Source organism: Dermacentor variabilis, chromosome 7 (assembly GCF_050947875.1).
Source record: "Dermacentor variabilis isolate Ectoservices chromosome 7, ASM5094787v1, whole genome shotgun sequence".
NCBI classification, from domain to species: Eukaryota; Metazoa; Arthropoda; class Arachnida; order Ixodida; family Ixodidae; genus Dermacentor; species Dermacentor variabilis.
In genome coordinates this window covers 49444974-49517062 of record NC_134574.1, presented here as the reverse complement: position 1 = coordinate 49517062, position 72089 = coordinate 49444974, and positions in this window count along the sequence as shown.

The following is a 72089-nucleotide window of genomic DNA, read 5'->3' as shown; positions in this document are numbered from 1 at the left end:
TAAGCTCTGCCCGTTGGGGTAAAGATGCGGAAAATCCTTGTATTCCGCGTTTACGGTGTTGATATTACGTGAGTCTTTATGCGTTTTTTTCAGAACTGGCATTTCGGACTTGCTGCGCTTGACTAAAGGCCCTTTGCAATAGCACTCTACTATTATTGCCTTCATTCCACTTGTAATGATAGCTGTTTACAAACAGCTTACCATGCAGCAGTCTCACCCTGTCCCCAACCTTTCTCTCGGTGCCGATGGACTGCCAAAGCTTTTTCTGATACCGAGGGTATTTTACGAGTGATCATGTGATAACGAAACCCCTGTATCCGTTAGTTTAAACAAACTCTCATGATAGAATCTTCTTCTATAAAGTTGTACAGACTAGAAATAATGGGCTTGGGTTTGCCATTCCGCAACTTTCCGATCCTATGTATGCGTTCCAATGACTTGACCATGTTCACCACCCAGTCTCCTATGACACACCTGCCCGATGGACATATCGTCGAGCATGTCACTAGTTTCGTTACGTTTTTTTCAGTAATTCCAAACGCACATAAGTTATTTCGACATACTGTGTCTTTGTAATTGTTAAGATTTTCAGCTGGAGCAGCCAAAATTGTTTATAAATGAGTCATCGATTTTTCCCTAACAGATATTTTCTGTTCATTAGCTTTGGCTATTCGTAGCACTTCATCGAAATTCATTTGCGACAGTCTGCCATAAAGCTTTTTCTCGGTTGCTTTAAGTTTATTCTGAGCAGTAAAGATCGTGCTCAGCATTTCCAGTCGTTCAGGAACAGGATTTACTTCCACATGTCCCCACGAAGCGAGAGGTATAGTAAGACAGCACCGTGCAATCCCATGAAAACGCCGTAGGGGGCAGGACAGTACAAAAAAGAGCATAACAGCTTCTACGCAGGCTATAACTGGGATTATAAAAACTAAGCTGCAACACAAGCCACGCATGCTTAGACATGTTCTCAGAATAGCTGCCGTGCCCTCTGAAGCCCTCAAGTGAAGCAGCTACCTTTATACCTGAACGCCTTGGAGTCCCAGATCCAGTCGATCCTCCAGCATTGACTTCGTTGGTGAACTAAATTACTTGACAATCTTGCGGAAATTGGACAGTTTTCGACGCGTTCGGTGGTGCAAGAAGCAGTAGCGCATACTTCGAGATAGCGAGAAACGCCGCACTTGAGACCATGCGAGGAAAAAGCTCCTGAAACACAAAACATGCATGATTAGGCATGTTGCCAGAATAGCTTCCGTGCCCTCTGAAATCTTCAAGTGATGCAGCTGCATTTATAGCTGAACGCCTTGATGTCCCAGGTCCAATGGACCATCCAGCGTTGACTTCGTGCCTCATAATCACAAAGTGGTTTTGGCACGTAAAACTGCATAATTTAGTTTAATTTTTAGCGTTGACTTCATTGATACAATAGATTATTTAACAATCTTGCGGAAACATAACAGTTTGCGGCGCGTTCTTTGGTGCAAGGTGCAGCGGCGCATGCTTCGCGATATTCAGAAGCCCTGCAGATGAGACTGTGGAACGCAAGCCACGCATGGTTAGGTATGATCTCAAAATAGCTGACATGATCTAAGTCATGGTGGCGGTCGCGGCTTGCGATTACTCTATAGCGACACATAAAACTTGTTCTACTTCAGATGTCAAGAGCGTAAGGAGAGTGCCACCTACGAAATTTCTGCTAGAGGTTTTGTCGCTGTCGCATTTTCAGTGCTGATTTAATAAATAATTGAAAGTTTGTAATCCCGTGATGAATGAAATGCCATGATATCCACCCAGTAATAGCCGTAGTGAGCGTCAACCTTCAAGAAGGGTTGCGATTTAGAGAAGATGGGGAGTATAACTGCTCAAATGTCAAGATATATAAGAGATGACTATATTATTCGTAGAAAAAAAGCGGGGAACACATTGATGGAACAGGTATCATTGCAAGTGTAGGTTATGGTACGATATAGCGGTAATTATCAATACAAAATGGTGACAGAGTTAAGATTGAGATGAAACAGCTAATATAAAGTTAACAGATGGGGATAAAGGAGGCAAGACATGAATAGATGAAACATGCTAGGTGGCTGTTTGTTTCAGCCACGTTTCAAAGGGCACGCCAGTAAACATCGTCATCATCATAGTACTTTACAAAAACGGTGCGGAGTTGTCGTTGCGTTGTCAGGTGCTGGCAGTGGTTTCGTCGAATAGTTTCAACATTCTTTTTCAGCAACAGCTGCAAGCTCCTTTGTGGGTATTTCCCGTGTTTAAGGCTCATCATCATAAGTGCGAACTATGTTTCTTTTGAACCGCCGACGCTATTTTCAGGAGTATCACGACGAATGCTTGGACCGCAACAGAAAGATATCTCCCCAACAACTTCTATGTAATGTAGACAATGTCAGCAGAAATATGGCTTGTTCTGAACTCAGAAACCTATGCACACACGTGTGTACTTTGAAATCCTCTTTAGAGCTCATGAAGTTGCACTATTTGCCACAAGCTGTTATGGCGCATTAGCTACAGTCAAAACTAATCGGCCTAATGGCCTGAGTGGAGAATTTTACCAGTGTTTTTGCTTTATGCTGCTCGCTTTTGCCTAAGATGTACGAAGAAGCCTACAGATTAGCATGCCAACCAGGCGCCCCCATCAAAGGCACACCGTACTTATTTCAGAAGAAATTATGCAAATAATTGACAGGAAGTTGAGGGATATCATCCCATTTACCTTCCAACAGGGAGTATATGAAATGTTCGCGAAGATATTAGCCAGCCGCATTGAAGCCATAATGCGATTAACTGAGGGAGGACATCAAACGTGTAGCAATATAGGAAGATCAATCCAGACAAATAAGTGCGTTGCCCAGCCTGCGCAGGAGTTTGTAGCAGAGAGTGCTGGCTATGTTGGAATAGTACCGTTGCATCTGGCAAAGTTGTTTGACAAAATGAACCACTACTCCTTGTTCCGTGTGGTAGAGCCAATAAACATGGGCCCTAGTCTATTTGGAACTTTCAGTATCTGTTATGCTAATGTAATGTTATGCTGGTATGCTGTTAGGTAATGCTTCTTTTTTCGAACCTATGTACCTCAGTGTGACGGTACGGCGTGAATAATGCTTGTCCACGCTCTTGTTCGCTCTGTTATAGAAATCGCAAGCTGCGGGAATTCTGAAAGACCAAAATTCCCATGGGTTCACATTGCCAGCCAATGAGGCTTGTGTCTTGCCAATGCAGATGACATTGAATTTTATGTGGAAAAAATAATGTGTAGAAATACCATAGTGGTAGTAAATGAGTTTTAATAGTAAAGAAACCGTAGCTAACATTGAGAAGACTTCAGTATTTTGGTTGGTTTATGGTTTACAAAGCCAGCTCCCTTTTCAGGTGATCAGTGGAATCAGGACATTAAGTACTTAGTTGTCCCATTGCTCAATACGATATCACTAATATATAATATCGTCACTAATTACACTAATATCAATAATGTCAACACTGGTCAGCGGGAGTTGAAGATGTACATTAGTAAGGTTTACATTTAGCAGGTGCGGCAGTTCATAATTCGCCGATATGAAACTTGCATTGTGTTCCCAGCGGCTTGTGCACCTGAAGCCAGTATTATACTGCTCACGGTATAGGTTGAAAACTTTCTATCAAGTCCTTGCTACTTTTGTTCAGGAACTCACGTGCTGAGGCGATGCGGCATCACAGTATTTTCTTCCTCTTGATTCTGAGAGTCTTGACCTGGTCAACTTCTTTGACAGGTAACTTGTCTCCCAGCAATCTTTCTTTCGGGACTTAAAGAGTTCATTTATAAGTGGTATGTTACAGCTTCGCTTACGCAGCTAAATTAAAGAAAAGACTGTGCCATCATCTCTAAACAGTACGTCTTTTAGGGCTACCCAAAGAAAGGGGTTAAAGTGCTTGCTTTCTAAATGCTTGCCATACTATAAATTATAATTTGTCCGCTTCCAGAAATGAAATTCTTGCTCCACTTGAAAACACGTCGTTCCCTGTTTTCCTTTATTTTACATATGCCTTGTTTGTAATCGTATTACCTGAAGGATTCATGTACGTTCGTCGAATGACCGTTACTCCATGGATCAAAACATTTGTTTTTGTTACATTCAGCAACCATTTCTGTCAAAACTTTTCCAGAGAAACGTATGTGTTTTGGCCGCGGTTCACAGACCCCTATTTGTTTCAAAGTGTTCAAGCAATTGATCACTGTTTTGTAGAATATCGGCATGCCATGTCCTCCTGGGATACTTTCCACAAAACGCTTAATATAAATTTAGCTATCGCACCATACACAGTTCATTTCTTACCTTGTAAAAATACCTGTGTCCCACCATAGGACATGTTCATGTCACTTGGCCTGCTTTCGTTGCCGTATAATGTGCGCCAGGCAGGCCGAGTCACCGAAAACACTAGGCGGCTTGTTTTGTGAATGCGCTATTTGCGTTCGCAGTGTGTACGCAGCACGAAAAACACTGCTGGACTGGATATCTCTTTTGAATGCTTCTACAATGCGCCGTGGTTTCTTAGTGGCTTTGCCGCTAGGCTGCCAATCACAAGGTCACGTGATGAAATCCAGGCCGCAGCGGCCGCATATTGATGAGGCTAAATGTAAAGACCCGTATGCCCTGCATTAGGTGCAGGTTAAACAACGCCATGTGGTCCAAATTGATCTGATGTCGCCCAGTACGGCATGCCTCATATTAAAATCCTGATTTTCGAACGCAAAACACCAGAATTCAATTATTTAATTTGCATGCCTTCACTTGCTTGCCAGGCTAGCACACACAATGCAGACTTGTGCTCGCAAACACATAGCTATAGAACAGGAAGATGAAGGTAACATGGAAGTAATGAATGAAAGCTATATTAGGCTGACTTCAAAAACAGGAATGGGAGCGGAAGGTAAGACACCAAGGCACACAGTAGCTAAGATCACCTAAGTAACCAAGTACCTAATAAAGAAACTACAAAGAATGAAATTGTCTAACTCAAGAGGTCACATGGAATTCGCTGAACTATGAAAGCTTGTCAAGAAGAAGAATATAGGGGCATATTTGAAATGGTGACATGCGAAACACAAATACACCAGTAAGAAATGTTAAAAAAATGAAATCATGAAAAATCATGAAATCATGAATCAGTGAGAAGAAAACTTCGCATAAGACAAGGCAACATTTACGCAGCGAAAGATAAGCAGGGTAATGTTATGGGTTATTTCCATGATATTGTAAAAGCAGCAGAAAAATTGTGTACTTGCCTGTCCGGTACCCAGAGCAACCATGCTACCTTCACTCGAAGTATTGATGAAAAGGACACAGAGGCTCCTCCCATATCCAGCGATGAAGTTAGAAGGGGTTTGGAAGACATGTCCTGGTGAAAAACGATAGGAGAAGATGGAACATTAGTGGATTTAGTCAAAGATGGAGGAGATATTGTTCTTGAAATGCTTGCACCCTTTATACCCAATGCTTCACGATTTCAAATGTGCAGCCGAGCTGGAAGGATGCCAACAATAAAGTAATAGTCAAGAGGGAAGGTGCTAAAGAAATAACACATTACGGGCCCATAATTCACTTTTTTATAAAATATTCACCAGTACTAACTTCAATAGGATCACGCCAACACTTGAATTTAATCAACCAAGAGAACAGGCAGGCTCAAGAAAGAAATAAGCTGTAATGAATTACATCCATGTCGTCATTCAGGTCATTTATAAATCTATCTACAGAGTACAATCTAACTCCCCCTATTCCTTTCATAGGTTATGAAAAGGCGTCGATTCAGTGGAAATACCAGCTCTCATGGAGGCCTTGCGTGATCAAGGAGCACATGAGACATACGTGAACATCTTGTAAAATACTTGCAAAGATTCTTCAGCTAGCTTGATTATCTTATGGATAAAATTGTCTGTAAAAAAGGTCAGGCAAAATTATTCAAGCTAATAAATTGAAAAGGAATAGGAGTGTGAATAATGGGTGAACTTCTCAGCAATTTTCGGTTCACAGACAACATTTTCCTCCTTCGTAAAGCGAGAGTACAGTTGCAACGAATAATTGGGGACCTTAAGGATGCACGAGAGTAGGGATGAAAATTAATATGAAGCAGACAAAGGTAGTGACGTATAAAGTGGCGGAGAAACTGGAATTCGTGATTGCAGGGCAGCCTGGACACTCTATACAGCGGTATGTTCCCCAGCTAAATTACTCACGGATAACCCTGGCCATGAGAGACAAATTTGCAGAACAATATAAAAAATGAGTTGGAGTGCTTAAAGCCGACAATACCAAATACTGACTGGGAGCTCACCACTGTCTCTGAAAGCGATACTGTACAATCATTGCATTGTACCGGTGTTAACATATGGGAAATAAACTTTAAATTTAACAAAGATGCTCGATAGCTGGTTAAGGGACACAAAAAGGGCGATCAAACGAAAAATGTTAGGCGTAACCTTAAGATTCACAAAGAAAGCGGTGTGGACAGAGAGCCAGCGGCTATGGCCAATCTTCAAGCAGACATAAAGTTAATAAAATGCCGCTAGGCAAGCCACGTAATGCGTAGGTTAGATAGCCAGTGGACAATTACAGTCACTGAAAAGGTGCGAAGGGAAGGGAAGCGCCGTCGAGGACGGCTAGAATTAGGTCGGGTGGTGCAATGAGGAAATTTGCGGGTGAAAGTTGCAATCAGCGAACGGAAGACAGGGTCAATTAGGGATCGTTGGGCCGTGCCTTCGTCCTGCAGTAAACATAAAAATAGGCTGTTGCTGCTGCTGCTGATGATATTGATGACTTGCTTGCCCAATTTTTGCGTGCATGTTTTCAGGGTCACCATAAGTTTCGCAATGTTTTGCCCCTCTAGAAATTTCACACTCGTGTAACAAAGAAAAAAACCTTTCGGAGAGTGCATAGAGCGGCCGACCTAACTGGATACTGTGGCAAACCATTTGTTTTCGGAACTAAGCGGCAGCGCCTGTGGGAAATTTGTTCTTTTTTCGAGTCAATAGCTATGGTGAATGTGGGGAGCGCGAGCCTGTCTGACGGTGGCAAAATAACGCTGATGATGATGACGTCGTCAACAGCATAACGGAATGGGCGGGTATATGTTGAAACCAAACCGAAAAAAAATCTAGCATCTAACTTATGTCACCGTAGAAAGGGTAAACATGCTCGTACTCCGACTTTGACAGTAAAGCCGTACCCTCGATCTATATATGAGAGCTGCGGATTGCATAAATAGAATGCATGCATTGTCCTCTGTCTTTCGTCAAACATATTCCTATTTGTTTGGCTCGGGCACGTCGCCATCGGCACTTCGGAAAAGGCTGATATTGTCTTGCATGTGGGAGAGATAAGATTTAACGCCAGTTAATACACTTTATGCGGTCTCTGTATTGTCGTTATTATCTTTCGACTAACTATTTCCCTGAGTAAATCTCACATCTGCTTGAAATTACCGTTCAGCGACCCATTCCATTTTTGTGGTTCTCGAACTACGCCCTCGCTAAAATTTTCCTAAGATCTTCGGAGTTGCTTTCAATGCATGTGCAACAAATGTCCTGCCTTATTGTGATTGCAGCAGGACAAGATTCCAACACACGGGTTACAATTCCAAAAAACAACTGTTGATGTCGTCAGGTCGTAAGGAAGTGCTGCTAACTGCGCCATAGTAGATCAAGTTGGCAAAAGTTGCTACAAAGTTACGTTGCTTTCCTTGGCTACGTCAGCCAGGTAAAGCGGGAGGTGACAATATACACATAAAATGGCGTGGAAATATTAGCACAGTAGAGTACGAGTTTCTTTAGAACGATAACATATCTTGAAACCTACCTATGCACCGTAGAGAAATTGTGTCTGTTCTGCTGTAGGTGCATAGAGCAGCCAAATTCTGCTTGAGGACTCTCTCTCTCGCCTCCCCTTCTTTCATCGCCCCCCATCCCGCTCCCACGTGTAGGGCAGCAAAGCGGTTGAGCTTACCTGGTTAACCTCCTTGCCTTTCCTTCTCCACTTTTTCCTTCCTTCCTTCGTGCTTGAGGACGGAGACCTTATGGAAACGACAAAGACGTTGTCTAATAGTTGACGACGACTCCTGGATTGTGCCACTATTCCTCCCGAGTTAATAACACACTGATGACGTCACATTGTCCAGGCCGCAACAGCAAGACAAAATTGAGGCCTCATTTTTCCCCGATGGCAAAAATAAAAGCAACGCGCGCCGCTTCTAGGATGCGCCATGGTGGAATGAAGGACATGCAACGTCGATCAGGTGGTTGCCATGCCTGCTCGCGTTATAACATCTTAGGCAAGAAAACGAGCCTGCGCTCCACGTCGTAAAAGTCAGTGTTTGTTCACTGAGTTACGAAAGGCAGGACGAGGTGGCGTGTGCTGCACGGTGTAAGGCTCTCGAATTGCGTCACAAGAGGATATACTAAAATGTCAGCACGTGGCTTCAGTCAGCCATTGCCTGGAAGCGTGGTTACCACGTACTTCATATCTCTGCTCACAGGCATGATGACAATTAGTTAAGTGAACTGCTAATTCTGGTCAGCAATTTAGCATACTATGCGATATATAAAAACAGATAAAAAATATATAAAATATATTTGTTATAAGAAATTTTGCTGTGCTTACGTTTCTTGTCCTTAAAGCAAACGAACTAACCTACAGCTTCACGTGCGTTTATTGCAGTGACATGAAATTGATAATTCTCCCTCTATTTCTAAAAGTGATTGCCACTGAAGCTCATCCCTGAAATAAACATCTGCGTGTATAATATAGCTAACTTATTAATAAAATCTACAACAAAGTATCTAGTTGCCATTTGCCCTCGATATTCCTACCCGCAATTATGTTGTCATCTTGCGGTGACGGGCTCGTTGTGTCTGTGCAAGTCGAATTGAGGCAATCATTGAGGAAGATTTCCAAAATGATGCTTCAGGGAAAAAAAATTTCATGCTCTATATTTCAAGTCGGGTGAACAATATACCTGTACGAAAGAGACACTAAACAAGAATATTGACATGATTTCTACTAAAAATTACGCTTTGGTAATGGCCGAGTGGCCAATTTGACGTCGTGACAACGAAGCTCAATAAAGTACAAGAGGGGCAAACACGAAGATTGTTAGTGACACACAACTGACCTGAAGTTGCCTGAACTTTTTTGTCGTGATAGATGTTTGCACAGCTGACATTATTCTAGGTAATAGTCTCACACTAAACAATGACCCTAGTGATTCTTGAGAGCACTAAAGCCTGCACTTTAAGCAAGTTTAGAGTTTACTGCTACTAAACAGGCGGAATGCAAAAAAAATAGTTTGAAATCCCGTGCGGCAGCCGACGTCAGCGCGGAAAACTGACGTGGTTTCAAGCAGGTAACAGAAAATAATATATGTCTGGCTGCCCCATTCCCACTGTTCCATTAATATGCAGAAAACTAAAGTAATGCTTAACAGTCTCGGAAGAGAACAGCAATTTACAATAGGCAGCGAGGCACTGGTAGTCGTAAGGGAATACATCTACTTAGGGCAGGTAGTGACGGCGGATCCGGATCATGAGACGGAAATAATCAGAAGAATAAGAGTGGGCTGGGGGTGCGTTTGGCAGGCATTCTCAGACCATGAACCGCAGGTTGCCATTATCCCTCAAGAGAAAAGTATATAATAGCTGTGTCTTACCAGTACTCACCTACGGGGCCGAAACCTGGAGGCTTACGAAAAGGGTTCTACTCAAATTGAGGACGACGCAACGAGCTATGGAAAGAAGAATGATAGGTGTAACGTTAAGGGATAAGAAAAGAGCAGATTGGGTGAGGGAACAAACGCGAGGTAATGTTCCATATATGTAAACGCAAATACAGATGTTCAATCTAGCTTTCACCACCGCATTTTTCACCATAAAGCTTACCGCATAGCACGCTCATTTTATTGCAAGGATTTATATAACGAGGTCATCACTAGAGCTACAACTCGCAATCAATTTGACACCTGGAATTTTCGGCTGCAGAAAATTCTACTGAACATGACAGAAGCAGTCATAGCTAATTAATAACTCCGTGATAGACTATTTCCGAACGCGGGCCCGCATTGCTCCTAATGCACTGCCGAAAAATGAACAATCCCTCTAGTCTCTCGTTTAAACGTTCATTTTAACCACCTCAGTCTTTCGATCTTAGGGCTGTTTCAATGTTAAAGATTAGGAGAAAAAATGATGGACACCGATCAAAAGAAGTACTAAAAAAGGATTAAATCTAAGAGACGTTTCATATGTTAAACATTTGAAGACATTCAGAAACAGATATTTCATTTGTAACATCCTGACGCTTGCCATCTCTAATCACCAATCGGTTAGAAACATCTGTCACCCGCTTGACGTTGTGATGACCTCGCACGAGTCATGCACAATCCTACGAGAATTCCTATGTAAATTGTCTATAATTTTCTGAGCATTCATCTCACGCATTTCGCCCCGATTCAGAACGCGCTCTTGGGAACGCTCGGCAACAATGACGTTATCGAAGAAAAATGAACACAGCTACTCAATCTTTTGCGATATTTCCGAGAACTGCTGGGGTATAATTTACTTCCACGCGCCAGATATGCGTAGCTATTGTTGGGAAAAGTATGAAATGCTAAGTTCTATTGGAAAGCCAGAATGCCATTTACAAATCTCAGTTAAACATAAAACTTAGGAAGTAGCATTTGCTAAACTGTATACAACAAATATATCAGAAGCGGTACACGAAATGCTTAGGAATCAGCAATCACCACAAAAAATGCAGCTGCTTAGCCAGGTCGATAAATACTATTCGTGAGTTATTTATTCTCTTTATGCCCACTATTTCTCTATTTTCTTGTCGCTGAGAGCTTAGTTACGGCATTTGTCGTTTTATATTTTTTCATGGAACATCTATTTTAGCTGTGTGGCGGCAGTGTTATCGTAATTGGCATGATATTTTATGGGCAACATCAGGTGGCGTCAGTAAATTCAAGAATGAACTGGGAATGACAAGTACAAACATCCGATTCTATGGAAAAGCTTGCCACAATTTTGCCCCCCCCCCCAAAGAAAAAAAACTGACAGCGTGAAAAACCTGAAACTTCTTCCCCAATCCATAGTACTCTGCTTCTGTGTGTGCTCTGCGTGGTTTGCTCCTTTGGCCTACTTGTGTCGAATAGTAACTTCGTTTATGTAGTTCCTACGCGCACAAAAAGGGGTTGACTCACTAGCTGCGCTCGCCTTCAATATTATGCAAACTAGCAGTCACATTATCCCGCCCTCTGTGCTTGCCTCCGTATACAGTTCTCGCGTTTGATTTGGCCTTTGGCGCCATCATTTTTTGTTATTGTTTACGCTAACAGCTAGCAGCGGGGGAAGGAATCAGGTCAAGGAACGTAAACCTTCCATGTTTTGCTGCTTCATATCACCTTTGACTTGCAATAAAATGCGTGCACCAGATTTCATGTAGCAGGTGCTTGCCAACTATAAACGAGTAATCTGCAAAAAAAATAGTAGGATTACGGTGATGTGAGAACAAATGAAATGAACCCCTGCTATCCAAAATGTTTGCATATAATGGAAGGGCATTATTCACGAAGCAACATTGTCTTGTTGGAAAATATATCTAGATGACTCTTTATGTCACTCATACCTTCTATTCTGAGCACATACCTATAACGTGTAGCTAGGTCATATGGCACATCGTTTCCTCTAACAGAACTGCTTGCCTTGTTTCCGGAACTTTGCGTTCTTTTTTTAGTGAATGTGACACGAGGAACAGAAAAGTTTTTTATGTTTATATTTTGTGCACCAAAGTTATATTCACGTAAATGCTTAGATTGTAAGACGCCAATTGGTTTCTTTTTGATGGCACACAGGTAAACAACAGTGCTTTCTAGCAGAATTCCTTGTGCTTCTACTTCTCTTTTTCATTTGCTTTTTCTAGCTCTTTTGGCATTACGTGACATTCTTAAATATAATTCCTCGATTGAACTTGCGACAAGCCAAATTTGCGACTTTTCGCACATCTGTGCCTCGGTTCCTGGTATATTAAAAAAAATCAATCTAAGATGGTAGCCAATCTATAGAAAATTATGGCAAGTAGACGTTACCATTGCCACATGGCTCATTAACCCAACCTAAATCAGAAACGCACACTTGAAGTGCTGCTTGGCGCACATGCTATCAGTCACACAGAAAACATCATTTTATTCTAGAACACCGCTGCTTTGAAAATAAAATGTGGCTCAATAGCTCTTCGAAAACATGTTCAACTATTCGTACTTAAGCGGTATGTTTTATGGGCATAACTAAGACTATGATTTAAGAAAGGACAAAAAACGTCTTTTACTGGAATTTCCACCAAATATGTGTAAGCTATAGGGTCGAACGATCACACTTAGACGTTTTGATATTCTTCACTTAGTAGATATTGCTGCAATTTATGAGGCCTGGCATGCATGTTGAGGGATCCCGGATATGACGCCCGTATAAATAAACGAGTCGATGAACCAATATATTGTGTGAGTATGCTGGTCATTCGCTGCGAAAAGATGGCAAACGTCGGGTCTGCATGCACCCTAGAAACATTACCGAGTGCCTGAAGTGGGAGCGTTATCAGATGCCAAAGCGAGACGATATTGAGGCAGAGCATGCCGGCGTTAAATACTTCTCACGCCTTGATGCAAACTCATAGTTTCATAAGATTCCACTCTATGTGGCCACATCAATCACTTGCATGTTCGTCAAACCTTTTGGACGTTACCGTTTTCTTAGATTGTAGTTTTACAATCGCTTCAGCACCAAAGTCTTTCACAAGACGTTGAGCTCGATTTTTTGAACCAGCGTCAGACGTGCGCGTGCATGTCGTTGACCTCTTGGTATCATGTGCCACCAGGAAACAACATGACAACCGCTTCCGTGGAGCCATGAAACTACAAAAGCAGGCTAGCTTGACGTTAAATTGAACCAAATGATAGAAGCGTGCACTGAGGTGGCGTTCCTGCGTGGCATCATTAGCAAAGACGGGATCAAGCCGAATCCCGCATTCAGCGGTTCAACTGCCGAAATGTCGAGCCCAATTGATAAGATGGTGGTTCAGCGAATGCTCGTTGTGGCCAATTACTTGCGTAAGTACATTTCGCATCTTGCAGAAAAGACCACTTTTCTGCGATGATACAGCACAAAACACGCAATCTTGAAGAGGACAGATAAGCACACGGTCATGTGGGCTACTATTTGGACAATTCTAAGGAGCATACGTGTACTAGCGATTTTTGATCCTGCGATAGAAACAAAAATCAGTCCTGGTGCGCCAAAAATGGGCTAGGGGCTGTACTTCTACAGCATCATGGAGATAGCTCGCGCCCTGCCGCCTACGCATCACGTGTCACAATTGAGACTAAGCAAATGTACTCGCAAATACAAAGGAAGCAACGGGAATTACATTTGGATGTGAAAAGTCTCACTGTTTTGTTTATGGCGGAAGAGTTATTGCCGCGATGGACCACCAACCACACCTTGCGGGTGCGTCGAAAGGAATGGGCAGCATACCACCAAAATTATAACATTTTTTCTTACGCGTATTGTGGTACGATTATTCAATTCAGTTTTTTCCAGGGAAATACTCGGCAATGAATTTATCTCCTTTATGGGCCAACTTGTGGCCAGAGAAGACGCAACACTTAAATCACAACGCTAGCGGCCAGCGCAGTCGTCAGTCGCCAAATCTAAATTCACTGGTTGGATCCGTTGTCTATTTATACATTAATCACAGTGCATTTACCTCCGTATTTTCAAAGGATCCTCGACTACTCGAAACACTTCGTTCACTTCACCCAGTAGAGTACTGCGTGGTCCTTCTGCAGAAAAAGGCGATAGGCTTCTAAAAAGTTGCCTTGGTACGTGAATGAAGTACAGCGAGTACTTCAATTGAAGAGCGGCGCTGCCATACCCTTCCTTTCATACCTGATCACCTGCATATCTGGTAAGCTCAAAAAAGGTAGGTGAATATTTCTTTGTTTACCCAGTTACCTCACAGGCTACCGAAGGAGTATTGCATGATGGGAGCATACAGGAAATTAGAAAAACGACAGGAGTACAATGAAATTAGACGTTGTTAGCGAGTAAACATGGAACAACAAATATCGAACAATACAAATAACGCGATAAATGAAACAAAACGACTGTGTGAAGTAGCAAAAATGGAGTACTAAGAAGGTATACAAAGGTAGCAGGTGAAGATGAAAGAACAAGTCTCTAACAATGTTAAAACAATATAAAACAAACATTAAAACAAAACAAAAACAAAAAGTTGTATAGAACTTCGCTAACAGTATTTACTTAGGTGCGCAGTATGGTTTAGCTGTGATGAATTATGGAATTAATATGAATAAGTGTGCTTTGAAGGATACAGGGTCGAAAATGATAACTATGTCGTTGGTAGGTTATTCCAATGCTGAATGGCACGTGGTAACGCGGAAGAATTTAAAGCATTGGTTCGGCCAAAGATACGCTGGAAATTGAGATGATTGTGCAGACACCGACATGTACGAGATGGACAAGTGAGCGGCAGGGTGGACAGGCGCGTGCTATGGACAATTTTGCGAAGTAGACAAAGCAATGCTATGGCTCTTCGTGATTCAAACGGTGAGAGGGATAGAGATGACCTAATGCTAGTCACGCTAGTCGCGGTGATAATATCTGACAATGAAGCGGGCGGCGTGGTTTTGGACTGACTCGAAAGTCGCGATTAGGTAAGCTTGATGAGGTGACCAGATAGGGGCTCGAATCCCAGTTGTGGCCTTGTGAATGTCTGATAGGCGATTCGTCTGGTGAGGGCCGGAACATCACACATGTTACGTTTAAGATAACCGAGCGTACGTGAGGTCTTAGTAGTTATGTTTTCGATGTGCGCAGACCATGAGTTTAGGTCTAAGGAGAATGCCGAGGTACTTGTATTAGTTGGTGCGTGTGACGGGGTTATTATGCAGTTAGTAATTGAAAGCGGAAAACGTCTTTTTGCGGGTGAATGTTATTAGTTTGCATTTATCAGTGTTTAGGGTCATTTGCCAAGAGCGACACTAGTTAGTAATAGGGTCAAGATCTCGTTGGAGAGTGACGTGATCGGAAGGTGAGCAGATTTGACGATAGATCACACAATCCTTTACGAACAAGCGAATGGATGACGTTATTACGGATGGCAGGCCATTAATATATATCAGAAAAATAATTGTCCGAGTACGCTTCTTTCTGGTACACCAGAGGGTTCATCGCAGATACTGGAAATAAAGGGATCGACGACGGAATGACAATAATTTTCTTATCCAAGTTACTGTTAGAGAATCGATGTTTAAGCATGAAAGTTTAGCTATGAGACGGCAATGAGCAACACCATCGAAAGCCTTAGTGAAATCTATGAAAATGGTATCTGTCTGTGGGCCCCATACCCATGTTTAGGAAAATATCCGTAGTCAATCCGAATATATACGTTTCACATGATAGTCATTTACCAAAACCATGCTGATGTTTAAAGAAGTTCTTAGTTTCCAAGTGATTTGCTAGTTTTGAAAAAAATTATGTGTTCTAGTAACTTACCGGGAACGCGTGTTAGTGATACTGGGCGGTAAATGTTAACAGCGCTTTTATCGCCAGATTTTGAAAAAAGGTATAACTTTACCGACCTTTCTGTCATATGGAACATCCCCTGTGGAGAGGAACTGTTGAAACAAGCAAGAAATAACTGTGCCAGAGGGTAGTACTGTATATCTTTAGTTTTTTTAAGTTTATACCGTTTATGCCGGAAGAAGTTGACATCTTGAGGCTGTTGATCAGCTCAGCAACGCCGAGCTGATTTGTTACCGAACCGTTTGAAATGGAGTGCCAATAAATTGTGATCACGAAGCCGAGATCGAATGTGAAGCGGAGGATTGTTCTAGAATACGGTGGTTAGGAAAAATTGATTTTGCTCGCATACGTTCGTGATTTTTGGCCATTCCCACCACGCGTGCTATTTCGTTAGGCATGACTTTTTCGCCACCATAAACGGTGCTGGCATTCAATAAATTTCTCTACTATAGTGGAACCTTAAGCCGGACTATATGTTTATATACTGTAAACAGGTTTGCTACCACAAGGCCGCTCTCTGGCAATAATTGACACCATTACACCTTTCAGGGGTGTAATGTGTGAGTTACAAACCAAATTGCTTCCCTCGGACCTTTAAGGGATCGAACTGGTTGGGAATGCATTACTGAAAGAGTGGTTAAAACCGGCCACCGGTTAAAGGTAGCACGATGTACACGTTGCCACACTTTGTTCATCGAACGACTGACAATCCATGCGCCTCCTTTTCACATACCACTATGACACTGTTGCCAGTCGGCTGTTTTTTTTTTCTCTTTCAATAGTGACACGCTTATTTGTTTATATATTCTAGTGCACACTTTTCACTGTTTTCGCACGGCGCGGTACGCACCCGTATGTATCGGAAGTTTTTCGGATATTATCGATGGTTGTATCCGCTGTCTGGTCCTACCGAGGCTTGTGTACTCTGATTGCTTGTGCAACGCAAATTCAGGAGTACTTTCTTGGAAACACGCGGGCACGAGTGACTACTCTGGAATGGTCTGTGAGTCGTGTATAATCTTCGAAGCGCTTCACCGGCTGATCAGATTTTTGACGATCGCCAGCTGTGTTTGCTGCTGTCGTTGTTGCTAGTGTGTAGGCTGTTTTTCAGGTCACTGGTTCACCCAATAAAACGCTAGTTTCGTGACTCACAATGTTCCTGCTTTCTTACCGTCACTACTACGTGAAAATATGTAACATATGTGTCGGGACCAACATATATATGCACGTCTCCCACCTGGGCAACTAATTTCCGAGCAAAGCATTTTCGGCCTGTTGCCTTCACTTTGTTGGTACTGGCTGCTGTCTGGCCAATCGTACAAAAAGTTGGGTTGCTGGACTGGTGCAACTGCGTATTTGAACCTTCTTGACCAAAGCCCCAGAATAGATATGTGTAATTGGGCAGGTGGCCGAATAGAGAGACATAACAAGATGCATGAAGTGAATTTAGCAACCGAAACCGAAAGGGACCAAAAATGACCCGAGCGAGCATTGAGCAATGTGCGTTGACGTGCACAGAAGTGAAGAAGTCGGCTACAAAGAAGAAAGGAGGTTTCGGAAATCAGAGCAGTTGAATACGGAGAAAAATGTGTTGTGAATAGAAAAGCATCAGAGCGTGCATTAAGCGAGGTTTAGCAGGATGCGTTTTTGGGCAAGTTGGTTCATTGTACTTGGAAAGAATTGGATGCGCTTTGTAGACAATCACAAGGAAGAAGACGAGTGTGCGCCTGTCCCGTCTTCTTCCTTTTGACTGTCTACAAAGAGCGCGTCCAATTCTTTCCAAATTAAGCGAGGTGCTGCATGGAAGTAAAGAAGCAAGATAATTTTAGACATTAACAAAAAAAACGCTTCACTGATCACCCATTCACACATATGCAAGACTGCCATTTTTTCTTCATTTGTCTGCTTTCACATGAAGTCAGGATAGAAAAAAAAATGGAGCACTGGGTATCAGAGCGATGGGTTGTGGGCGGCCCGAGAGAGCTACGCGGCGGTAGTCGCAGATGAGATCGCTGTCTTCGTTGGTTCATCGCTCTTTCTGTACCGCTTAATTTGACATCAACAGGGTTTCGCGTGCTGAGGGGGTGCCCGGCGCGACCTTTCTGAGCCGGAGCGAAGCGTGCGGCTCGCCTTGGGGCGCGGACGCGCGGCTAACGCGGCGCTTCCTTCACTATGCGCCGATCGATGCACGCGGTGTCGTTTGACGGTAACCCTGCCACTGCGTTCATGGGTTCTCGCTTCCAAATTGGCGCCTCCTTTCCAGCTTTTACATTATGGCGGAAACGCGCGAAAACTGATTCGACGCATATAGGCCAAAGCGCGTGATCAGTATGCCGAAGGAAGAAAGGAAGGAAGGAAGGAAACCAACTTTATTCGAGGTCCTGTAGGCCACGAGAGTTTTGGATAAACTAGTGCTTTGATGTCATCGATTTGGAACTTGCCGTGATTTTTTTCTAGCACTCACGCGCCGCCACGCGCAATCATGGAGTGCAAGGCCAGCAAAACTATGAGACGAGCTTGTGCCTAATTTGTCGATGGTATTGGCGTTAGTTATCTAGTTATCAGCATGTTTATTTATCTTACACTTTTGCACAGCATTCAAAGTTTTAGGCGCCCTAAGGATGTCGCTAGACAGGATGTGCGTCTGTAACCGCTATTTTAGTGGCATTCTGCTATGAACTTGCCCGGAAACTGGGTTACGTCACGGCATGCGCCCTTTACGTTGGCTAATTTCTATTGGTAGTGTAAGTTCGACCACCCACGTCAATCGGGACTACGAGCGAAAGAGCAAGTTAAACCTATTCGATTTAAAGCAGTACTATGATGGGCCGCCTTTCCTGACTGCATAGCTATAAGTCGAGTATCATATCTCGGAGTTTGTATGAAAATAAATAGTTAAACTTGAGATGTTATACATGAATCACTACATTTAAAAAAGCTCAGCAAAATCAATTGAGCAGGACCAGTGCGCGCATATTGAGATGCGTTATTGCTGCTAGAAACCACCTATCTGGTGACTCGATAGGCCGATATGTGAGGTCGCCAGCAAAGTACATGTTGGGTCAACCCGAGGACGGGTAACTTCGTAATCACAAGGCACTCTCGCCGACGCTGCCGTCGTGTATGTTTGTAAGCTCGCGAAAGTTCGGCAAGCCTTCGATTTCACTGCGCCGACAGGCATTCCGTCAAACAACGAACTCCATAAAGTGCTCAAGAGCCCACCTCCGTGACAGCTCGATATTTCCTTCCAAGAACCGGGGTTCGTAGTCACTTGGGATTTTACCACTCTTACTTTTCTTGGAATATTACTTTTCTCTACTCATGTTTAATGTTTGCCTTTGGGCAGCGCGTGTCTTGAACCGCAGCGAGGGAAGACGCATTATAGGCACCACTTTTTTTGCACTGTTATATTTTTTTTTTCGTTGCTCGGAAGGGGCATCGTTTTTCTTGCGGATGCTGAGCAGAGTTATCGCTTTCCGCTGGCAGGATAAGAGAAACTCCGGATAGAACGCTTCATGTGGGCGCGTGCCCTGCTCTTACTTGAACAAACTAACGAACTGTCGTCGCATCACGTTGATAGCGTTAGCTCTCTATTCTTTCATTATTTGAATATCTTTTATTCGCCCCACATATAGGCTTATTTTAGTAATTATGCTGTACTGTTCATGAACGTGCCTGATTTACGCAACCCTTTTGCAAGTAACCTGAGAAAGCACTGAAAGCAATCATGAAGGCTGATTGCCTTGCATTCAGTAAGATGATCAGCCTTGCTCATAATACGTACTCACAAGTTACGAAAGACCTAGCGCTCGTAATAAGAGGTTGAATATGAGCAACAGCATTATTGATCGGGACATCGTCAATAAATACGTCTTCACAATAATGCGACATAGCTCTTAGGCGGTTGTTCCTGGGCTGAGTGTCGGCGGCGTAACTGAGCTAACGAGCACAGCGAATAATGAAAGAGTGAACGCGGAGCCGGAGATGAAAGAAACCAGCCGCGAATGGCGGAGACCAATGAGAGTGGCCTGTTCAGCTACGTGCGCGGGAAACTGTTGTCACGCAAATCCGGCCGAGTAATCGATGAGTACTCGTATATCAGCGGGACCGCTTGTTTGCTGTGTTTGGTCTCGTTCGCGCTTGTTTCGATTGTCAGGATTCGCAATTCTTTTTTTTAATTTGATTGTAAGCGTGACGCAAGTTGTGGAGTACTTTCTGGAAGCCGCGTGGCGCCAGCGATTGCACTGGAACCTTCAACGAGCCCTGTAATAAAGCCGACACGCTTGACCCACAGGTAAGATTTGCGTCAATTGCCGAATCTGCTCCATGTCTCTCTCATATTACTTGCTTCAATATATCGCGAACGAAAACACGTACAGAGTTGCCCTCAAATTTCGCATTAGAGACTATCGTAAGCGCCTCGGATTTTTTTTATTTATTAGCTCACAAGATTTTGCTTAGCAAATGTAACGGGTAAACAAATAGCTTTTGCGTAAATCTTGTAGGTTCCACTGGGTCGTTTCCCTCGTCAAATTAGTTATGAATTCTAGACTAAGGGTTACATATAATCATGCACGGACCTTCAAAATGATTTATCTAGCCCGAAAATCCAGTAGTCTTTAACACAGCTGCGGCCTCGTCACCGACGGCGTAGGCAATATTTTGCGCATGCACCGAATTTAAAAAGAAAGGTTTTACGCTACTACTTTAAATGTAAATTTAATTTTAAAGGTCGCGACACCGACACATCAGATAGGTCGGTAATTGGACGTCGTCTTCCTACTGAAACATTTGCATAAAACACACCTCTTTTACACAAACATCAATGTAATTAGTAAAATGTCTTGATATACATTACAATCACGTACATTCAGGGGGAGGCCTGCATTACAATGAATATGTAGTCACAGTTTACTTCTCCATACAATTTAGCTTTTTTTATGTGTGACGAATTTCAACATTCGAGAAATGGACATATACACAACGAAAACGCGTTAAAAACATTTATTCTACGAAGCATTTTAACAGAAAACAAATTACCGCAAATATAGGGCGCTATAACGCAAAACTATTCCAAATTTTTCCATTCAATCTCTGCTATCAGCGCTCCGCGATTGGTCAAAAACTCTTTTGGACCACGCCCACTTCATCTGTCTTTTGACGCGACGTCCCGAAAACCGCGATACGTCCCCATGTGATAACGTGTGTACACAATGATTATGCATGATTTGACCGAAAAAAGAAAAGCAATTATTTCTGATTTGATGCCTTCTCGCCGTTAGCCTCCGGCTATTGGTCGAAAGTTTTCGGGCTGCACCCACTTTACCTGCCTGTCACGCGGCGTCACAAAACCGCAAAAACTCAACGCGTCAAAGTGACGTGTACGCATAAAAGATGCATTATTATGCCAAACAAAACTGAATTTTCTTCTGAATAGACGCAGGCTGCCCCGTTCCGAAAGGAATAAGAAATGTCTGCTGCCGATCGCTCAGGCACTGGCTACTCGCAGCTGCCGGAGAGCATGTATTTATTTACGTATAATAAAACTTCTTGCGTGGCCGTGTAACGTTTTCGAACACTGTCGGCACGTTTACGACCTCATTCAGCCAACTCTTCTTTGCTGAGGATCCGTTTGAGCGTCATTCTTAAGCTTCCGTTACATACCGTCGCGATTTCCCACCAGCCACCGCAAGCTAAGTAAGGGAAAGTGGACCAATCGCAGACGCCGGCATCGCCCTCTTCATTCGGTTCTCGATTTTCAGTGCACTGACTCTTCCCCATAGGATCGCTCTCCACTTGAGGGTTCTCCTCGCCTTTTGTCAGCCATTAGATACGACAAGCCGCTCAGTGTAGCCAATGTTATTCGTTTTTCAGGCAAACAAAAGTGACCTCCTATGAACGAGGTGAGCGTTTGATTGGTCTGTTCAGACAACCCTGTAGGTGACCGCCGGGTGCTTGCATCGGTGGTTACGCAAATTTGATGTCAAGAGATCAGAATAAAAACATATTCGAATAGTTTTACATTATAGGGCCCATAAACTAGCGCGGCCGTAAACACTATACACCCACGAGACTAACTAACTACATAAGAAAAAAGACTACATGTTAACTGTGTGTCATCCTTGGATTGTACCGCTACACGCACTTCACGTACTCCTCGCATTTGATGTCCACTCTCATTTTTGCCGACTGGCGTCATTGACTTCTTCAACTATGCGCACGTGTTTTGCCGGTGACTCGTGACACCTTCTTATCGAAGAAAGTGTGGTTAAAACAAATATTGCATTTGGTATTTTATGTTCTTGAATGATTACTTTACAACATTGTGCACAATACTCGGCCCTGCCCCTCCCACCTAACCACACTGTAAGCACTGCGCCTTGTCTAGTCCCGCATACGTATGAGAGTGTTTTCTTTTACGAAAACGGCGACAATATTGGTGGTCTTAGGTATACTTGTAACAAACAGGGAGTTAAACTAAACATCACTAAAATGTGCTGTCGGTAATAAGGGTCCTGTCCAGTCTGCTTAAGGGTAACCGAAGGTGACGCTTGCTACGAAATTTCTGCATAATATAATTCATCTTGCGCTATCTTCCCCTAGAGACGGTGGCGCCTCATTTGCGTTACTAGCTTGCAATTGCCATCTTTTTCTCGCTGATTTCGTAGGAGAACAGCGCCAAAGGTTGGCTCCCTGTTTTTGAACGGCGAAGGATTTGGCGCCTCCGATAAGCGTCTTTTGCATTACGTATTTTGGGTTCTAAAAAATAAAAGCCTTATTGTGCGAGGGTGATTTGCTTATCAATCTACTCTCTTCATCTTTTCCGCCAACCGGTGTGTCTTGCCCATCTGAGCGTTAAAGAAGCGTGTCTTGGTAAGCTCCAAATGCTACGGGAAGAGTAATGGTGACGGTAATGAATCATTACACAACATGTTGTGAGGTCTTACACAAAGCGTTAGATATTTGCGCGATGCATGGACTCTACATTGACACCATTACACTAGCACGGCCTTACAGCCATAAGGCAGCAGAAGTGGACGGGCTGGCGCATGGTTTCGTTTGCATAATGCCTATTGCCATAGGCCTTACAAAACACCAGCACGAAGCGAAGCATGTGGGGTCGCCTATATATATATATATATATATATATATATATATATATATATATATATATATATATATATATATATATATAGGTCATATCCTACGAAGCCAACAAACACTGACACCAACGACAACATAGGGGAAATTACTTGTGCTTAAGAAATCAAATAAATAAACGATAAATTAAAGGAAATTAAAGTGGATGCAAAAACAACATGCCGCAGGTGGGAACCGAACCCACAACCTTCGCATTTCTCGTGCGATGCTCTACCAATTGAGCCACCATGGCACCGTTTTCCCATCCATTTTCTACGGTATTTATGTGTCCTAGTACAATTCTGGGAGTGTTAGCCAGCGCCACCTCTCACAGACCTTGGCGGCGGACGTGGAGCGTCCTTTTTGCCGCATGTATATATATATAAATATACATATATATATATATATATATATATATATATATATATATATATATATATATATATATATATATATATATATATATATATATATATGGCCCTAACAGGCGGAGAAGCACATTGCGCGTCCGTCGGTCATACCTCGGAGTGACGCTCGCTAACACTTGCAGAGGTAGCCCTAGTAACCGTAAATTCCTAAGTTAGCGGTCGTATTGCTAGCCGTAGCACAACTGACCGTGCATCTGCTGCGCGCTGCGATTGTGGTTTGTCCTCACACAGGCGACAAGTTTTTTCAGTCACATTCATTTCTCATTTCTTTAATATTTTCTACATTTCAATTTCAACCTGGTGTAATTACGTCCTGTGCTCTCCTCGGAAACATTGCCTTGTGCCGTTATACAGTCCGGGTTAACAAAAATCTAGCATTTCTGTTCCTGTTCTGGTTCATTCATAGCAACGGTCGCGAATCCAGAAGTGGTGATGCCAATCTTTAGAATAAATGGGTTTATTAGCCAAGTATGTTCCCTCCTAAGCCCTCGCGTTCACCACGTGCTCAAGCAAAATAAAGGTCTTGTACATCCGCTCCCCATGTCTCCAATTACTCGACCATTTTCTGTGGCTTCTATGTCTTCATTACCGACATTAAACGATGACACGACGGATGGCATAGCGGGCAATATTGTTAGCTATCCGAAATAGAGAAAATGATCAATAAAGGAAAGAAAATTAAAATTAACTGGCCGCTGGTGGGATACGAACCCACGTCTTCGCATTACGCTTGTCATGCTCTTACCAACTGAGTTATCGTGATGCCATTTTCCCATTCACTTTCTGGGATATTTAGGTTTGGTTACTAGAACTAGCCGTGGGTATGTTAGCCAGTGCCACCAGTGTTAGTTCTGGTAGTGTGAGGATTCGCACAGAAGAGGATGAATAGAGTAACCAGGGTAGAAGAAGAAGAGAGGATGCCGAATCAGAACTGTGTGCAAATAAACGACGTAAGGAATAGTTTGTTTGTTCTTTCTTACATATGGCGGCGTCGGTTATGCGAACTGAAGCACTGCTAGGGACAACGGCAGGTGGACTCGCAGTGGTGAGGCCGTTAAGGTAGACAGTGAAGCAACACTGAATATTGAAGGAAGATTGACTTCGTGGCGTTCGAGAGTCCGCCTTGTACAATATACACAGCCGGCGGAGGCGCACCTGATCGAGAAAAGCTTTGTGAATATTTCTGTTACTCCTCATGAGTTCCAAAGAATTTGGCCCGTAAACTCTACAAAGCCTTTTGATGAAGGCAGTCATGAAATAATTCTGGCTGGCGTGTTGTCACCTTTAAAGCAGCAGGAGGCTTTACGGTGGTAGCTACTTAAGGAATTTATGAATCTCGCTTGCAACGCATGTAAATAACAGAATACATCCGCTTAGCACGTTGCACCAAATAAATTTGACGACACTGAAGTTCAGCAATAATGCAGATACAATCAACGAATACAAAAGAGCAGTGAATTATTGGACGCCATAGCGTAGAGAACATTAGGCGCTTTTTTACGCCAACTGTCAAAATGTGGTTCGACTTGCCAATCCTCGCTCAATCGAATGATAGAATTCTGGACGTGCAAAAACTGCTATCTTATTATGAAGCACGCCGTAGTGAGGGGACTCCGCAATAATTTTAGCCACCACGGGACGATTACAAGACCCCCATAAAATGGACACAGGCGATTTTGCATTTTGCCTTTATCGAAATGCTGCCACGGCGGGCGGAATTTGATCCCGCAGGTGGTGCTTAGCACCACAACACCATAGCTGCTCCACAACTACGGGTATCACCAAAGCGAATGATTCATATAATGAGTGTAGAGAATCATTTTCAACCACTTTTAAGGAAAGTCCAGTTCAGCCTTTGGTGAAGCTGTGGCATTGCTACAAAAAGTAAAGAGGTGTACTCGACTATTTCTTTTTTTATATATACAATCAAATATAATGACATTTGTTATATAACGCGGAATCAGGCCTACCGAGATTTGCACTCATGCCGCTGATAATTTAAAACTAGACTCGAGGTCCTAGGAGATAACTGCAATTTAAGTGCTTGCTGTATTGCCTTAAAATGTCGCAACCCTGCGCGGAAAACGCATTAGAGTCACAGCGTAAGCTGGGGGAGCGGCTACATAGGATTCCCATTTTCGGCAGCACGCATTAGAGGGTCTTTGGGGCAAAGTCTCGTTGCGTTGTTTTCACTAGCATGAACTGAATTGTACTGCCGGTATTGACGGCGAGCTGCGCCACGAGCTGCTCTCTGCAAAGCGGTTTGCTGAGCCCGACGTTGCCTTGTTGTTCTTGTTGCCTATCACGTGTTTGGCTCCTTCCCATGATGGAGGATTGGCCAAGAAAGGGGTGGATTATTCGAAAGTAATATATAGCATAACTTTCCGGATATCTGTGAAATTAGCATCGAATAGTGTAGAATTAACATCTCGAATGAGTTATAAATAATTGAAAAGTACTATATATATATATATATATATATATATATATATATATATTAGCATGGCACTTATTTGGATTCTGAGGGAAATGTCTGTATAGCGAAGCAGGCATCCGTGTGGCTGAATCCTAATGTGGACACCCCGCACGAAAGAATAGCAGGTTCTGTTAAGTCCAGGCCAAAGCTTCGAAAAGGTTTTGCCAACAAATTTTTTCGTGCCGCGGTAAACCTGCGACAAGATAGAAGGAAGTGATGTCTCGTCTCCGACTCATTATAAAAGGAGCCGAGGGGGAGGGAGCCAAACTTAAATTAGGTAAGTAAAAATTCAGGGAGGGAATGCGGGAATTACGACACGGAGGGAATTCAGAGAGGGAGCGCAATTTGGTGAGACCTGAAGCATCATTGTGTTAGCGGATTCGTTACGCCAGGGAAATGCCAGGTGCTTATAAGCTGGAGAAGCAGGGAGAATTGGGTTTGACTGATCGCATCCGAAATGTAGCCGTCGTCATCTGTGCTTTCGCTGGTAGAATAGGAAGAGAAGGGCCGGAAAGTGATGTCTTTGCCAAATCACTGGCAAAGACGTTGCCTGTGGCTGCCGTGCGCGTAGTTCTACCACTCTCTTGTTCAGCAGCGGCTTGCACATTGCGAGGAGCTGCCATAACTTGTACCGAAGAGTCAACGCAGGTTTCCAGATTAACCGGCACACATGCGACATCTGTTCACGTGTGGCACGAACGATGCTACTGCTACATGTCATCGCACCTTGTGGAATACAACACAACAGCAATAAAAGATTTGCGCGTATCGACGCTGCGCGGCGCGCCTATCGAATGGCATGGCAAGTGGCCCAATACGAGGCTGCTGCTGATGATGATGATTTAATGACATCCCCTTTGAAACGGGGCGGTGACAAATTGTCGATTATCCTGCTTGACTTCATCGAGTAAGCTTACGTGTTTTTCTTGTCGCATCTGCGTGTACATCACCTTATATATTTTTTTACTTCATAAAACTTCTGTATCTACCTTGTACCGCCAGCTATGCAACTGCTACAAGGCAAGTCACCTAGTGCAAATTCGTACAACTACAACGTAAAGTTTGCAAGTATCGACGCTACGCGTCGGGCATCTCAAATCGTGTGACTCCTCGCGCGCTAGTACACGTGTATAGACATATTTCTACCGTGCCTATTGCAAGCGCTGTCGTAGTGCAATGGTAGAGTAGCTGACTCCCACACAGAGGGCTAGGGCTTGATCCCATCGGCAAGTGGGTGTACGTTTTTTATCATTCTTGTCGTTGGCTGCGACGCACGCCATCGGCCGCTGTGGTGGCTTCGGCAGACAACATTACCAGCCGAAAGTGCTGTTGGAGTGATCCCATTAAAGCGTAAGCTGTGAAACGTGTTTTTCAGGGCAAGGTTGCGGAACAGCCTGCCCCTGCACATAATAACGCGCACCGAAGGGAAATTTCTCAATCTGAACCAGAACAGAGTTATGATGAAATAAATTCTTCTGAATAACTTGAAAGCATCAACCTCATCAAATCAAATATTTTATCTACTCCTATGCTTGTGAATTGCAGCGAGGAAACCCTAGTCCACACGGGAGCTTTGGTGTGCCCTGTGCACCAGGCCATTTTCGACGTTAGTGCGATTCATTCAGGAAACGCTATAATTATTGATAGCTACGGCATAAAATGCAGGGTTTCGAAAAGTGGACTGTACAATATGTGGAGTTTCCCAGACATAGTTAGAAGTGGAACCTGTTGTCATGACAGATGCTAACTTTCCCTTCCTTTTATCACGTCCCGATATTCAGCGCGTTAAAATGAACATATCATGACCGGGCGAAGTGACTATGGATGCAATATTTTTCCATGCTCTTTACATTGTAACCGCCGTTCGCCCTGGTGAGGCTTATACATAGCTGAATAAAGGCCATGTCCTCTGCTATAGAGGTCTCCCAGATGAGTAGCAATATGGGGTAGGATTCCTAATCCATAAGGACCTAGCGGGCAACATTGGCAAATGCTACAGCAATAATAAGAGGGTAGCAGTAGTCGTAATCAAACTTAATAAGAGGTATAGATTAAATGTAGTACAAGCCTATGCTCCAACATCCGGTCAACATGATGATGAACTAGATCAGTTTTATGAAGATGTTGAATTAGCGATGAGAAAAGTGCAAACTCAGTATACTGTAGTAATGGGCGACTTCAATGCAAAAGTGGGAAAAAACAGGCTGGGGAACAACCAGTTGGAAACAACGGCGTCGATTCTAGGAACACCAGAGGAGAGATGGTTGTAGAATTCGCCGAAAGGAATAAGCATCGAGTAGTGAACAGCTTTTTCAGGAACCGTGGAAACAGAAAGTGGACGTGGAAAAGCATAATGGCGTAGCAAGAAATGAAATTTATTTAATAATTTCTGCTGACCCCAGTATAGTGCAGGATGTAGGAGTGGAAGGTAGGGTAAAGTGCAGTGATCATAGGTTAGTGAGGACTAGGATTCGCCGCAATTCAAAGAGAGAAAGAGTAAAATTGGCCAACAATATACAGCCCAACCTAGACGTAGTAAGGGTAAAAGCAGACCAATTCAGGCTGGTACTTGCAAAAAAATATGGATCCTTAGAACAGAGAGACGATGGTTACATACAGGTAATGAATGAAACCGTAACAAGGCTGGCTTCTTAGGCAGCAATTGAAGTGGGAAGCAAGGCACCAAGCCAACCAGTAGGCAAGCTCTCCCAAGTAACAAAGGACCCAATAAAGAAACGACAAATAATGAAAGTGTCGAACTAAAGAGACAAGATAGAATTGCCGCAACTGTCAAAACTGATGAACAAGGTGAAAACAAGTGAAATTCCAAATTACAACGTGACAGAGACTAAAGAAGCCGTTAAAACCGGACGCAGCCTGAAACCAGTGAGAAGGGAACTTGACACAGGACACACCAAGATCTATGCACTGAAATATGAGCAGGATAATCTCATCAGCGATCTCGAAGGTATTGTAAAATTAGCAGAAGAATTCCAAACTGACCTTTACAGTACCCAGGGGAGTCAGGATAGCGCCATTAGAAACTGTAATGAATAGGATAGAGAAACTACTCCTATAACTAGCGATGAGATGATTAGGACCTTACAAGATGTGAAACGAGGAAGAGTCGCAGGAGAAGATGGAATAACGATCGATTTATTCAAAGATGGATAATGCTTGAAAAACTGGCAGCTCTGAATACGAAGTCTTTAGCGACTGGAAGGGTCCCAGAATACTGGAAGAATGCAAGCATTATACTTATAAACAAAAACGGAGAGGTTAAAGAACTGAAAAATTAGAGGCCATTAGCTTGCTCAGAGTATTATAGAAAATATTTAAAAAATAATCCCCAATAGAATAAGGGCAACACTGGACTTTAGTCAACCAAGGCAACAGGCTGGCTTCAGGCAGGGATACTCTACAATGGATCACATCCATGCCATTAATCAGGTTATCCACAATCCCACAGAGTACAGGAAGCCTCTGTATATCGCTTTCATAGATTACGAAAAGGCATTTTCTCCAGTAGAGATATCAGCGGTCACAGAGGCATTACGCAATCAAGGAGTGCAGACCGCTTACGAAAATACCTTGGAAAATATCTACAGATATTCCACCGCTACCTTAAGTCTACACAAGGAAAGTAGGGACATACCTATAAAGAAAGGGATCAGACAGGAAGACGTAATCTCCATTCCTAATCACTACGTGTTTGGAAGAAGTATTCAAGCTATTAAACTGGGAAAACTTAGGTGTAAGGATCGACGGCAAATATCTCAGCATCCTTCTGTTTGCCCATGACGTTGTTCCATTCAGCAATACTGTAGACGAGTTGCAACAAATGATTGATGACCTTAACGAAGAGAGTGTAGGAGTGGGGTTGAATAATAATATGCAGATGACAAAGATACTGATGAATAGCCGAGCAAGAAAACAAAAGTTCAGCATCGCCAGCCAGCATCTAGAGTATGTGAACGAGTACGTTTACCAGGGTCAACTAACCACAGGAATCCTGATCATGAGAAGGAAATTCATAGAAGAATAAAAATGGGTTGGATCGCATCCGATAGACATTCTCAGTTCTTAACGGGAAGCTTACCATTATCATTCAAAAGTAAGGTCTACTATCAGTGCATTTTACCGGCGCTGACATATTGGGCAGAGACTTGGAAATTCACAAAGAAGCTTGAGTCCTAATTACGGACCGTGCAAAGAGCGATGAAACGAACAATGCTAGGCATAACTTCAAGAGACAGAAAGAGAGCGGTTTGGATCCGAGAGAGAATGGGTATAGCCGATATTCTGATGGATATTAGAGAAAAGAATGGAGCTGGGTGGGTCATGTAATGTGCAGGCTTGATAACCATTGTACCCTTAGGGTTACAGGATGGATACCAAGAGAAGGGAAACGCAGTCGATAACGCAGAAGACTAGGTGGAGCGATGAAATTAGGAAATTTTCAGGCGCTGGTTGGGATCGGTTGGCGCAGGACAGGGGTAGATGGAGATCGGAGGGAGATGTCTTGGTCCTGCAGTGGACTTAAAGTAGCCTAATGATGGTGATGGTGATGATGATGGTGATGCAAGGATGGAAGTCGTAAATTAAAGATTCCCAAATTTGAACTTCATTGAAACTTAGCTACCTGGGCAGCGGTAGTTTTCGAGGCACGTTTCATGATTCGTGATACAACAGCTATCCGAAGCAAGCCATGCAACACAAGCCGGTTAAACACAAGCCGGCGGCCAGGGTAGTCGTCACACGGGTACGCGGCGGTGACGTGCGGCAGCATGCTCGAGGTACCCTGCGGCAAAGTGACGCTCCGCAGCGTGGCGGTGGTGCACAATGACTGACCACGAGCATCTGTGCTCGCCGGTGTTTATTTGGTGCGGTTACCAATGTGGCGCACCTAGTTGGGCGGAGCAATGAAGATTATGCCCGATGGGGTGTCACATGCTCGTCAGCAGTGCGTTTGAAGCCGATATCTTACATCATACTTATTGCCACCTAAATGTTTTTCGATGAACTCCATATTTTGCTTCCACAGCATGAGTTCTGGTTAGCGGCAGATTACACCCTTGGTATTGCTGAAAGAGTTGACTTTCGGGAACATCGGAAAACAAATAAAAAGCTCGCATGCAACAAGTCGGTCATGAAGAAAGTTTCTGCTTGACCGCACTGTATGAGTGTTCCCGATATTTAGTTAGGACGGAAAGTTCTTGTTCGTAAGTCTTTAGATATATTGATGGTTGGATGGATGGATGGATGGATGGATGGATAGAAAGTAGAAACGTTCCCTTGGAAACGGGGAGATGCAGTTGCTACCATGCTCAGCTTTTTATTTTTGTTTAACGGTGTTGCAAGTTTTTAAAATTTGTCATTTTTTAAGTACTTCTTCCTACACTTCTAACTTTATGGCACCTCCCTGATTTTGAGTCACCAATCTTCCTATCGCTTTTTGCTGATTTCCACCGCATACTTATTTACATGACTATTGTTATCTCTAAACCCTAGACCCTCATGAAGCACGACTGTGCCCGCGTCGACATCCGGCTGGATACCATCACATTTTAGTATGAGGTGTTCCATTGTTTCTACAGATTTAGCACACCGAGTACATGTGTCTTCGTTAAATTTCTTTTTATGGCTGACGCTTGAAGCTAGGTCAGGATGTCTTTTAGACATCCTGACCAAGCTTCGAAAAGTAGGGCACTGCCTCTTGAGTTATCATAAAACGCTTTCTTCCTGATCTGCTGTTTCTGGTATCGATATAGTTCAACACTATGCTTCTCTTCCATTGAATTTATCCCATTTTTTCCTTTCGCGTTTCTAACCTGTCGTTTAATGCTCTGTCTTTCTCCGTCCTCGTGTCTGGCATACTTACTGGTTAGCTTCTCAGTTATTTTCCCCCATTATGAGTCAACGCTTTTTCTGTATAGGTATTTAAATGCCTTAGCTGCCCACCTATTATCGTCCAGTTTCTTCAGGTGTTTTTCGTATAGTAGTGTACTCTGAGCTCCATCTTCAAGAGAGAAATACACGAGCGATAGTTTCTGTCCAGCATGCCACTCATTATACTTGGCTACGCACTCACATTCCTCAAGATAGTCTTCTGCATCCTCGTATGCATTACCGTGGAAGCTCACGGGAGATCGAGGAGTCAAAAGAGTCACCTGTGCAGGGCCTGGGTCTGCCATGGCTTTGGCACTCGTGGTAACAGGCAGATTTCCTCGTAAGGGACCAAATTCTGAGGTTAGGCCTAGCAGGCGATAGCAGGCGCGGTGAAGGGGTGTTTCGACAGGCTGAAAACCTCCTGGGCTTGATATGGGGCTGTTGACAGGCGTCCCTAACATTCACCCAGCGCTTCCACTAGTGACACGATTCACAAGCAGCAGGAACTGATAAAAAAGGGATGGACACTTTAGTTGGTGTTCCTATGGTCGTTCCTTCGGTGTTGTCAGCTATCATCACTCATTTTGCTGGCTGACGAACTTGAAGGATCCATCAGGTCTACTAGCACGTTGGAGCCTAAGGCTTCGAGAATTCGATATGACAATGGTGTAGAACTCTGGACGAAAGCAGTACTACGCGGACTGCTTTCAAGGTCACCCATTGAGCATGAAGTCACAGAAGATGACGAAGACATGGCTTTATATGTGTTCTAGACAAGGCCATGATTGCTCGTCAGCAGTGGGAAGACAGCGAAGTGATTCCGCTTATTGAATTTTTTAGAAGGCCGGATTACAAGCGGGACCAAAATATTTGCAAGGAGCTTGCCATCATTCTGCTTCCGTAATGAAGTTCTTTAGAGGAAGAACTTCTCTGCAAGTGGAAGTAGCCTCCTACTTGTCATCAGAAGGTGCCTCCGTCATAAGATCTTGCAAGCCTGCCACGATGAACTGACATTTGCCCACCTCGGCTACACCCGCACCGTGGCCCGAGTCAAAGAAACATATTAAACCGAAAGCTTTACTTGCCGAGAACTTGCGATTTCGTCTTCGCGGTGCTCCGAGGAGGCACAGGAGGCCCGCTTCCTAGTCACTACTGCACATGCGCCACTAGTAGCACCGAGCCACAGGTATTCCGCCACTGCCCAGCCCCGCGCCTTTCAGCCGCCGCCCTTTGTAACGACGTCACACCCTGTTATCTTTGTTCCTCTTCGTTCCTTCGTTCCTCTTCGTTGCGCTCGCCTCCGCTAGCTTCGCCAGCTGCGTCGCATGCCTGATAACATGTCGGAAGATTTAAAAGGAGATCTCACGTGCGCCGCAACCACATATGAGGTGGCAGTAGGGAGGGTGACAATTTTGATAAGCAGGAAGAGGAAACGAATCGCCAAGGAAACAGACGAACAGTGCGCCGAACGACTGGCTAAACGCCGCACCATAGCTAGACAACCTGACTAACCTGGACTTGGAATCAAGATTAACCAAGGCTTACCATGCTATGCCTTAGCTTTCGCTACCTTTATCCCGGCATAGCCGAGCTAAGCCACTGCTAATTTTTACTGGCCAAGGATTGCCACCTTTGTAAAACATTACATGTGCACGTGCCTCGACTGTCAGCGACGAAACCACCCTATATGAAACCAGCTGGGTTACTACAACCATTCCAAGTACCCACGACCCCATTTGCCCGAATCAGAATGGGCCTTCTCGGACCATTCCCGACTTGCAATACTGGCAATGAGTGGGTAACAGTTGCTACCGATTACCTGACACGCAATGCAGAAACCGAGGCCCTTGCAACAGGCACCGCAGTCGCAGCAGCGCGATTCTTTATTGACAACGTTGTTATGAGGCACAGTGTACCAGCGGTGATAATAACGAACAGAGGGACTGCCTTTACGGCTACACTTCTAAAGCCAGTGCTTAGACTCAGTGGAACGGCTCACCGACAGACCACAGCCTGTCACCCGGAAACGAACCGCCTAACAGAAAGCTTGAACAAGACCATCGCCGACATGCTGAGTATGTACGTAGACTTAGAGCAAAAAATTGAGATGATACATCGCATTCGCTTACAACACTGCTCAACAGGAAACAACGCGAAAGACACCATTTAGCCTTCTTCATGGCCGTGACGTGACGACGATCCTCGATGCGATGTTGGCACATGGCTGCGGTGATATAGGCACGGACGCTGAAGCTTTTGCTCAACGTGCTGAAGAAGCGAGACACCCCGCCCGCGTCAGAATCTGCCTACAAGACTACGACCTTCGACACTACAATCTACGGCGCCGCTACGTCACATATGAGGCAGGCGACAAAGTTTGGGTTTGGACTCCCATCCGTCGATGAGGGCTTTCAGAAAAGCTACTCAGACGCTACTTTGGTCCGTACAAGGTTTTACGGCGCCTCAGTGACCTCAACTGTGATGTCATATCTGACAGTCCTGCTTCCTCCACGACGAGGCAACGTCCACCAGAAGTTGTGCACATTGTGCGCATGAAGCCCTATTGTTCAGAATGAAGGGCCCACACCTCGTCTGGCACATCCTTTTTCCGCTAGGTGAGCATCGGGACGACGCTCTCTCTGCAGGGAGGCATATGCCTCATCCAGTACGCAGCACGTAGAGGAAGACGATCTCGAGTATTGCGAAAGAGTAGAAGAGGTCCCTGTGTGATCGTTTTTCAGTTGGCCTGCAAATAACGTGTCCAGCCTTCTTTATCAGTTCCTGCTGCTTGTGAATCGTAACAATATTGTTGGAACCCGCTAGCATCATGCGTGGGAACCCTGGGAGGTGTCGGAAGAACAGCTCGCGCAATATTAGAAGCTGGTTTCGATTACGACGGATGTCAAGGACGCAACAGGTGCCGCAGGTGGACGGTCGTTGGTCACTGAGTTCCTCGGAAAGCAGTTGCTGGAGCCTATTCTGTTGCGATGGCTCAAGATACTGCAGGACCGTACATTTCGCGTAGTCGTATGCTGTGGCTGAAAACGTACTTGCATGCAAAGCACCTCTGACATCGGTGATATTGGAGGGTAGCTTGGCGACGACGAGAACGTACATTGTCTGTGAAGTGATGCGACAGAGGTGAAAACGGGTCTCTACTTGCATAAAACAAACTTGAAGATTCTTGGACCAAAAGCTATGTTGCAGAAGTTCTGCGACGATGACAGGAGACGTAAGTGGCGTCGTCTCTGTCAGCAGGAGTAGGAGTAGCACCGTTTATGTCCAGTGCTTGAAACAAAAACATGAATGTCCTAAGTCACCACTTGTTCGGAGCTCGGTTTAGCGCAGGCAAGTAATACACGTTTTGACAGCTTGAGAACGAAGAGTCGACTGACTTTTATTCAAAACTAAAAACAGGTTTGCCGAATGGCTGTGGAGGTGTCTAAGTCGGCGGAGCTGCTTCGATCATAACGAAAAAAGTACGCGAAAAAGACGCATACAAGATAGAGGGAAGCCACAAACGTCTACGTCTTTTTCGCGTACTTTTTCGTTAGGATGAAACCAAACCGACTCGCCTAGATCTCAGTTTTGATGGTTCCATACCACGAAGTATTGACCCACAAGGCGAGAGAAACCGATTTTCCGAGAAACCGGGAGAAAGAAGGAACGGACGGTCGCTAGATTGCTTACTCGCATGCTTCCGAGAATATCTCGATATGAAATTGTCTGGCGAGGCCATATTCTGGTCACCTGCGCACTACGGAGAGCCAGGTTATGCGAATATCCTCGAAGTGGGTAGTTTATCTATTGCCTTGCAAAATAAAAGGGCAATTCCAAAATGAAGGTTATAGGAACAGAAAAGGCTCTATCTGATTTCAGCAATCTTTGCTAAAGAAGTGACACTTACCACGTAATAAAGAAAGGTTACATTCTCAAAACGTATAATTCTCAATACATGTCAATGAAAAAATATATAGAGCTACTGTTTCTCAAACTGGGAAGACTCTCATTGCGGGGACATACCAAAGCCACTGTAGCAAATGTACATTCGCTTATCTTTGCATGTAGGGACCACTGCGGCCTTTGGTACTCGGCACGGCATCAGCACGTCTCTACCTATTCATACCGTCGCAGGTCAACTGTGCCGTGAACACTGCGGTAGGTGTGTGCCTCACACGGCACACACTGATTCGCTTTCGGCATAGGCAGATCGAACCACTTAATTTTTGTAAGATTGCTCTATAATTGGCCAAAGCTTTGACTACTCAGGTATTAGATGCGAAAAGAAGACCTCTCTCAAAATGTAATTTGTTCTTTCTTATCTCCCTTCTTCTGCACAAGGCAACGAAAACTAAAAAAAGAACACCTAGTTTTTATACGCTCTCGAATACTTCGACCTACGCACTAAGGCGAGGACTTTTAACATTCCTGTTTCAAATATATTGTAGGACACCTGCCTCGCTATAGCAAATATAAAGTTATAGAAAAGAATTTTCCTTTCATTGCAAAGATCCCGCGCCGGAGGAAGTGGACACGTTGAAAAAATATAGAAGTGTATGACGATAATTTATGCCACTACAAATTTTATATTCTCATGAAAATTTGGAATGGAAAATGTTAGAGAAAAAAATGCAGACTGGAGAAAAAATGTAGTAAGGAACCTTCACGTCTTTTTTTCGGGTGAATATATTGGATCTAAGGCAAACTTCTTGTAAACAAATTCACGCTGAAAAAACTGAGGCCCTAATCGGAACTTCGTTCAAGGAGAGACACATTTCGCGGCTAAAATGCTTATCTAATGACGCTTCTGTGCCTTTTTCGGAACACTTTTATAGTTAAACTTTCCTACATCGTTCACGATAGGAGAAAGCGATAGCAGCTCGAGGTAATTCAGCGTCGCTTACGCTAGCTATAAATAAGCGATTCATAAAACTTATGGCGTCCATTCATCATATTTCCTAGCTGATGACAATACATCTACGCCCCCGAAAGTACTTTTAGGAGCAAGACGCCAAATATCACAAGGACGCACAGCGATTTGTTCCAGGGTAAATGCGAAAGTGATGGCCCTATTCCCTCGTGCTTTAGCACAGCAGCGACATCAAATCACATTATAAAAGCGTCGCGGCCGTTTAAAGCTTGAGGGCTGTTCTTCACGCTTCTAATACGCAGATGGCTCAGCCCTTGTGAAGCCTAACAGGCACAGTTTCTGCAAACATCGGTTGGCAGTTTCGACGAGAAAACTATTGCATGCAACAATCACGCTCGGTTATAACGATCTCTTTTGTGCGTTAATTAGTTGGATATATCAAAGAAATTAATATCTTCTAACCCACCTAAAAAGCGCCTCGGGTAACATTATGATGTGTTTAATTTTCACTACAGAGCCTATCTGTGCGACATTGCCGTAACACACCATTGCTCGCTGACATTCGCGGAAGCAAGTTTAATGTAACGAGGCAACCCGATAGCTGCCCCTGTCGCGTTGTGTGACATCGCAACCTACCCACTCTTACTTGTAAACATACTAGCAAGCGTGATCAACCTCTAACCGTAAAAGAAACTAGCCATCCTTAGCAAAGCATGAGTCATAGAAATGCAGTGTTTTATGGCGAATGCTGTAGGCGCTGGAGTTCGTTTTAAGACGTAGATTTGCTTGCTAATACATAAGTTGTTTGTCTTCAATTCAGAGCATAACTTGATGTCTCTCAATCGGTTACACTCGAGTTGTGCTCTAGTTATCGATACGTACGACGTGGTCATTGAAAAAAACAATGTTCGGAAGATTGAACCAATCTGAAAATGCCTGCCGACGGTGATGCATTTAGCATTGAATCAATATTGTGACACAGTGTATCGCCACTCACGAAGCGAGTAGTGAATGAAAGCGTGTGCTAAACCGTAGGATTCCTCTTTCACTCTTTGGTCATGTTCATAATGATTTGTTGGTATCTTCCTTGAAACTGGGTTTACAAAAAGCGACCTAGCGTGCATGAGTTACTCAGGTACACAACTGTTTAATCATTTGTCTTTTTCTGAAAACTTCTTTACCTTCTACCGCTTGCTATGCTTTCAACGTCTTTGGCCGTATAAACATCGTCCCTCTTTGTTTTCACCAATACTTCAAATCTATCTTACGTATCTGGACTACTGACCGGTTGACACCTTTTTATGCTTCATGTACAGGAGCTTCTGCTAGGTGTACGTTAACTATGGGTCTCACTTTTAAAATTTTGAGTGGTCTAGGAATTTTACTGCACCAGCACATACTTAATCTCATTGCGGATATTTCCTTCTCTATGTTCTTGGGCGTAGGCAACCCGCCCGTGCCTCAAATAGCCACCCAGTTGCCTCTGTGGTACACAAGAGGTTTTCGCTTCTAATTTCTTTCTTTCCATTCTTGTAAATCTACATGGTTTTCTTGCTTACATTCTTTACATCACATTTGTTGTCTCGGTTTGGCTTCCTGGTCTTCTTGATGGCTCCTGGTCGCTTGTTCGCACTGTCAATTACCCTGCACTTGTTGCCAACTTTCCTGACCCCTTCCTACATTCTTTGTCCGCAATCTTCAGGTGGTGATACTTGTGCCTTTTGAACACCCAATTATTTTCCTGCTTGTTTCGTAGAGCGTTATACGCTAAGCACACTCCGTGCCATCTGACAGTGCTGCCATGAAGCTTGCACATTGCGTCCAAAATAAATGGCATTCTGGCGTATGCTAGCACTGAGAAACTCACATCGCGGCAGCCGGACTCCTCTCTCCCGTTTTCTTCATAACAAGCTGCGTCATCTGGTGGCGCTGCCGACAAGTGCGCACGTGACAACCGTGACGAGAAGCGAGGCTCATCGGTGCGTGCGAACTCTGAGAATGGCATAGATAGATAGATAGATAGATAGATAGATAGATAGATAGATAGATAGATAGATAGATAGATAGATAGATAGATAGATAGATAGATAGATAGATAGATAGATAGATAGATAGATAGATAGATAGCCCGCGGAAATACAATGAAGTACCTTAACACTGTTAATGCAATATTAAAGCAGTGAACCTGAGAATAACGTGGGTTCTGTAATGTCATTGCGTGTGTCGCTAGTAGGATGTCTTGCTATAGTTCTGTGTAAAGAGGCGTGTGATTTGTCAAAGGTTCTTACCTGATCAAAAAATGTGAGCAGGTCCGACGCCTATTTGGGGAGCATGAGAACACGAATCCGTTAATTGACGCGTCGACCCGCGCACCGCAGTGTGACGCTGAAAACTACCTCTGTTTCCTGCACAGTGCTGATTTTCTTTCTCGGCTTGGCGCTTCTTCCGAGGTCTGCTTAGACACGTTTAAGATGTCTCGCCACACCACCTGTCGAATTTACAGCAGGAAACATTGCGCGAACACTTCCACTTGAGCGTGCTAGTTGGCGCGAGCTATTTTTGCCCTCGTGTGTTCTGTGCTCGAGAGATGCCCTAAGTGAACCTTCCACGTCCGTATGTCGCATTGCTTGCTGTGTGCTGGAGACGCGCCAGTACACTTCCAAGCAAAACCCGTGAACTCTCCAAAGAAAGCTTCCCTTTAAAGACAGCGCTTCGTCCAACACGCGACAATAGCTATAGCAACATTTTGCAAAGTCAGGAAGTAAACAAAGGGGAACGGTATTTCTGCAGCTTGAGGTAAGGCCTCAGTTATGAAAAAGGTTCCAGCTGCCTGCGCCGCGCTGCTGTATTTTTCCGGTGACAAATCGAATGGCGCAGGAGCACAGGTACAAATCTTTAAAGAATGGGACAACAGACCGTGTGCGGTTTGTCATGATGCCGAACAGAAAGCACCAACAGTGGCAATTCTGTAGTTTTCTTGTGAATATTTCAGTTCGCGCCGGTTGCTTCGCGTATTACTTTTTAATACAAACGATGAAAACAGTGCACGCTCACATGGCGCGGCGTCTGCGACATTGGGGGTTTGGACGATTCCCCGTGCACTCCATTAGCTCCGGCCGGTGCAGTGCGTTACTGCGATATAGAAAGTACTGCAACTATGAAGCCAAGCATTTCCATCTCCATGTGCAGGGAAATGGAACTGCGCAAACTGGCTACCTCACTAAACAAAAGCAAAGCTTATAGATTGATCGTGCTTTTTACAGCTAAGACGCACAAAGACGACGTCCCCTTCCGGTCTATCGTGAGTGTAGCACGAACTTGGCGGAACGAAGTAAGCAAGTTTTTGAAGAACTGTTTGCGGCAGCTACAAGTGAACGACCCATTTGAAACAAAAAGAAACGAGATACTGTTGCTAAGTTCATACAGACCAACAAAAGCCTTGTCCGCGCTTTTTACATTGACACAGAATATTTCTCTTATTCTATCCCCAATATTTCATTGTTGCAGGCTGTTCGAAACTTTATTGAAGCTATTGGCGTGGTGATTTTCATAATTCTCCCGGGTTGACTGTTGATAGGTTTTAACCGTTACTTGAGTTTTACCTCAAATCTTCGTACAGTTTGAAAAACTATTTTACGTGGAGAAACAGGGCATATTGCACAATTGCACAATTTTTTCTAATGTTCACCCACTCCTTTCTGTAAGGCCTTCGGGCCTTGAAAGTATCTTAAATAAATAAATAAATAAATAAATAAATAAATGTGCGTAGGCTCTTGTGTTGTTGCTTTATTATTCAATGTATTCAAGGCAAAGAAAGATTTTATGACATTTTAAGTTCTACATTGCTGGGACTGAACACTCAGAACAGTGTAGTAGCCTGAAAATTCACCTTTGGGTACTTCAGTAACTGACTAATTTGAGAAAGTTATAAAAACAGCAAGAGGACGAGATGCCGGGGCATATATGTCGTGTTGCCCACTGTGCTTCCAGATGGCATGTATGCGTTATCGACAATATAAGCGTGACAGAGTAGCAGAGTTTCTCGTGAGCATAGATGTAGGTAGTTCTCCCAATACACTATGTTCGCTTGGAATTTACGCAATCTAGGGAAGACGACAAAGTGCCTTCTTGGTAGAACGCGCTTCTGATGGGCTGCGCGAATTTTGGCCTTTTTTGGCAGTCTTTCGATCTTATTTTCCTAGGCTTTTTGCTCAATCGACGGCGCAACTCGAGAGGACCACGAGGATACCGTTTTCTCCACAAGTGTGACCTTCTTTCCTCCATTTTTGGACTTTGGTATTCAACGCAGCACGTAGCTGAGGAGCTAAGGCTACCACGGCCGACCGGGCCCGCGGTGTCCCCACCGGAGGATCGTTCGCCGCTCGTAGTCGCGCGAAAGTTTTGAATCATAGTTACTATGGAAGGAGTGACTACACCCGAAGAATCATCCGTGCCAGGACAATGGTACGCTAGCGAAGGAGGAAGGTACGTGCCCCTAGAGAAGAGCGGACAGAAAACTGTGAAACAGCAAGCCCGGAAGAGGCAAGCAGGCAGGAAAATGGCGGCCAAGTCGATCGAACGTCAGCATACGCGCATTCCAGACGGCACCGAGAAAATTATTCTCTGACCACGTGGCGGCCTAGTTAAGCTTACCAAATATAAAACAGCATATGTGACTGATATCATCAATATGTCGGCGGGGATTAACCCACGCGAAGAGAAGGAGGAAATAATAACTCCAAATATAAAGCAGCACTCCGTTCTCGTCATCACTACGAGTGCAGAGAGGAAGCTGAAGTACGCGAGCGTGAGACACCTCATGTTCGACGGTGAACGAGTGGAGATTTACACCCTCGATCATTGCGGAAAGGGAGTCATCCACGGGGTTCTACTCGGATACTCCATCGAAGAAATTCGGTACCGCCTAGACCGCAAGGATGACCCCGAAATTCGAGGCGTCCGCAGACTGGGCAAAGAATCACTGTCGATCTTCATTCTCTTCAAGGAGAAAGAAGTACCAAGATGGATTTACCTCAAGGGGGCACCGCACAGATGCCAGCTGTACCGTAAAAATACGAACTGTGTGTCGCCTGTGGCCGACTCAGGCATCGTGCTGACGTGTGCCCGAACATCAAGTGCAGTGGCTGCGGCTTCGAGAACCCGTGAAGTGACCACAGGTGTGAGCTGAAATGCCAGCTGTGCGGCAAAGGCCACGCCCTAGGAGACTCTTCCGCACTCTTTACGAAGTTATGAAGCGACAGTGGGAGAAGATGGAACAAGCAACGACGACTGGTGGAAGACATCAGAGTTGACGACGCAAACCCAAAGGGGGAAAAGACTTCAAGTTCCGCGAGCACTCTTTCCCAAAACTGGAAACAAATCAGAGCAGACCACCGCCGCCGCCCAGAGGACGCTTCGGTTCCCGTGCCAGGAGCCAGTCCAAGCGGTGCTCGAGCTCAAGGGACCCTGCCAACCCATGGAGACGGGGTAGGAGCAAGGAGCGTAAGGGTGTGAATTTTGCTTGCATGGTCTCCCAGGAAAGTAATCAGAGGGACAAACAGGACGAGGAAATTCAGAAATTAAAGAAAATGGTGGAAAAATTAACGGGAATAGTCGACCCGCGATGGTCCGAAATCCAAAACATAAAGAAATCGCAGAGGCAGGCAACCCCTCCTCCGCAACAACCCATTAGACAGATGACCCCCCCAGCGGCGCGTCAACAGCCGTGAGGAGAGGATAAGATTGTCACAGAGGCGTCCCTCCCGGTACGTTGAGGGTACGTTGAGATTTATTTGCAGCAAGGAATTATCGCTAAAAGCATTATTAGACACAATTTTATCAAATGTCTCAGGAGCTGATGTGAGTATTAAAGTTAAGATTACCCCCTGTAGGCTGCGTAACATCCTGAAACTTATTAAAATGTAAGGTTAAATTGATAAATTCCGTCGATGTATTACAGGATGACAATAAGTTAACCATTCGATAAGAGGAAAATTGAAGTCTCCTAGCAGATAGATGCACCAGACGGTTGACGCTGCGTCACTGATTCTATGTTGCTGTGCAAGTCATTAATAAATGAATGAGTAGAATTTGAAGGTCGGTAACATGCACCTATAAGTATTCGCGAGGATGAGAACATACATGCGGCCCAGATAATTTCTAGGTTAGAATTGGAGTTATTTATATCAGACGGAGGTGTTTTTCTTCTTCCTAGAGGGACGCCACCACCTCTGTCATATATTCGGTCATATCTGTGAATGTTGTTGTCGTCAACACATTCAAATATTTCTATATCAGATATATCCGGATACAACTAAGTTTCATTTATTGGCAGTATGTCATATTTGCTGTCATCAAGGAAGGAAGAAAGCTGGTTTCGTTTTTGCACAATGCTTCGAATGTTAGTGAACGATAATTATACCGGTGGAAAGCATAACATGAGTTAGACTGATTATGGCTCTTTGGACACGTGCTGCCCTTGAACGTTTTGCTTGAAGGAATAACAGAGTTAGTAGCCATATCAAATATTTATGTCTTGTTGTCTGTGCGCAACCTGTACACCGTTAGTTTCAATTCTTTGTTCTGTGTCGACGCGAATGTAATGGGCTGTCTTACGCCTGCCTTGTAGCTCCGGTGAAATCTTCACTCATAGCAAATGGCCACCTTTTGAGTTGCTGACATCAGAATATTTTCTTAGTCCTTAAAAAAGGTTAATTTTGCTATTATTGACCTGCGTTTATTGTCACTGCACCTGCTATGAACGCGTTCAAGTTCGTTATTTGTCACGGTAACTTGAAGCAGCTCTGAGCACAATTTTAACATATTTTGCTCGAATGTAATCCAATCTTCGTTAAGGGCATCTTGAATGCCACAAAACAGAAGGTTAGAACGTCGCATTCGATTTTCAGCGCTATCACACATAGATAAATTGTTAGACAACTGGTTAGTAGCCCTGTACAAGTTATAGTTGTGACAGCGTCGGATGTTGGCTGCTCGGATCTGTTGCATGTTTCCAAAGGTGCAATTCTGGCATTTTGGAGCGTAATTGAATTCTCTGCAGCTGCGCACCTCTCCTTGCTTAGTATCAATTCGGTAAGTAAATCAACCTGCCGCTCCGCAAGTTTAGAAATGTTTTCCATGGCAGAGCCGAAGGCATCTGCCTCCGCTTTGCCCATTGAACCTGGATTACTTTCCACATACCCGGAAAGCATAAGCAGTAGGCTAGACAAGAAACGCGAATAAAAAAACATCGGTTCAATGAATCAAATACAGGTGGTGGGCATGACATCACGGTAAAACAATATTTTAACACGTATTGATATTTTATGTGCAATGGCTGTAGCGTTTACGCGGCTGACACCAAGCTCAAGCCACGTTGTGTTATAGCGTGCGTCTCCTGGCTATAAAACGCGGAACACAACACCATTTCTCTGTAATCTGTGTTTAGACGAGGCCCCCTTTGTCGCCTGCATTTCCGGCTGGCCAGCTTGTGCGCACGTCGAAGAAATGACAAAAAAATGATAAAAATAGATTTTTCGCGTTTACAAATAATTCCTTTTTAAGTTCATACGTGAATAGCAGACATGTACAGCTATCTAATGATTATTCACATATATTTTTAGGCCAAGCATGAAAGCTGCTTTTCTGACCTTGGACACCCAGCTACATGCAACAAAAAATAGAATTTTACAGTTTCTTTACAGGCGATTGGCGGAACCTTCAAATGTGCTAATATTTTTCTGCCATACAACGTCAAAATGACTATCATTCCAGATTTGTCTTCTGAATCTTTCTGCGTTACGAGAAGAAATTCTCAGATTACAGCTTTACTTGTTTTTGCCGGTTCCGAAAGCGAAGGAAGTATTCGAATGTTTGAAACATTTGCTATTTCGTCAGTCCCATCACTTTACCGTCTTTCCATTCACACAATTTCAAGGCCTCAATGTATACAATGTTCCTTTAAAAAAGAAACATGCCACCTCATGCATTCTGCCTCAGCATGGCAGTGAAAACAAACTGTCGTCAAATCCTACAACATCTCTGGCAAGTCTTCCAGCTGGTTGCGAGATCTCAAAAGGCCGTTAAGGCATGCATGACAATGAGCGTTTTTGGAGGCCGCGTGGATCGCTGGCTGATGACAACATGGCATAGCGGCATCTCAAATTAGTGCTGCGATGGAACAAATATCTCAACCGATGAGGGGGCTATGTAAAAGAATTGTGTAAGGCACGTAGAATAGCAAGTATATTTGCATGTGTGTCCGTTATTTTCACGAACAAAAAGATAGGGGAATGACTTTCTAACTCGCCCTCGTATGAAAAAAAATATTTTCAGTATGTTAAGTACACTTAAACAGATAAATTTTGCCTAAGCGATGCTTCTACTTACAATAGGGAAAATGAAGCGAATTCGTCTAAAACTATTGACAAAATAAAATGAAGTTTGGTGGCGGCTGGCACAATTCATGGTGGTAAATAGGGCTCATGTTGAAGGTTGTGTAAACCGCTTCTCTAAATGCCGCCGGAGCCGACCGAGTTTATTAGATTAAAGAATGGAAAAACTTCAAAAGAATGTTCCCTGATACGCAGCCATTCACCTAATTAATGATAATGTGGTTTGTTTGCTACGCTACTTTTATGGATCCTAATGCCGTTTAAGGTTGCATATTTCGGAATAAAGCAGAATAGTAATGCAAATACATACGCTTTCAGTACGGTAAAGGGTAATTTTACACCGCAGGCTCATAAGTTTCTTGTCATACTTCACTCTCATGGGAGAGCTTCTAAATAGAAGTCCAAAATGTATTTCTGCGAGCAACATAGCTTCAATGAGATAAAAACGGAATGTTGTCCTTTCGGGCGAGTTGTTATTCCACTCCTGAGGCGAAAAACGCAGAAACAATGACCTATGGCGTCGTTCTTCATTTCGTAGCAAACATTCTTTTTCACGCTACTGACCTCAAGAACAAAAACAGAAGAAAACAGAAAAAAAGAAGCATGCATTGTTCCGTAAGTCTTATTTACTGCTTCGCTGCTTCTATTTAGAACCTTCCACTTACTTTGGCACCCAAAAGTCAGTATAACCCCGCATGTGCACAAAAGAACAAGAAATAGATATGCCCCAGGCTTTAGTACCTAAGGTGGGTGGCTACTTTGACGACGGCCGATGGTATTTCACGCAGCTTGACGCGGTCCACAATATGCCGTACCGAAGGTGACACCTCGAGATATTGACGACGGGTTCATTTCACGCTCCAGTGGCTTCCGTGTCCACATTTGGCACCTCGGTCGCCTCAGGCCATCCAGGAACGTCAAGAACCATTCGCTGGGCTCCGTCGCCTATGATATTGGTCCTCGGTGACGGAGATGTGACGGCAGTGAGAAGCGTAGGTCTTCCGAACCATATCTTGCGAAAAAGCCGCTGATGTAATGGCGGTGAGGCTGACACCTACGTAATAATGTCCCGAGCACCCCTGCCAAAGAAGTCATGCTAGTAATCCAATGGTTTTCTGATTACATACAATATCAATATAGAGCCGCTGAGCCCTATTTTCTTTTTCAGAAAAGGAGGACAGGGGCTCAGTAAATAAACTGAAGTAGCATGGCGATACGCTGCTCCAACCCACTGCTGTTGCGTAAATGTGCTTTCCCTCGGGCCTGGTATGCGGGGACGTTTTTCCATGGTGCCACCAACAAGCAAGTCATAAACAGCAATTGCTCCACTTATACAACAAGGCAAAATTACAAATTTTCACACTGCTTTTATATTCGGTTAGAATCAAAAATCGAAATAATTAATGCAGAAGTGCACAACAAACGCACTACTTCGTTTCATTTAGGCCCGTAATAACCTTGGCTTGGTTTAGGTACATCTCATAACCAGAGAGAGCAGAAATCTGACGTAACACTACATTAAAACGCATATGAGGGCGCAGATGTTACTGGGTAATTCGCGTTCTCTTACATAGCCGCACGCCTACCTGCAACATTACCTGCCGTCACGGTTCAGCCATAGCCATTTGATTCAGTCTAAACCTCAGCAGTCATGGAGGCATTACGGAATCAGGGTGTAGACAAGCCGTATGTAAAAATACTGAAAGATATCTATAGCGGCTCCACAGCCACCGAAGTCCTCCATAAACAAAGCAACAAAATCCCAATAAAGAAAGGCGTCAGGCAGGGAGATACGATGTATCCAAAGCTATTCACAGCGTGTTTACAGGAGGTATTCAGAGACCTAGATTGGGAACAAGGGCGGATAAAAGTTAATGAAGGATACCTTAGTAACGTGCGATTCGCTGATGATATTGCCTTGCTTAGTAACTGAGGGGTCCAATTGCAGCGCATGCTCACTGACCTGGAGAGGCAAAGCAGAAGGGTGGGCCTAACAATTGTTCTGCATAAAATTGAAGTAATGTTTATCAATCTCGGAAGAAAACAGAAGTATACGATAGGTAGCGAGGCACTGGAAGTGGTAAGGGAATACATCTACTTAGGGCAGGTAGTGACCGCGAATCCGGATCATGAGACTGAAATAATCAGAAGAATAAGAATGGGCTGGGGTGCTATGCAGGATGCGCCGAGTTTCTCGTTCACCCGAGTTTTACCCGAGTTTGCTCGACTGCAGTCAGTGAACGGAGATAGCGTGAAGCGCGCCGAAGCTGCAGGCAAAAAAATATGTAGACAAAAAGCCGCGTATGACAACATGAGCGCACCCTGCGCGGCACACTGCTTCCACGTTTCAAGCGCAGAAGACTGCACAACGAAACGCGCCAGCGCCGCGTATTGTTATCAACGGATTATCGCAACCTAGCGATTCCCTGACTGTCTCGCTGTCTGTCTGCACACTTGCCGTGAGCCGCTTGCCACGCCTTTCCCGGGCGCGTCAAGGGCGTGCCTCCTCTTTCTGGTGCTATCTTTCTTTCCTCCGTCGAATGCGAACAGGGTACATGCGGTGCATTTTTGCACCTACACTTCCACTCAAACGAATACGTTAAAATACAACAAATGAAGTAACGAACATTTTTATTTCTTTAGGTATCTGTTTTTCGTTTTCATTGCTAGAAATTTGTGATGACAAACGGAGATCGAGCAAATTATTAAATTTTACACTTCTTGCCTCGAGTGGCGACAGTGAGGCGAAAGCTTAGAAGCGGTACATTGAAGCGAGTCGCGCGCACGAAGGCGTTCATACGGTGATAAGTCGCCTAGGGGCGCTGCAGTGCTATTCTCAATAAAGTCAGTCATGATCCATGGAGGGTCATGGCCACTCTTTCTCTATTAGGGGAATAGACACGCAGCGCCGCGGTACGGCTGTTCATCGCAGGCGCTTCACTAGGCGATTAAGGCCCCCGCTTTACCAACTAAAAACGACACAACGGCTGTCGCGGCGAGATGGCGGCATGTTATTTCGGACTGCGTAGTGACGCAGTTCAGTGAAAATGTACCAGTTTATCTTTGTGCGCGAAGCCTCTGCGATATTTTGCGAAAAGTGCGTGCTTCCCAGCGACACAATTCATCGCTTGTCATCGCTTGCCCAGTGAAGGTGCCTCTGAGCGCATGTACGCAGTATATGAGTGTGTTGTGCAATCGAAGGTGCTTGCGTATTACCTCTGCTGGAGCCAGCAGCGATCGCAGATGGATATCGTAACGACACCGCAGCACTCGCATTTTGGCAGGTGAGGGCTCTTGTGTGCAGTTATGAAATCAGACTTCGAACGGAGAAAGGTGTTGGAACTGTTGAGTGCGCAGTGCTTGTGATGAAAAAATGCCATTACACTGGGTCTAGGAGAGCGAGTGATTCTCGGACGCTGATCGTGTTTACGACGCCGTGGCTCCGTTTCATCACCGATGACAGAGCAGCCATCTCAAACGACTGCTGCAATACGCACTCCTCAGCATCGTCGTCCCCCTCGGCGCATCGACGCCTTGCAAGCAGCGACAGTGACGAGCCGATAATTATTTAGTGTGTGCTACGCGCCACAATGCAGGCAATGAAACCGTGTTGTGGGGCCATCTCAGCCCGAGAAGATGTATGCATAAGCCAGCGACAGTCAACGCTTTGTTTTTGATAGTGGTGCTCAGTACATCACCGATGACAGTGCGTTGTGCGTGTTTTATGTCGGCGGTCAAGATTGTTGATGCCTCTCAGCTCGACACCGCGTCACTGTTGCCGGAAGATAAGTTGGGCGTGGCCCAACTGTAGTGGGTGCGTGCACAAGAGTTACACGCCTCGCGCGGGGCGTGACCTCTGGTTTTGATTGACAGGCGAACTCGTGCTAAACTCGCACATCGCGAAACCCCCTCCGAGTTCAACTCGAGAACATGGCGGCGGCAGCAGCAACCTGTTTCATTGCATCCAGCGGCAGCAAGCGGCAGTATGACCGTCCGGACCCGTTCACCTACATGACCGACGGGGAGTTTCAGCGTCATTTTCGCCTGTCGAAGACATCAGTGCGCTGGCTGTGTGACGAGCAAGGCTAAGACTCTCGTCAGCGGAGACAGCGTGGCGGGCTTCATTCGCTCACCGTCGTAGAGCAAGTCATCTGTGCCCTCCGTTTCTACGGGACTGGGAGTTTTCAGGGAAGCGTCGGCGCCGAGCGTTGCATTGGACGCCATCAAACTACTGTTAGCCACTGTGGCAGAGATGTGTCTGACGCGCTTATCGATGCGGCAGTGCGTAAGCGGTGGCTAGCTCTCCAGAATACTGCGGCTGAGCGGGCATATATAGAAGAATGCTTCCTACTTCGTGGGAACATTACGAACGTAGTCGGGTGTGTCGACGGAACGTACGTAGGAATTAAGGCGCCTTCAGTGTCAGCGTTACTGTGATTAACATTGAAGCAATGTTTAGACACGCCATATTGCCAAATTTGTCACTTCTGTGTAGCCGACCTAAATTTTGTGTTAGCGACATCTCACATGCGGCTGCTTATGATACTAACTTTTTCGCTGGTTGATGACTTTTTGCCGATTGTACTACTTGTCTGTCAGGGTGCCTTCCAAATGGCTCATTTTCTTGGGAAAGAGGTTAATTAAGTACAAATAGATAAATGGATATCACAAATTGTGTGAAGTAACCTATGAATCCTAATCTCATAAAGAACTTGGGGTTCTTCATTGGTGAAGTTACTTAGTATGCACAATGCTGAATTTTGGTTATGCGTAATCTATCGGCCGCACTTTGAAACAGCGAGGCATTGCACAATTTGTTGCAGCGCGAGATGTGGATGTTGCACCAAGCCGGTTGTGCCTATGCATGTGTGGCGAAATGAAAATGCATTGAGAATCTTAGTGTGTTGGCTTGCATGAAGAGAATACTTCAGATTGTTTGCTCTGTTCACTGTCGATGCATGTGCCAGAGGTTCAGTGTATCTTCTTTTCTGGATGGATAAATTGTATATTTTCGTCTCATAATGGGGCTCTAATTCTTAAGCTGTAGAGCAACGCACATCCAATGCTCTGCAGAACTTTCGGTACGTGAAGATGTCATGAACCACCAAGGCAAAATTACATATCGGGAGAAATGTGGTGCAGATGCCAATGAAAAGTGGGTCTTTAACCCACCATGATACAAATCAAAATTGCCGAGCAAATAGACCATTTGTACAGCTTTAGAGCAATGATTACACAAAACATGATATGCTCAAATGAGTAAATGCTCGCCGCAGTGCCAAAGTAGGATGAGCGACATGCAGCATATATTGGCATTGAACATGTCTCGTAACCGTTATTTTTATTGTAAGCCCTCGCTGTCACACCTTTCCCTTCGGCACTCCCTTTACTGAAACGTGGCACTGTCTTTCCATTGGTGTCATGATGATAATGGTAACGGCAGCAGCAAGTCTGGTTAATGCTTGCCCCTTTGATTCCTGTGAGTTTAGTGGTAAAGAATATGGCACGTGCATACATACACCTGTGCTACAAAATTTAACACTTGTGATTTTTTGGAGAGCTAATTTGTGTTAGGAAATTTCAAAGATGTGCACCATTGTGGCCTAATAACTAGAGCATTGGTGAGGTTGAAGACTGGGTGTATTGGTATGGAAGCTTGAAGTTTAATTGCACAGCAATTCGATGGGACACAAAGAAGAAAAATACACAGCAGAATGCTCTGCTGTGTGTGTTACTCTTCTTTGTGTGCCGTTGAATTTTTGTGCGATCCAACTTCAAATATAGCATTCGGCTTCTTTGGTGCAGGACCGAGGAAGTGTGAGCTATTCGACAACATGCCAGTGCCTTGCCACACAATTATGGGAGTCGGAAGGTTTGCAAACAAAGCTTTGCTTTTAAATCCACCTGCTCATGTAATACAAGCACTGATTGAAAGAACCATCATACAGAAATAATGGTGAAATCAATGGCCTGTGAAAAGTGTAATTTGTATATTGACGCTGTTGACATAATAGGTGCCATACCGGCCTCAAAATTGTACTGGACAGAGCAGTTTGTATCCTATGTGAAGCACAACCTCCCATTACATGCTGTGCAGATAACCAAGCTCAGTTTGTTTTGACGTGCTACACAACATTCACTGTAATCTGTTTTTGATTCTAAAGAAGTGCCAAACACCACCTCTTTTTCACGAACGTCATGGGAATATTTGGCGAGACCTTTTTACAGCCCCTCATAATGGAAGTGTGGCCAGCCAGCTTTGCTGGGATGCCTTTATAGATTTCTGCTCCTGATCATTGTGTGCTATCAAGTTGCAAAAGTCTATGCAACTGGTGCAAGGCATTACGTGTTTATATAGTCGGATACAACTTTAGGAGGCTGTGGAATCTGCACTTTAAGGCAGGTGAACACAAGCCTGCACCAATGGGCACGCACTCTAGACTGACATCGTGCCGCCGGACCGACTAATACCTGTTCGTTGGAGAGGGACTATTTCTTTAGACGTGGAGGCAATCAGCTGCTGCGCTTTGGTCATCTGGGCGGGGCCTCTCTTGTCTTCTGAAGTTTTATCCGACTGTAAACAATGCTACTTTTCGTACAACACAAAAGGACAAAGTGTACAATTATTTGGCCTATGAAATGGATACATCAGAAGTGTGCTATGGAAGGGCTTCAGATGTTTGAAATATAGTACATGCAATTATAAGACAATGTTCAAGAATATGTGGTATCGAACATGCATGTAATGGCACATTTGAATAGGGGAGTGTTGCAGTCACATGCACAGTCTATAGGTGATAGCATTATTAAGCTCCTGCTGTTTCCTGTCTTCATTGTGAATTACACACACCGTTCATCTTGTGGCTAATCAACACACACTGTATTCTTGCACATAGAAAGAACAAACAGCACAATGTGTATGCTGCATTAGTGTATTTTTTATTTACATGGTCCAAGAGTGGCACAGGTTGTCTTACGTTTTTGCCTATTTTGAAGGGACACCAAGTGCATGTTACAAGTCTCCTAATATGCACAGCACAATGTTTACTGCAATAATTTTATTCTTGTTCTTGAATAATAAACAAAATATTAAACTGAAAGCTCCTTTAAAGGTGCCTTTTGTGGTTTCAACAGGAGAGCAGTGAGGGCACCGATACTAGTGTTGCAGAGCAGCCCTTTGGACCTCTGCTACGCTCTCAAGAGCACGTGCCTGGCGCTCGCCTACTGCCACCAGGCAGTTGAGTGCCTCCAGCAGCAGAATGTTTTGCTGCAAAAAAAGTGTATTGGAATGAATCAGCCGCATACATACCATTATTTACAAAGAAAAGTGCTCGTTGCACTATTAGTACTATGTGCCCTTAACTGCGGAAACCTTTATGTAGTATGCATAATAAAACAATGTGTCGGGACAACGTTGCTTTATTTTTCATCACTGGGGTTTTCTTTTTCAGAGCCAATTGTCATGTTGATTAGTGTGCCAGCAGCTGAGGTGGCCCCGCACCTTCACGAGTCTCTGCTGTCGGCACCACAAACCTAATTTTGTTCGCTGCAGAACAAATGCCTCACCCTACAATGCCGTCTTATATGAGCTGATTGCATCCTATGCCTACAAACATCATATTTTTCTCCCATTACGCAATTTTCTGCCATCCTTGGCTGTAGTTCTCTCTCCTTGACATCCATTCTGTCATGCTTATGTAATCACCTGTTATGAATTGGCAACAAGTGATCGAATACGTGCATTGCCTACCTGCCGATTCCTTTTTTTTCTTTATCTGAACTAGCATATCAGTTGCCACGGTTTACTACGCCACTGTCTTCCGGCCTTAATGCTATCTCCAACAATTTTTGTTACTTCGCTTTCTGTACAGTCCTTGACATCTCAAGTTCCTTTCTTAACCTCCGGGTTTATGTCCCATATTGCATAAGCGGTAGAATGCAATGATTCTAAACTTTTTTCAAGGATATCGGTAACGTGGCGATCACGATTCGGTAATGCCTTCCATGTGCTGTTCAACCCACGAAACTTTTGTATAAGTTTCCTGCTTTATATCAGTACCTGCTATTGATATTTCACCTGGATAAACATACTCTGCCATAAATTTTGCGGGCTTAATGTCACTCATGAATTTGTTTTCTCACCAAGTTAGTGAAGGTTACCTTCATCTTTTCCATATTTTCGCGGGCCCACTTGCATGTAAAAGCACAAACACTCATTGGTTCTCACTGCCTTCCTTAAACTGCTGGACATTCAGTTCGTTACTACGAAAGTGACTTAATCCGTGCACTCTTATTATGCTAAATATGAAACAGTAGAAATATACTTATCTGCAGTTTGTCGATGTCCCCTTCACTGTGTTGGTAGCGAGATCTATCGTCGCTACCACCTCCTTGTCGCATCGTAGCTATATAGGCTGTCTGCCTTTTGTCCACACTATGTAATGGGTAACACTGAACTTAGTGTCACACATTACTTCCCCCCTCTCCTTTGGCTTCTGGATTGGATTGGCGCGGCTCGCTACGTGCTTGCGCGCGCTTTTCCGAGCGCAGATTGATGCGCGCCTGGTTTCTGCACTAGGTATTTACACCATCACTTTTCCGAGCGCAGATTGGTGTGCGTCTGGTTTTTGCACTAGGCTTTTATACGATCGCTTGTCGCTGCTTTCCTTTTCTCTGGTTTGATTCGGCGCGGCTAGGTGCAGGCGCGCCTGCTTTCTTGCGCTGGTCTTTGAACACATCGCTCGCTGCTCGCGCTTATATATAAGAAAACGCTGCGCCGCTGGCGTACCGTGTACGTAAGCGCGCAGCAATGCCGGGAAACATTCATACAAAAGCAAAGGGTCAGAACACTGCGCTTTGTTTTTCATTACTTTGTCATGTACCTTCACACTGGGTAGCTCCGAGCGATCGCTTCTAGCAAACGCAGAAATGAGTCTTTGCAGCGCGTGTGGCCATTAATTGACTACCCAACACAGCCATGTGAGGTACGACTCCAGGCGGAGAGGAGGTGGCGCTTCACTTTCTGCATGCCAATAACATTCCATTTTTTGCGTGTGAACGCCCGTGATCGGGTCCACAAATTTCATGCTGTCTGGTTTAGTTTCCCATTGCAGATTGAGGCTCACTCCGTTAGCATCCACTAAGTTCGGGATGCAGTTGTATGCGGCCCATTCATCACTGTGGATGGTGGTCCCCGGTTCAACGTTGGCTGCAATAATGGGGCCTAGCGTCGCCGCGTCTCGTCTGTCGACCTTGAATAGTCGGAACTGCCCGGTGGTCACGCAGGTCATGCCGAATACCCATGGTCCAAGGTCTACAATGCCGCCGTGATTTTGCCGGCTCGGCGGAACCTCATCAGGCGGCCTCGATTGTGTTTTCGCTTGCCGCGAAGGAGGCATTCATCAATTTGCACAATCCTTCGGGGCCACCGAGTGGGTGTCGCGCCAGCAGCTCGTCCCGCACGACCTCACGAGCTATCACGGGCGTTCACACGCAAAAACTAGCAAGTTAATTAAACTGAAGCGCCACCTCCTCTCCGCCGGCTGCAGGGTAACTGCACCGCTGCTGGAGTCGCACCTCACATGGCTGTGGTGGGAGTCAATTAATTGCCACACACGCTGCAGAGACTCATTTCTGCGTTTGTTAGAAGCGATCGCTCGGTGCTACCCAGTGGTAAGGTACATGACAAAGTAATGGAAAACAAGGCGCAGTTTTCTGGCGCGCTTACATACACGGTACGCCCGCGGCGCAGCACTTCCTTATATATAAGCGCGAGCAGCGAGCGATGTGTTCGAAGACCAGCGCAAAAAAAAAAAGCAGGCGCACACCAAGTATGCGCGCCTGCACCAAGCCGCACCGAATCAAGCCAGAGAAAAGGAAAGCAGCGACAAGAGATCGTATAAAAGCGCAGTGCACAAACCAGACGCACACCAATCTGCGCTCGAAAAAGCCATTGTATAAAAGCCTAGTGCAGAAACCAGGCGCACATCAATCTGCGCTTAGAAAAGCGCGCGTAAGCACGTAGTGAGCCGCGCCAATCCAATCCAGAAGCCAAAGGAAGGGGGGAAGTAATGTGTGACACTAAGTTCAGTGTTACCGTTGTTTCTTCAGCACTGCGTCGTGAACAGTAGGTGCGCGTTGCGATCTGTAAAATCGCCGAAGCTATTGGCAGTCTTACGTGCTGCACGGAAAGACTGCTGACGGAGGAACAGAACTATCCAAGAAATGGTGGTCATCGTCGAGCCTGATCACTAAGTCGCCCACTGCAAGCTCGTTGTACGAGTTTGTTTACACTGGGCCTCTTCGATGTTTAGCCGCCATGCTCGCCCGGTGAATGGATGTGATGACGCCACCACAGCGTTCCCTCGCGGTATAATGCGAAGCGTACTAAATTACAAATTAGTATAATGCACATTCAGTGTACATGTTGTAAGCTTTAAAATGCTTCTAAACCACGTTAAACTAACTAATAATATTGTACTAAATGCGTTTGTTTTATAACTCGCTTGTGCATGTAATGCACTCGGTGGAACGACAAACAAGTGAAAGAAGGCACGACCATGCACCGACGGTATGATCACGTGAGCCCCAGTTTGTCGACCGCCCAGAAGGAAACGCCCAAGGAACGATAGCCAGCCAGAGTGAATCTAGATAAACCAATGAAACTGGACGCTTGTCGAAAGATAAACTGTGTCTCGGTACCATTCGTGCTTTCATCTTGAGGTGTCGCCAGAGCTCGTGAAGATCCCGAGTTTCGCCAAACTCGGCGCATCCTGCATAGCACCCCTGGGGTGCGTTTGGCAGGCATTCTCCGATCATGAACAGTAGGTTGCCATTATCCCTCAAGAGAAAAGTGTAGAACAGCTGTGTCTTACCAGTACTCACGTACGAAGCAGAAACCTGGAGGCTTACGGAAAGGGTTCTACTTAAATTGAGGATAACGCGACGAGCTATGGAAATAAGAATGATAGGTGTAACATTAAGCGATAAGAAAATAGCAGATTGGGTGAGCGAACAAACGCGAGTGAAAGACATCTTAGTTGAAATCAAGAAAAAGAAATGGGGGGGGGGGGGCATGGGCAGGACATGTAATGAGGAGGGGAGATAACGGATGGTCATTAAGGGTTACGGACTGGATTCCAAGGGAAGGGAAGCGTAGCAGGGTACGGCAGAAAGTTAGGGGGGCGGATAAGATTAAGAAGTTTGTAGGGACAACATGGTCACAATTAGTACATGACCCGGATAGTTGGGGAAGTATGGGAGAGGCCGTTGCCTTGCAGTGGGCGTAACCAGGCTGATGATGACAATGATGATGACGATGGTGATGATGAAATGCAACGGTAAGACGCCTGTGTTAAATGCTTTATATTTTTGCAGAGAGGTGATGATCTGATTGGTGATCGCTTGAATTTCCTGCAGTTTTCAGTTGTTGAAGATGCTTACGTTGAAACTTCACCCATTTAACAGGCAGTTTGATGCGCATTTCAATGTTGAGTGCATTGGCCGCAATTTTGCATGCAATTTCAGGCGCTTTTCAGGCTCGGAAAAACACTTTTATGTCGCGCGTATTGAGCAACAGAAAGCTGAATCGAGACCTTTTCATGTGGCTCCATAATTTGATAATTGACACCTTTCATCTATATTTAATATTTGAGAAGTTCATTATATAATAAAGACAAGTTATCTAATTAGGCGTAATGAAAAAAGTAATTGAGGTGTCTCCATGCGGTGGCAAAGAACATTACGTTGCGTCTATCCAGCTACGTCGCATTTGCATATTCTGAACCTCTGGCTAAAATTAGGTGGACATGCTGTATAATTTGCAAAGCGCTCCAGTGTGCATACTTATTTTATAGTTTTCCTACTACTGATTCAGCGATGCTAATTATTGCGCAGATTGCGATCTATTCAAGTTTTCAGTTACTGTGTTGGCCCTAAAGACACTGCAGATGGGAATGGAATATAGGAAAAAAGGAGTCACAGAAATATAGAAATCGCCGCAGAAATACAGAAAGATGTTAAAAATATCGCAGAACACTTTCAATAGATGTGCTAATAAAGCCTTAGAGTAGGAGGCATACTTAAAAAAAGCGCCTAAAATTGTTTCTCACCTTGCCGCCTAACCTCCAAAACATGTAAATCAATATGACATATTTCGACTAGCCGATAGTTCGCTCGTATTATTGCCGAAATGCGTAGTGTAGCTCAGACAGGATAGGGCACTTCACTGCACTGCCTCACTGAGTGTTGCCTTCGAAGCAGTGTTATGTTCACTCGCTTTCCTGGCTTATTTTATTTCCCTACAGTTGCCGTCTGTAGTCGGGATACAAAATATTATGAAACAACCCGTTACTCGATGCTGTCAATTATTCATGGTTGTCTCAAATGTATTCTAAATCTCAGGCGAGGCCTGCACACAGACATTGCAGCCCCGAGCCAAAAACTTCCCTGAGCAGCTTCAATTAAGTGTGCCGCGTTGCATGACTTGCCAGCCTCCGTAATAGAAATAAAGAAAAACGTGCATGCGGATTTTTTTTTCATTGCCATTATATGGACGCTCCAAGCGCATTTGTTCCGACACTATCTGCGTCGTCGTGGTCTTTCACCTAAAGTGCAAGCGCAATAATATCGTCGCCGAGCGCTGTATGGTGTATGTGTGAGTAAGAGCATGCGATGGTGAACTAACGATGGTGGCTCAATGCTGCGCCTGCAAGGAAGGTAAGTGTGGAGGAAGCACATCGTCTTCTATCACGCCCGAAGTACCAGGGTAAGCGGGGGGGAAGGGGGACGTGTAACTCCGACGGTGCCTGCGTATGGCGCGGCCGCACTCGCACGCCAGTGCGCCTTTTTGAAAGCAATCTCTGATGAATTCAGAATCTAGGTACCCCGAGCGCTCGTTGCTACGTGTGCGCTGTGTTCTCTCCGGTTAGTCCGCATTGAAGGGACGCGCAGCGCGAAAGTCAGTTCACTCGCTGCTGCTGCCGCGTTTTCTCATTGCAGCATTTTAACAGCTGATGTGCACGCTGACCCAGTCAAATGGGTTCATCCTTGCTTTTGTACGCGTAACGTCATGCTTGGTGATTTAGTTATTAGGAGAATGTTTACAAGTGAATGCGGGCGATAAAACTGTTGTCTTTACCTCATATAGTAGTATACTAATTTGCCATCGCCATCGATCAATCGATGTATCGCCTTTGATGAGAAACTGCGACATTTTTAAATCTAACTGTGGGGTACCGCAAAACCTGTGGCCGCGGAATGTTAAGGAACAGCGAATGTAGTCACAACAATTTTGCAAGTTTATATCATTGGAATTTGTATTAACAACGAAACAGTCTATTTTGAGAGCAAGGACCAAAAGGAGAGATAGAAGAGACAAGTAAGAGAGAAAGCCTTAGTTAGATGGGGCACGGAGAGGGGTGGAACCCCATGGTGGCTGGAGCCTTGGGTGGAGGGCCCCAGCGGCGGGGACAGCACTTTCGGCTTTGGCGATCAGCTTCCGCTGATCCTTCGATGCCGAGCTCGTGAGCACCTTCTCCCACTACTCGTGCATTGCGTTTGGGTTGGGGCAGTTATTATGGATTTTTTTTGGCAAGCCCATGTGGTATGGTATATAGTAGCTGGCTCCCTGCAGAAGAGAAAAAGGTGTTGATAAGTGGTGAGGTACATCGCGTGGAGGAGTATGAGGCAAGGATTGGTGTTGGTATGGAGTTGCCTCCAGGCTGCGGCTTCAGCTCTGGTGAGGAATGAGTACGGTGCCGGCATTGTCGTTGTCGAAAGGCGCTAGTACTGAATAATTTTGCAGTAAGCGTGTTTTGCTTATGGAGTGGTGCGTTCTGGCGCCTCTTACAGTGCCCGGTTGGAGTGACCTTGGGATATCGTTGTGGACGATGGTTTCCACTGGCGGCTTCGTGTATCGGTGTCCAGATTATCGTGGTGCGGGGTATTTTGTTGAGGCAATTAAGGACATCGCATGATCGTTGATGCAGATGGCCGTTCGCAAATACAACACCATCAACACCTCCATGAAAAACTTCAGGAACAACTTGCCGCGTTCCGTGAGCAGCCAACGGACCGTCTTCCTGTCAAATGAAAGAAAAGAAAGAAGCCGAAAACGAATTCAAGCGTCGAGGATCAGTATCGGTCTATGTAGAATGCACCATTAACTCATAATGGAGTTTAAGCTCCACACCCACGCACAAGAACTTCACGTGTGGCAGAGGAATTGCACGTTCTTCTCAAGGACAAAAAGCTAAATTACAACAATACATACAAACCCAACAACTACGCCGGTAGATATCGTATTACAGGAAACAAGAACCGGGCCCACCTTGTCCCGATATGAAACGCACAGGGCGAAGACAGATATACGAGTCTCCCCCAGGGCGACAGCAATAACTTGCACACTGGACGGTAGTGAGATTGATCATGTATTTTGAGAAATACTGCCGGCAGACAAGAAGGCAAGCAGTGTCTTCGTCCTAAATGTGTATAGCCCATCAAAACCGCTTGGTGAAAATTTCGATTACCGCATCAGACCGGCGCTCAAGGAGGCCAAAAACAACACGCTGCTTGTGCCAGGTGGCTTTAACATGATGAATCCGGCTTGCAGTCAAAACCTCACTTTAAAGATAGGAAAGGCCATGCACTCCCTCATTCAAAAATATGCACTCACATTCCTCACAGGCATTCCAACTAGAGTGGATAACAGTGTATCATGGTATACGCGTCAACACCTTACCATAGTCAAGACTCACAAATAGCTCACGTGAAGAATTACTGAAGCAACGCTGGGCAGTGACCACCATATACTGGAGGTTGTCATTTTGCTTCAACGTACACACAAAGGCATTAATCACATCCTGGTGACAGACTGGACGGTCTTTCGGACAGCGAGAGTGCAACAAAACATTTACAGCAGGATATCGCATCAACAATGGCCGAGCTAGCTCAGAGTCGATCAGACAACAGTCGAAGTCGATGCAACTGACCGCAGAAAATCCGGTGGTGGACCCACATCTCGCGCTTATGTGGGACGCTTTTAGAAGCCTTCTGAAAAGATGACGCAAACAAAAATATAATAGAAAACTCAATTTGCGCATAGTATGTCTTACAACACAAGCGGAACAATACGCTACGTTGCTGGTGTACCAAAATTGGCGACAAACGTGCGCCAGCCGGAGCGGTAAGCTCATCCTGTCCAAAATGTGGGCAATAATCCAAGCCCTACTGTACCCAACAAAAAGCAAGAAACAAATCACGCATACAATCAGGCGCATGCTTCGCAACCAGCCGTGGTCGGACTAAGAGATTCTGCGAGAGATAGAGGAAAAATACATTGGCGACCGCATATGGAAACCAATATCCATGTGGAACTATAGTGGGAAACCAAATGAAGATTGTGGTCGGCCATTCGAAACATCGGAAGCCTGGACAGCGCTTTACTACCTAACTCGAAACACAGCGCCCGGACACGATGGGCTCAGGAATAAAGTGCTTAGAAACCTGGAGCCGTATTCTGTAACGCTTCGGTTTTCGAAGTCTTCACGTTGCGAGCAGCGGTTGGTCACCGCCGGGATAACGCCATCACCTCAGAGTGTGCACGCATTTTATTATGACGTCATGTACGTGCAGACATGCACCAAATTGATCACCAACTACGAAGTGGCGCGAGGTGCTCCGGTGAATCCCGAAGGCGCGGTTAGCCGTGTGCAGAGGTGTGGGTGCCGTGTGCACGATTGAGATCGGCGTCCAGAGCAAATTTTCATGGAGAAACTATAGCAGGGGGAGGCGATTCGGGGAAATTGGGGGGTTGGTCAACTGAAATTTGCAAGTGCACCAACTGGAAATTTGGCGGTGGGCGGACTTGAAATTTGAACGTTATTTTCGACAAGGGCCGACTTGAAATTTGGGTGAGGACCAACTTCAATTTGAGGGTATGCTTACGCACACTTAGACAACTCCGGGGGAGTTTCTTCACACCATATTAATGCACGCCGTACCACACAGCGTCCTAAATGCGTCAACCGCCGTAAAGAGACATAAATCTCTCACCACCGATACGCCATACACACGTTTCATGATGAATAAGATAAACTTCATCAAGAGCATCAACAAATAATTTTTATTTAAGAAAACGCGTTTATAATTTGCTATATTTTTGCCTGGTTTGTGAGGTCCACACCTAGAAAAAAAGCCTGCGCGCCCTTCAGCGTCAGTCCTTCATCTCGTTCTCATTACATCTGAGGACCGCCCAAATGCGACACCACCGCCAAAGTGATGTCTTTGGAAACTGAATCGTTACAGAATACGGCTCCCCGACGGGGAATCGATAGAAGCCCTAACCACTTCCTTTGATAGCCATTGTGATGCAGCGCTACCAATGCACTACCGCCCACATTATGCTAAAATCAAAAAGTGCAAGCCTCCCAGCCTCAGCGACATGTGACCCATAAACGTGACGTCGTGCCTGGGGAAACTTTTCGAAAATTTGATGGTCATTTGCCTGAGGCCTCACATGAATGACACGGGTTTCTTTCCTGGCAACATCTGCGTTTTGAGGTCGCATTTGTGGACTCAAGACATACTACACCAAATGAAGGAAGAAGTACTGGACCGTGTCGCCACTCATGGAAAATGCATTGGCGCAGTGCCCCTGAAATCAGCATTTGGCAACGTAGCCCATGAGGCCTTCCTCTCAACTTATCGCAACTAAATTGCAGCCAACCAATCAATAATTGCCTTCGAGCGTTCTTAACGGACCGCACAGCAATGGTAAGCGTAGATACCCTGAGAACCGAAGAGTAAGAAGCCCCAAATATAGGCACTCCTCAGGGGTAGCGCCTATGACTCTTTCTCTTCAACCTCGCCATGAGGAAGCTCCGAAAGCATCTAGAGAATATCCCACTCGACATTACCATTTGGACAAATCGATGCGCACATGTAGAACAGCAGGACGCCCTATAAACAGCGGAGACGCTGTCGCAGAATACGCCGAAGAGTGCAGCCTGGAATGGCCCCAGAAAAATCCGAGCTCCCCCTCCTCAAAGAGAAGTCTGAAACAAAAGAAAAGGTAGAAGGGACAATGATACACACCACAGTCAAAAAGCTATACCCACATTCCGAAGATTCCACGTATTATGTGTTCATATGGAAAGTAAGGTCGCAGTAACCGCACTATAAACGCACTAAGACAAACTTGCTGCAGTGGAGCTTGCATAATGGAGTCGACAATCGCCGACATGGCATGAAGGAAGAAGACCTACTGTGCTTGAATGAGGCCCTAATTGTCAGTAGAGTTACCTACGCGACACTGTATCTCAACCTAACATCAACAGAAAACGCCCAAATTACCATAATAACACGGAAAACTTATACACAAACCCTCAGCCTTCCTCCAGGCTAAGTAACAACAAAATGTCTATCCCTGGGCATTCACATCTCCATAGGCGAAATAAATGAAGCACACACATGAGCAAATGACACGATTCAACCTCACTATAACAGGCAGAACAGGCAGAACAACTCTTCGAAGATTGCAATACACCCTGACGACAACCAACAGTCAACAGGGACGCCACAAGTTGGTACATAAGCACATAACGATGGTCCTTATTCCACATAACATGCACCCGCAATATCATTTGGGCAGGAAGAAAGCACGGGCCAAAGCAATACAGACAGGATACGGCACTCTATTCTCTACTCGCTGGACAGAAGCGTCGAAGTACCAGAATGGGGAGGGCGTGGTAAGTAGCGTGGCAGGACACAGGCACGAGCAACTGGTTATCGTATCTCCATTCGTACGCTCAACGTCGCCGCAGCAGAGGAGGCTGCCATCAGACTCACCATCTCGGCATTTAGACAGCATGAGGGAACAGTCTTACTTATTGCGAATCAGCACGGATTTAGCGTGCATTTAGCGGTCAACAAACGTGACATGGCACAGTGCTGCAACCAGATACATCATATAAATCTGCAGACTCCACGGAGCTCACGTATGACACTACGTGCGTCTCAGAGAACACTGGGCAAGTGACAACAAGTGAACCCGTTTGAGTACAAGAAAAAAACGGAAGAACGAAAGAGAGCTATCCTGTTTAAATAGAAAGAAATATCTAAATAAATTGTTCACTTTAATAAAGGAATTACAGGATTGAATGTGCTTTTTCGTTGCACGCACATTACTTAAGTAGCGTTTGTGGTTTCCTTGCGCAATTCCCTTGGCCACAGGGCTGGCAGCCTGCAGATATACAGGGGCAGTACCGATACGTACAGATATATAGATACCTATAGGAAGAATTGATATTTATATGCAGCCATGTCGAATGATAACGTAGTTTCAGGGAAACGGAAGTCTGCGAATGACTTCTAAAAATTCTGCATCATCGGTAACGCGTACTTAAAGAAGAAATTGAGAAAATGAGTATGCGCTACATCAATAGCGTTGGGCAGTGCTGGTAACAGCTGTCACATAGTGCCTCCGCAGGTGCACGAATTAATACAGCAAGCGCGACGCTGTGTGGGTGATAAGTTGCGTGGTTCTCTGGTACTTGAGATGCATGAGCCGCGAATTCTGTCCCCAAAGAGGCACACTTCGATAGCGCATTATACTGTACACAGCGTAGATTGCGACGGTCTTGACCCGTCGCCATTGGAGTAGCCTAGAAATAGGGAATACTGGGTGCTTACCCTTCAGGTATTTGGGAAGCCCTGGCGATTTGATATTACAGTGAGTGTACTGCTGTAGTAGTGACAAACACTGCCCTTGCGCGGCTGACGGGCCACTGAGGTGCAGTTATGGCACGCCTTTCATTATCCGCCTCGATGTCCTGGCCATCACGCGATGTTGGGTGAGGAATGATTGGTTGGGAAGTGTGGCGCTTCAATCTAGATCGGCGCTCAGATAACTTTCAGGTTTATTTAATAGCAAATGAGGGTATTTGAAGCTTTCGGGCGCTACGTTACGATTGTCGTGGTCTGCTAGAGCTATTTCCTTAACTATGAGAGCTATACTAGTGGGTGAAGTTTGACTGTACGTACCCGAGGTGTATTCATAAAGTGCTCGTGTGCAGCCTTGCGATTCTTGGCTAGAAACCAACTGATAATGGGAATTGAAGCGTAAGGCTCTGTCCCGATAGTTTAGACTGTCCAGTCATGTTTTACAACAAATACTTGGGTTTTAACTGAAAAACCACGGACTATAAGGAACACCATAGCGGGTGGCTCCAGAATAACCTTGTCTTCATGGTGTTCCTTAACCTGAACCCAACGCACAGTACATGCGCATTCTCGCAATTGCCTCAATAGAAATGCCGGTGCACCGACCGGAAATAGAGCCCGCGGCATAGTGTTTAGCAGCAGAACGCCATAGCCACTAAGCTGCCATAGCTCTAGATTATCGAATCAGTCAGTAAGACAGCCTGGACCAGCCCAGGCGCATGCACGAAAACACTTAGCTCGGGCAAGCTGCTTTTTCAACATTGTCATTTGCGTGGATTGTCTAAATAGTCCCGTGGCATTTTTGAAATTTCCCTCTAAGTAAAGGGACGTAAGGTTACGTAGGCAATGGGAAAGGAAGTTTTGTAACCAAAGCATCAGTTCGAATCTCTGTCAAGTAAATTTATTTGCAAGCTTTGAGCAGGCACGTGCCGACCGTGGAAAGCCGGCGAGGCTGAAAGTGTGTACCATGGCACCAGACAAAGAAAGACTGGAGGTGCATTGCGCACACTCGTTAGCTTATTTTTGGTTTCATGAACAGCGTCTAGAGAACAGAAAATGGAAAGATAAAAAAATATATTGAGTATACTTGAGGTCAGCAGGCTTCGCACTTTGTTAGCTGCCTGGCAACACGGCCATTCAAACACCAACAAGCTGCACAAAAAATCACTTTCCCTATTCCTCTTCTTCCCTGCTGAAATAACTCTAGCAGACGATTGCAAGATCACACAAAAATGTATAATTAAAGAAAGAGACGCGGCAGCCATAATACGCTAAACAGCGAAAGAACGGGACGAAGGAGTGAGAAACTGACGAGAATGCACACGTGGGCATGTCTGTTTCTTCTGTCTTTGGTTCAGATGCTACGTCATTTGCCGTATTGTGTGATCATTAAAAAAAAACTAGGCTAGCAACCGTTCTTGCAGTGATGTTACCTAGCAGCGCAACCTTTCTGATGTATTCTACGCTGCATGATGGAGTTGTAAACCTCTCAAAGAAGTTTAGCGGACGCGTAAATACAATCTACAATGCCAAAAAGTCAGAATCGTTCAGTTGTGCATACATGCAAATGAACGCCCGTACGGCACATAGCAATGTGTCTGTTCTACACAGCGGTTCAATTCTCGCGCGCAACACGTGTAATGGTACACATTGCAAGCTTTATGTGACCATTGGCCCTGCGTCAGCCGCTTTTGTCCCAGTACGCACATTGGACAAATGAACTTCTATGTTGAAATAAAAAGAAACATTAAATATTTTGTTAAAAGTTACTCTCATTCATACAATCGAGGTGAGCACACTCATTTTACAATCAAACAAACAGTGTAGAGCTAATCCCAAGGCTTTTATTTTGAGATAACAAATAAAATTAAACAATCGTAGCCGTCAATAGAAGACAGTTTTTGATGTAGTGTTCGCGTATAGCGTAATTTTAAAGAGAACGGCTTCCACTTCTTCTATGTCTCCTGTATATGTCAACCTATTTTATTTTCGTCATTACTTTCTGTTATTCCTATTCTATGTGAATTACTTGTAATCAGATTTTCTGTATCTTAAATGATGACTTATGTGTCCGGCCGCTAAGATTGATATTTGTTAAGGACAGCCGGAAATGCGCCCCGATAGACGAACGTGCTCTCAGTGCCTGGATGGAGCCAGCTGACCCATGGGGCCAGAGAGTAAGAGATACAGTGATTGGGAAGAGGGAAAGTGTATATTTGCGACTGTGTAACCTCCCCAGTTGTCTTGTTGTATATAACACACGACGACTGTAAATACATTTATTTGTGCAAACCGGTGCCTTCTAATGTTTGCCGGTGACGAAGATGCGCAAGCTGCAGTCGCTGGAAGTCGGTGCAGTCGAGCTGCAGCCCGTGGAAGAAATGTGCGTATTTTGTTGCCGCCAAACCTATTCAGTATTTTTCCGTAAATCCCGCTTGTTTCGAAGCATTCTTTAAAACACTATTCTTAGGTGAACCTTATCTTCCCGGAAGTATATATAAATCGAGTTCCAGCTTTTTACACAGCAATGACTGATATACATTGCCCTGAACACTTATTGCACCTTAGAGCTAACAAACGTCCAAAAGTAGCAGTAGGCTTGGCCTGCTACAATATAGCCTCGCGCAACATACGCTACCATGAGCTGTGTTGCAGGCGTTGTTTTAGAGTACACGCAAAAGACTTGTCGGTATGTGGCTTATCATTGATTCTTTACTGAAGATCCGTTGTGCCCTTATTAGCTGTTATCGTGGAAGTTGAGAGATGGATGCCTGTTGGCCTGCACTTTGGAATTTTTTTAAAGTGAACGCTGTTCCAAATTTTCGGCACCGTCCGGGATACTCTTCTTTCAGCTAACCGTGCAAAGGAAAATGCATGCGATGCTCACCTTAACAATTCAGGCTACGTTGAAAAAGCATAGACGAAAATTCGGCGTCAATACTTTTAAGTGTCACTGATAGCAATTCGTAGAACACAGCGTCAAGTTTCATATAATATATGAAGGAAGGATTGATATCGCATTTCTTCGAAAATAGCTTATGTATGCAATAACGCATGATATTTGCTCCACAAAGATTTGACTAATATTATTATAATTTTTTTTATTTATACAGTACTGCAGACAAAAATGGGGGTCCCCGACTAAGGGGCAGAATACATGGATATTTATATAAATACACACATATATGGCGAAGGAATACAAACGCGCCAGAGTATATGCAGTGATCAGAAAAGAAATGAAAACGAGAACTCAATCAGATCAATTGAAAATACCCTGAAGGAGTACAAGTTGACATGCATTAGAGCAGTATTAAAGGGATCGCAAGGCGTCAGGAATAAAAGCGATACGGACATACGAGCACTGCCGACCATTCTCACTAGAAAAAGGCGAAGAAGTACCTGAAGTAAGCTGATAAACTAGTCAGAATTGCAGACTGCTGAAAATAAAAAGGAGGATGATGAATGCATCAAACAAAATTCACATGTAAAAAGACAAAAAAGATCGAAAGAAATCCAGTAACGTGGTTAGAACATAGCGATTCCGTCAACATTAAATACACATGCGTTCAATAGAATCAGTGCTGATCAAATGCGATAATGGCAGGCTGTACCAGTCTCCTAAAACATGCAGGAAAAAGGAAAACTTATAATCGTTGGTTCGGGTGTTATAACGTGTGAAAGAATTAGTATGACGATGCCGTGTTCGACGCCTGTAAGTGGTTCAACAAATGCATCCTGGTGGAGACACAATAGGTTGTTTTAAGCAAAAAAAATAAAGTTGAGTTTGCGTATTTTCCTCTGTAGTTGTAGCGTCGATATAGTATGTTGAGTCATTAGGCTGTTAGTAGAGTCACTCTATAATTCGAAAAATGAACCTTGTAGCTTTACGGTCGGTCATCCCCAAAGCTTTAATGTTAATTTTTTTTATAGGGATCCCCACAATGTATGCACTTTCTAGTGTCAGGTTGATGAGGGAAGTGTAAGTCAGTAATCTAGTTAGTACCAAAAGGAGCGTGCCTTAGTTTGTGTTGGAGGAGACAGAGTTTCGACAAAGTGAAGTTGCATATACGTTAGAAATGTGGCTATTCCAGCTGAGGACACAGGTTGTTTGTGTTTATATATAACACCCAATGGGGGCACAAAGATTTTTATACTGGCTGCCTTTGATCAGCGGTTAAGAGCCGAGGTTATAGAAAAATATTTGATTGATTTTTTTTCCTTATAGACATGTAAACGGGTTTCTTTCCCTCCTCAATTCCATGCACCACCGACTGTACCAGGAAAGAAAGTTTTTAATGTCAGAGTTAAGCATTAGTTGATCCTAGTGGCAAGTAACCTCGTTAAACAGCACAAAATCGTCAGCAAATATTCTGACGTGAACAGAGTGAGAGATTCAGTGAGCGATGTCATTTGGTTATGTTAGAAATAGTAAAGTTTCTAGCACACAACCTTGAGGTACTCGAGGGAGTACTGAAAGTTCGTGAGAGGAGGATTTATAAATTCAAACAAACTGTTTGCATTAAGACCGCAATGCGAAAACCAGTAAATTATGTAGGGTGGAAGGTCAGTCGACTGCAGTTCTATAATGTTACCGTTAGGGACAAGGTCGAACGCTTCCTTAAAATGATAACATATTATGTGAATTTGCCTTGACCTCTCAAGAGAACTAGCTAAGTTGTGAGTAATTGTCATTGTTTGTGTTACAGTAGAGAAACTTTTCCGGAAACCATGCTTGTCAGGACAAAGTACATTGTTGACACTTAACAATTTGGTTATTTCGTTATGTTCGATTGGCTTGTAACATGATAATATTAATGATATTCAGTGATAAAGTGGTCACCAGGGTTAAGTCGTCATTTTTCCGGCTGGTAAAGACGCGTGTAGTTAGCCAGTCTCTAGGAAAAGTAGCCGAAGGAAACGAGGAACGAAAGAATAACAAAAAGGGGCTCACACTTCAGCATACCTGCGCAGAATGTCGTTTGCTATGTTGTCTGTTCCTGGAGCTGATTTAGCTTGGGGGGTTTAGTAACATCGACACTACTCTTGGTTACACACACTAGCAGAGTTCGAGTTGCATGGCATGCGGTTAAGGTTTATACCACTATTTAAATTGAACAAAAAAACACACAGTGAAAATAGCGGTTCAAGTGCTCGGCGATATCCTGCTTTTCGAGAAAGGCATGGCCGTCTTGACCAAATTGCTTAATTTTGACTTGGTTTTCTTGCTTTAGAAAGCCCAAAATTTTTGGGGTTCTATTAAAAAAAATTGTCAATGTAACAAAGAACACCAGCGGTTAGCTTGCCGTGCTTCTTGATTTAGTTTCTTTTAGATTTGGTGAATCGAAACACGTGAGGCACATTGACGCCTTAATCGCTTAACTTTTCTTTGAAGGTGTAAGACCTCTCTCGTTATTGAAGGAGTAGTCTTAAAGGCCTTTAGTTTAATAAGGGATAAAGTTGCTCAGGCAGTAAGTGACAATTTTGTTTAATTTATTGCAACGAACAGTAGCATTTTAGCATGTAAATTAGCAAGGCACAGTTAATATAACCCAAGACATTTTCGGCCTTGCCACGAGAGAAATCTTTCATAGTGGTTGTTTTGCATTTTCTATTGACAAGCACTTCCAAAGGACAAGAAAATTAACCGAGACATGATCGGAAATTCCAGGTTCAACCGGAACAAAAATGTTGTGTGGTGAACTACCCGCAGAAATGAGGTTGAGTATGGTTGCTGACGAACCCCAAGTGCGCCTTGGCTCTTTACCAACCTGTTGTAGAAAGTGACACAGGGTGATTTCATGTAACTCCACGAAATGGGAATTAATCCCACTGTAGAAAAACTCGTTCTCCCAATCAATATGTGGCAGGTTAAAGTCGCCTATCATTAGTATGTTATCACATGTGAATGACACCTTGTGATCAAAAAGATGAAAGAATTATGGGGGCGTGGCAGGTGCTCGGGTAAACGGCAAATAGCTAAAATGATTTATTTCAGCAAGTAAGCTTTATTGTTAAATATTCCAAGACATCGGCCTAAAGTAACGCAGTAGCGGATATTGTTTCTTTTACCAAAATAGCTACCCCGTCCCATCTGGTAGACTTGTCACCGCGATACGCCACACAAGACGGAGAAAACACAACTGCGTCCTCAATATTGTCATGCAACCATTTATCTGTTATTCTAACTACACGGAGACCGTAGCACGTGACAGTTGTCTCAACATTTTCCTATTTATTACCGACACTGTGGGCGGTGATGCTTTAAGCGCTCAGTGGTCTAGCACCAGGGTAAGTGTCAGCGGAAGCAGGTCATGCTTTCATTTTTACTACTCTCAAGACCGCCAATTTTTATCCTCAACTTTTTGCCAACCTCCCATTTATGTAGCTCATTGTTGACATGAATCTTATGACAAATTAAGCGAACTTTCTGCCAGAGTTCTCTTTTACTCTTAGCAATATCCCGGATGAGTTCTTGTTTCATTAGTCTGTTGTGCGGGTAATCGCTTTGAATTGATATTCGACTACCCTTTAATTGGTAAGCAGTTTTTAAGACAAGTGTCTAGTGGTACAACCTTTGAAGTAAATGCTGACTCGTCTCTCGTTAACTACATTGCCTGGGCTATCAATTCTGGCGACAGAATTGCAAGGAACAACAAGCTTTGCAGAAAATACCTCGTCAAGAACTTAATTTTTTACGATGGGTTCAGTTATGCCGACATCCTCTCGACTCCCAAAGAGAAAACATTGCATCGCTTGCTCCTATCCTCCAGATCACTCAACATTGCCTCTAGTAATCTTACCGTATGTTCAAGGGCATCTACACGCCAGGTTTATTTTTATAATTCAATGAATCTGGCACCCCAAACACCCATAACTTTTACCACATCGTTATGTTGCTCTAAGAGCGCAGTAACATCCGCTGCCAACTTTCCCGCTCCAGAGATAAACTACTTCAACATCGATTCAATAGAAGCCCTGCTACAGTGAGTGGGGCCAGGATTTAGCTCGATATAAGCGCAGAAAAGCAGCAAGCATACGGGGTGCTGATCATGAATAAAAAAAGCGCAATGTAGGGGGCGCGGCAAGACCAAATGACCATAACACTGAGTTCTTTTGCTATAGTAGTTACAAACCTGTACGAGGTAACAGCACGGTTTAAACGAAAAGCTTGCCGATGGTCCAACGTGCCACTGAAGGTATGGCCTCGAGCTCTCAACTCTAAGACGTCACGTGCAGAATAGGTTATGCCTGAAGAGATGCCTCCCAAAACAGCAAAAAATGGCGTCATGAAGGCGGTGACGGGGCACCGGTGTCGTAATTGAGGATACGCGTAGGGAAGCTTGGCAAATAGGGTTGGTCGACTGCATTTCTTGAAGATTCACGAGGCTGCGGCATTGGTGGGATCATTGATCCGGTCCGGCCAAGAGGAAGCATCTGCATGAATTAGCAAAACTGCTGAAGCCATATTTTCACCAAAGGTCTCCTTTGCCTACCATGGCTACCAAACATTTCTTATCGCCCCACCTTATATCACTTTCTTTTTCGAAAGTAACATCAATGCCATCACAAGGAACCAACTTATAATAAACACGAACTTGATTCTTGAGGAACGCTGTAAGTTGCTCCTACTCGTTTTCTGTTGAAGGTAGTCCATTGCATCGTGTTGTTAAAAAGGGACTGAATTTCTAAGTATTTTTATTCTCCTGGTATTCGCCAACGGCCGGCTGCGTTCACTCTTAATGTGTCCATTTCCATGATTGTGTGGTTGCAGCTTTTACGAGGAGGTGTAACTATAATTTCTAAATTCGTGGGTCCTGATTTTCTTTGTTCCCTTTCACAAATAAAGGCCACATATGCGGCTTCTTCACTAAGAAAGACTGCAACTTTTATTTAACGTTTATTCCGTATGAAAAACAAAGTGATCATAATAAGTAGCCGTGCATGCATCATGAAAAACATAATTGTAGATTTTCAATACATATGGTGTTCCGGAAATAATTCCTGATAGAAACTTGGATGATGTCTAGGCTTCGCCTGTAAGAGTGGAACACGATAACTTTCAAAGATCCCTGACAGGTTCTTATGCTTCCCGGCAACTGCACCTTATGTAGTTGTTACGCATGCCGGAACTACGGCGATGATCGCTTATACACAAAGCCGATCTTTCTCTTAGAAACATGACTCTTGTGTGGGGCGATCCTGGAGGTTGTGCACAGCCACACCAAAGCAAATTACATAACTTTGAAGTTTCTGGTATTTTTTACGCTTTTAATATTTTAGCCTGAGAAGACTTACCATAAAAGGCATCCACTGCTGGCGTTAGGTTATGACATTTGCTTGTGGGCTGTCACACTTCAAATTTTGAGCAATAATTTTGCCAAGAATGAAAGACAAGGCAAGAGAAACTTTAGCGATATAATCGTGTGGCAATATGATCCGCCTATATCGTATGTCGTATATCAAGGCTTGGCATATACACATACATCAAAATATACGACGTTTTTTGCTAAGGGAGAATCCGATGGCACTCACA